Here is a 72,089-nt window from a genome sequence, read left to right as displayed (position 1 = left end):
CCCTCCTCTTGGCCGGCCCCTCTCTCTCTCTATATCCCATTTTTTTTATTCCAAAAATCAAGCTTTCTTGGAAGATCGAAGGCTAGTCCTAGGCTTGCATGGCTAGGTTTAGTCCTTTGGATTTGATCTTGGAAGATTTGTGGAAGAAAATGAGAGTTTGTACAAGATTTTGTGTTAAACAATTGATAATTGTACAAAGTAGGACAATGGAGGTTAGATTTGTCAAAGATTGGAAGGATGAAGAAGATCATGATGGTTAAGGCATGGTACAACCCAAATCTTTCTTCTTTCTCTTCCTCTCTCTCTCCCTCCCTCTCTCTCTCTCGGCCAACTCTCTCTCTCTCTCTCGGCCCTCTCTTCTCTCTCTCTCTCTCTTGTACTAGTATATACACACACACACACACACACACACACACATATATATATATATTACAATGTACAAGAAAATAATAAACAATAGGTACTTTGGTACTTGAGTCAAGGAAACTTAAAAGCTAAGTTTTTCCTATTAAACTAGTTAATAAGCACATGTGTACTAAGTCAATATAAATATTCATACAAGTACATATATAATATATACATAGGTACTTATGAGATCTAGGAAGACCATCTTCCCAATAAATTAATCCAATTGGGTACAAAACCCCAATATAAAATAATATAGGAGTACTTAGAAAATCTTAGGGTTTTAAATCCCATAATAAAATATTGGTACATCATCACATGGGGATTTAGAAAATGATTTGTTTATGAAAACCGTAGTACTAGTTGGAAAGACTAACCTTATTACCCAATGGATAATAAAATCCCTAGTATTTATTATCCATTGGACAAAAGTAATAAGGAAGCTTTTATACTAAAATAATCAAAATGTCCTTTTAAACAATTATAAAATTCTATTTTTTATAAATATTAGTACTTGAACAAATCCATCAAGGAACACTTTTAATATAAAGAATGGAGTTTCTATTATCCAATGGATAAAAGTTCTCCTAACTTTTATTGTCCAATGGATAAAAATTCTCCTAACTTTTATTGTCCAATGGATAAAGAAGAAAAACAAATTAATAATTAATAAATTTTCAAGTCTAGGGTGTAAAAGGTTCACAAGGTTCAAAGATGGGCAAAAAGGTCCATCTATGGTTTAGGGAAATGTAACTAGGTGACTTCCTAGTTTGGTTTCACCAATAAGTTGGTTAGAAGCTAACTAGACTTGCTAAGTAGGGCTTAAAAGTCAAGAAACGATCTATGAAGGGCTAAAGTGTAATTACGACAAATTATGGGAATTTAAAAGGAAATATTAAAAGCAATCTAAGTAATTAAAAGAAAAATTCAAATATTTAACGAAATTTTTATTGACTGAAAATCAGGGCTGTTACACTTTTGTTCGGCCGTTTTATTCTAATTCTCCTTCACTTCCGAAGAAATGTAGAAGAAATAGAGGGGCTATTGTAGTAGGCCGAAATATCCGAGGAATAGACAAGTCCAAATGGGTCGCGCCTGCCTGAGCTCACCACTTAGTTGTCTCAGTTCATCTGTGGATTTACACGTGAGTTGGTATGATGGATGTGGCCATTTCTCGAAGGATAAGGAGGTCCTTATAATCTTCGCCGAACGTGGAATTATCCGAGGGGTATGAAGGTAAGGTCTCCTTCGGTAATTTGTTCAAATGTTCGGTGACAACTATGTTCGGATAGAGTTTCTATCGTTCGGTATCAAATTGGTTTAATTCACTCGGGAGTAAGTTTGTTCGGACATCGCTTCAGTGGAATCTTCTAGAAGCTTCCATTGATATTTGGGTTGTCATCTCTGACAATTGAAATGACATCTCTATATGATGTGACTTCTCTGACGCTGACAAACGCGACTCTGCAATCTACAGAGAAGTGATGTCTAGTAAATACGCTGACATGTGACGTCATCCGAACGCAGCACACCACGTGGGTTGCAAAGCCAGCTTGTGCAGCACTCAACATCTCTGACTATAAATACAAGACCATCCCCTCATGGGAAGGGGTCTAAGAAAAAAGGAAGGAAAAACATTTCTCTCTCTCTTTCTCTCTAGCTCAATCTTTCCATAACCTTCTTGCTAAACTTCTCGTTTCTCCACTTACTGACTAGTCCGTCGGAGTATCTTCCCGGAGGAACACCCCCCTCTGATTCTACAGGTACACAAAGATTTCAACAGTCCTACGGATTCCAGAAAAGGGGCTCGAGAAGGAAAGGCACGGTGAAATCAACCCCCCACAGCCTCCTCCACAGGTCACATAAAGGATTATGGGTGTTATTCAAGGCCTTGGTATGGAGATTGACTGAGTTGTTGCTGCTATGGCTATCTGCAATGATGTGACATCATCAAAACAAAAATGGATGGAGCCGAGCGAAGATTGTGCCATAACTTTTACCGCCGAAGATTTCAATGGAGTCCAGACTCTTCATACGGATGCTCTTGTTGTCACCATCACTATTGACAAATCCACTAGTCAACTGGTGCTTGTTGACCAGGGTAGTTTGGTTGAGGTAATGTTAACTCCACTTACAAATGCTTTGGGCTCATGCCGAACCAACTTCATACTACTCTCACACTAGTCGTCAGCTTCACAGGTGCTCATGTTTGGCCGCTCGGCTTGGTTACCTTACTTATGCACGCCAGTTCCCAAGTAATGGATGTCAAATTTGTAGTGGTTAACTCACTGAGCCCCTATAATATTATTCTCGATCGCGCTTAGCTACACGGTATGAAGACAGTCGCCTCCACCTTCCATTAAGTCGTAAAATTCGTAGGGTGAAACGATCGACCAGAATGCTTCCGTGGGGACCAACTCTAGTCAAAGAAATGCTATATCAGTACCGTCGTTAATAGCCCGAGCCTACTGGAGGTATAGTGTGTAAGGACAGCTGATATTCTAGTCCTTGAGGGCATTGGGATGCCCACCGAACAACGTTTGACTGAGGAACTTGTCAGAATGCTGATCACTAAGGATAAAAGCCGTTTCTTTCTTGTCAACAACTATTTAGAGGAATCCAAGCAAATAAACATGTTCAATTTCCTTAAGGAAAACATCGAGTTATTTGCTTGGACTCTTCGGGAAATGCTAGGCGTGGATTCATCATTCGCCTCTCATTTCGTCAATGTCAATCCGGCGAAAAGACCAGTGGTCCAAAAGGTTAGATGTTTGGCGGCCTTGCACGTAGATGTAATGATAGATCAATTGTTGAAGGCTGGGGTTTTCGAGAAATCATTTATCCCACCTAGCTTGCTAACTTAGTCATTGTGCCAAAGAAGAACGTCAAGTTGAGGGTCTGTGTTGACTACATAAGCCTCAATGACACTTGCCCTATGGATCATTTCCCTCTCCCTCGGATCAAACAAATGGTGGACGCAACCACCGGCTATGATCAATTGAGCTTCATGGATGCTTATTGAGGCTATCACCAGATCACCATGGCAAAGCAAGATCAAGAGAAGGCGGCATTCATCACTCCACGTGGGACGTTTTGCTATAATGTTGTCCCGTTACGCCTGAAGAATGCGGGGGGCTACTTATTAGAGGATGATCATTAAAATGTTCAAGAACAAGCTCGATAAAATGATGGAGGCTTACATCGACGATATGGTTGTCAAGAGCAAATTCAGATCAGATCATTTGGTGGACCTAGGACAGGTCTTTGCCTTTTTTTAAAAACACAAGCTTCATTTGAACGCTGAGAAGTGTGCGTTCGGGGTTGGCTCGGGGAAATTCCTCGGATACATGGTGAGTCGCCGAGGAATCGAGGCCGATCCGAAGGAACTTATAGCCGTGCAAAACCTTTGGGCTCTAATAACGATCAAAGAGGTGCAATGACTTACAATGATGGTGGCAACATTAAATCAGTTCATCTGACGATCGAGAGATCTTTGTTGACCCTTCTTCCAGGCGATCAAGACCAGTCAGTGTTGGTTTTATTGGACGAAGAAGTGTGAGATGGTTTTGCAATCTTTAAAAGAATATCTTTCCCATGCTCTACTCTTCGTCATGCCCGTTGGAGATGAGGATATCTACCTTTACCTTGTCGTTTTAAGCCATGCCACAAGCTCGGTTCTCATTCGGAAAGACGGAATGGAACATCTTTCGATCTTCTACTAGAGCAAGACCATGACGGATTCTCAAACAAGGTATCTACCTATGGAAAAGTTAGCGTTGGCCCTCGTTTCTACTAAAACGAATCTTTTGCCTTACTTCTAGTGCCATAGGATTGTGGTCCTTATAGAGTTTCTCCTCAAGGCCATCCTTTGGAAAACGGATTCGTCGAGCCGTGTATTAAAGTTCTTATGACGTCCAATACGAGCCCTGAACCTCAATCAAAGGATAGGCACTGTGTGGGCAGCGTGCTCGAAAAAAGAAGGACGGATCGATGAGCGCGCATTTTTTGGCAGACGAGCGCTCAATTCAGAGTCGCTACTTGGGTTTGAAGGTCCGACACCCAAGGAACAGAACTTAAAACGCTCGCTGCGCTGTTTGATTTGAAAAAGGTGAAGGCACCAGTCTGTCATAACCATATCTGGGTTCGGGAGCCAGGTTACGAGAGGGGAAGGATTTTAAGGCGCCCCTCTCGCGCAATCCGGAGATCAGTCTCTACTTAGGCATTTGCGAAAACATTTACGATTCTATTTAATTAATCAATTCTTTAGCCAATTAGGGGCGGGGCAACAGTTTAATGGCATTAAAGCTGTAACACGTTTGTAGGGAGGTATTCCCGAACAGGTGCAAAATGAGCCCGAGCACGGTCAACAAAGGGTCAACGCACTGTGGACGACTGATATGAGAAGTCAATGGTCCAGAGAGGTTGTACGATTCTCGGTACAATAACATGAGACGTTATTGGACCAGATATAAGGAAAGTGACATGTGATGCCACTGTTCAGATACATTGTTCGGCAAGAGAAAAGCCGAACAGAAGGAGAGCTCCTTAGAAAGGATATGGTCCAAATTGTTTCCTTAGGACCAGTTACATGTGAAGTAACTGGTCCAGACCATTTGTTCGGCTATGAGACAGCCGAACAAGGAAAGAGGTCCTGTCAGATGATGAAATAGAGGGAACATTCTGGAAGAGTCCAGAAACAGTGGTATTCCGTTAAGGAATAAGATCCCGAGAATATAGGGTCTGAGAAAGATACCCAATGAGAATGGGATGTTCGGTCAGTAATGGAAAAGACTCCTGAAACGACTCTTTTCCATAAATTGATAAAGGAAACGAGAATCCTTGATATCCTGGGTTTCCTATACGAGCTGGGAATCCTATGGCAATAGGGATGCTTGGGCACCAAGCATCCGAATGTCTATATAAACAGAGCAAGCCTAGAGGTAAAAGGTACGCAATACACTGCAATCTTATTGCTTTCCTACTGATAATTAGGGTTTGATCATTAGTACGAAATACTAACAAAGGCATCGGAGGGCCTTTGCCACGAGAGGCAAAGGTGCGCTCACTCCTTGTCTGTTTTGCAGGATAAGGGTTTCTCTGACGAATTAGGGTTACGTTCAAGAGGCACGTGGAGCCTCTGCATTCCAGTGCTGTTCAAAGCACTACTTGAATTTATCCACCTACAACGTTTGCAGGATGTGATAGATAGCATGGATGAACAGTTAGTATAGGATGAGAACAGACTGCTGTGGGAGTTTAAACAAACTGGGAAACCCCTATTTTGGAATGACGTGCGCAGGAAAAAATCAGCATGCACTGAACAAGTCACTGCATGCTGTTTACTCTTTCGCGCGCAACTCCAAGACACGCGCACGCCGGTGAGCTCAAACCCACAGCTCTTATTCTCAAACCCTCTGGGCTTTGGAAGGACCAGTGCACACCCAGGACAAACCAAGCAGTCTATATAGCAGTAGATAGGCAGTTCTAAGCAGTTTAAAGGCTAAAAGAGCCCTACAAATTGACAAAACACCCCATAATAGTGTGGGGACAAAATAATGGCCTAAAGCCAAGCTGCCCGTGCAAGGCCACTCACTGGTCAGAGGCGCTCTGGCGCGCGATGGTCGCGCTCAGGTGCGCGATGGTCTGAGCCCTTTAACCAGTGTTTGGTTTACACATTTTTGGGTTCTGAAACATGTCCAGAATGATCCCAATGGTACTCCATAACAGTAGAAATACAAATTAACTACAAACTAGCAGTTTGATCTAAGGAAAGTGGTAAACTGGTTTTTATCATGCTTAATAGTGATCTATATACAAAATAAAGCACAAAACTAGGGGTGGGTAACAGGTAATTTCGTGTCATTTTCGGGTTATGTATCAAAATCTTATTTATGAAATCCCAGAATATTTTTCAACTTATCAAATCTTTCGTGTTATGTTCGGGTCGTGTCGTATTCGGGTTATGTTGTCATGTCAAAAAGTCCTACTTTTTGCTAAATTTTTATTTTTTTTAGTTGACAGTTCATCAAATTAATGTCCAATTTATAAAATTACCCCAAAAAATGTTTATTTTTAGCTAAATTATATGAATTTATTTTGTTTTTCCTGTCAGGTATGCACACCCCTACACAAAAACAGTATGAAGCAATCCCCACGCGGAACAGCGCGCACAGACTGGGACAATCGCGCGCTGGTTCCTACCACAATGATTTTTGAAACCTTGCCAGCTTTAGAATCAGGACTGGAATTGATTACCAGCCTTGGCCCTGCCAACCCCCCTTAGGGATCAGAAGAGAAAACAGAACAAAGGTAAGCTATACCTTTGGTTTTTGAGTTTGAAAGGTGTTTAAGCTTGTAAAATGAGTGTATGAGAATGGCTAGAGTGATGAAGTATCAAGTGTGTTAGGGTTTGTGTGGCATTGTACTTGATTTTTGGTAACCCAAGGTGTAAACCTTTGAAAGAGCAACAATGGGGGTATAAATAGGGAGAGAATGAGGTAGGTGTAGGCTGCAAACAAAGGAGTTTAGCCAGTCCACGAGGCCTGGCTGAGGCTGCATTGGTGGCCAATTTTCCACCTGAAGAAAAGTTGGTGGGAACAGGCATTGGCGCTCCAGCGCGCCATGGAGTGAGTTTGGCGTGCGACAGAGTCAGTCTGGCGCGCGAGGGACTGTTGACAACCACCTGGGAGTTTGACCATCACGCGAAGGTTTGGCAGCAGCGCGCGTCAATTGGGTTTTTGGCCTTTTGAAGTGGCTTAAGATCAGGTTAGGTTCAAGGGCTTTTCAAATACTCAAAGCTCAAATACTCATCATTCCCGGGGTGTTCTTGATCTATTTCATCATTGGGGAATCAAAAACCGTAAGTAAACTAATCTGGAAGCCCAGATTGGGGTGTCTACAGTAGCTCCTCTTTGACGACACTTGAAGCACCATCGACTTGGTACAAGTAACGTCAATGATTTCTAGACACCGCTCAAGGCAATCCAGAGCAAAGCATACTAGCAAAATAGACAAGTAAACTTAAGGAACCTGATTGGTGGAATGGATGGGCGGTCCATTGCCGGGGATGGAAGTAGAAGTGGACGAGTGAATCACCACTTGTTGATCGAATTTGAACAGGACAGGTTGTCGCTGCAGATTTAGACGAGACAGGCCATCGTTGCTGGGGATCAAGCTATCCTACGCACAAAGCATTCCAACAAACACGGGTAGGTTGTGTTAGGCAGGTTGAATTCCATCTGTTGAGAATCAGAGCCAATCTTCTTATCAAAGACCATCCGAGACAAAGCAATAAGGCTGCTGGAAGATGCGCGTGAAGCTAGACTGAAGTAGAGGTAGTCGTTTGAGGCAGGCTGAGGCGGACTCTCCTGGGGAACAATTAGTTGCGGATGGGTGGACCATCAAACGATATTCTGATCGTCGTTAGGGCCAAAATGAATGAATTCTGATCGTCGTTGATGGATTGAAATGACGATATGGCTAACCGTCGTTGATGAAATGGCTGACCATCATTGAGGGATTAACTGTTGTTGAGGATTAATCAGACGATATGACTGATCGTCGTTGATGATGTGGCTGATCATCGTTGAGGGATTAACCGCTGTTGAGGATAAATCGGACGATATGACTGATCGTCGTTGATGATGTGGCTGACCATCGGGAATGACCGAGTCGGACGATATGGCTGACCGTCGTTGAAGATATGGCTGACCATTGGGAATGACAGAGTCGGACGATATGGCTGACCGTCGTTGATGATATGGCTAACCATCGGGAATGACTGAGTTAGACGATATGGCTGACCGTCGTTAAAGATATGGCTGACCGTCGGGAATGACTGAGTCGGACGATATGGCTGACCGTCATTGATGATATGGATGACCATGCTTTAGGATGATCGTGCCATTGATAATTGGACAGGATCAACTGTTGTTGATTTGGAGAGGGGAAGATCAGTGTGCAGAATGATTAAGCCGTTGAGAAATTTGACAGGACCGGCTGTCACTGAATTGGAGACGGGAAGATCAGTGTGCAGAATGATCAAGCGGTTGAGAAATTTGACAGGACTAGCTGTCGTTGATTTGATTCCACAAGGGATTTTATAGCATCCTTTGGTTTTTTGAGAGAGATTGCACCTACTTTCAACAATTGACATACACAATATGCAAAGATGTATACTAACAAAATGCACAAATTGAGAATGGAGACCCTAGCTAAGGGCGACTCATAGAAGGACAATGATGCTTAAGGACTATCACTGAGCCCCAGTACTTTACTGCCTTTTGCTTCTGAGATGCACACCCAGGATAATAGATATTGAGTGGGCTGGCGTGCCCAATTGACATTTAGTAGCGGCATTGGACTTGAGTGCCCATTCTTTGGTGCTTGGACAGATGTGCCCTATAGATGCTTTGCTTGGCTTTGGGCTGACGTGCCCTTGCTGCTTCAAGATTCTATAGCTTGTGGGTTGCAGATACCAGGGTAGCAATGTAAAAATTGCATTTTTCAATTTATTGACATGTAAACCATCTGCTAATATCTAATTTGCAATGACAAGTGAACTGAGTCAACTCACAGACACACATATATGTACGACCTCGCCTAGCTCAAACGAAAAGGGAGAAAGAGCCCCAGGATACAACGCGGACCCTTAGACACATGAAAAATAATGGAATTTTGGGTATTAACGTGCAAAAACTCAAATATCCCCTAGACAGGTGAAACTGACACTTGCGTAAGGTCAAATAGATGTACAATGACCTGTACAAATAGACAAAACTGGGAAAAGCATCCCGAAACAACAATGGATTGAAAGACTGAAAAAAATGTCACAAAGATGAACAAAAGACGCAAATGAAGACACATATAGGCCCGAACTGAAACCGACACCCCTGTGTAGTCACATTAGATCCACATGACCTGCATAGCATGACAAAACTTGGCAAAAGCCCCTTAAATGACATTCGAAGGCAGTAGCTAACTACTATTAATTGTTGCTCAAATTGAAGCAGCACGAGCAGGTTTGAGGCCGACACGCATCATATTGAACGAGCGCGCATGAGTATCGAACTAGCGCGTGTGACTGCAAAGCTGTTGCAGGTGCTCAAATTAGACTTCGCTGAACTTAGAACAAACTGTGAGCCATTAGGCCTTACCAGCATTTCGTTCTGTTTTTTATACTTAAAATCTTTTAAGGCTTTTCCTCAGCTTTGAAATTGAAGTAGTAGTTTGCAATAAAATTGAAAGATGAAGGGTTTCCCCCTTTTGCACAGACGAAACTTGTCTTCTTCTCGACCACGGCAATGCACCAAAGCCTTGGATCAAATTGATAGATTGTGACCGAGTCTCAAAGAGAGACTGCCTACGTATCCCACATTCTGGGGAATCAGGTCAAAATGTAGTTCAGGCTAAGGTTCACTCGTGTGTTTTATCTCTCCTTTTATGCTCTAACTTTTGCCTAGAACCGCCCATTCAGGTTTTCGGTCTAGCGAGCTTTTAAATATTGCCTATGTACTTTTGCCTAGACCGCTTTCATAGGTTCTCGGTCTAGTAGACTTGCTCTAACTTTTGCTTAGAACTGCCCACCCTTGGAATTTTCAGCCCAACGAGCTTCTCTTAGGGAAAAGGCTTTTGAATTGATCCATGCCGACCAATGTATTGAATTGTTGCCATCCAGGTCGAAGATTTTTGGCTGCAGCCCCAGATAAAATAGCTTTGATAGCATAGGGTCCAGAGTGCTTCAGCCGAAATGCCTTGGTTCGGGCCATTTTGAATTTTCTAACTTGTGCTTGGCGGAACGTTGTTCCTGCAAACTTGAACATGGTATGAGGCGCTGGACCTTCTGAGCTTTGCATTACATGATTTGGCATTCGGTAGCAAAGGGATTTGATGTTCCTTTATCTCGAGATCAACGCTGAGCGCGTCTTTGTGAGACCATGCCAAGATGTCGATAAACTTTTCGAGCCTGTCTGACCGGGCGCAATGCTCCTCTGGGGATAATGTTGACCCAATTTGAACCATTCGGAGGTCTACCCATCTTTCAAGTTTATTTGAAACTCCTATTTTAAATAATAGGCTGAGCATGCCTTTCGTCTTCCCTTTCGGCGAGGGAACACATTTCCTTGGGAATGATCCCATTGAAATCTATCCCTTCCTCGTCAAGGTCGACACAGTTTATTCAAAAGCCAGCAAAGTACTTAAAAGCAAGATAATGCATATCATAAGAAAGCCTCTCAAGGTTACCAAGTACAGCAAAAGATTTGAATAGAAGCTACGACATGAAGGGCCAAGAGGCACAACCTCCGACTTAGAGCTAGATTTAGACAACTTGACAGACACTGTGTCAGACTCAAACTCAAAAGTGTCAATGCAAAATAGACGCGAAAAATGCAATTTTAAAAGCTACCCTTGGCTTCCTCACAGAGAGGTAGGATCTAGAGCACGTTTGGCCCAAGCAAAAGCACTGCGGCTCCCCCAACTTCTTCGACCAAACCTACTTAGTGCTCCCTTGAACAAATGACCTCAGCCCGTCAGTCCGCTCCTTTGTAAACTCCTCATTACTGTCAATCCAGGTGTCGGCAGTGAAGATCTCAATTGCCCAACCTATAGCCATCATGTTAATCTCCGATTTGAACGGGATGAATACGATTGGTTTGGGTTGGCTTTTTGGGATGATTTAGTGGTTAGGGTTGAATATGGTGGAGCTTGAATTGATTTGAGTGGAGATGGTGGATATCTGACCAACCAGAGGGTCAGAGTGGTGTTGAGGCAAGGAGTTGGAGATGACATTGGGCTTTGGTGGAACTTGAACCGTGCCATTGTCAATGAGATCTTGAATCTCATGTTGAAGACGGAAGCACGCGTCAGTGGGATGGCCAGGCATTTGGTGGAAGGCACAGAAGAGGTGAGACTTGTAACCAGAAAGTAGTACTTTTGGTGGGGAAGTTGGGGTCAAAGGTTTGAGATACCCAGACTTGACAAGTTTTTCCATCACTGCAGACAGAGGTGCCTCGAAGACAGAGAAACTCCGAGGTTGGTTTTGGCGGGTTTTGGTACTGGGATGACGGTCGGTAGAACCTTTGCTAGTTACGTCATCAAAAGACTGCACTCTTTTGCCTTTGAGGTTGATTTCATCACCGTGCATGTCTTCCATTTCGGCATTGGCTTTAAAGAAGGATCCAACATCCTTTTTCGGGCAAGTTCTGGCCTCATGGAATTCAGCTGGGTCTTTGAACATGTCTCTTAAGCACAGGTTGATTCTGACCGCTGGAGGGTGGTAGGCTTGAGAAGATTCTTTGGCTAGCCCCATATCTGGTTGTGGGACTATGGAGGTAAAGAGACTAACCAGCCCTTGGACCATGACCATTTGTTTGTCCATTTCTGGCTCATTTTCTCTACAGCCTTCTTCAGCTCAGCCAGCTCTATTTGTGCTGCCATTCTAGATTGATGAACGAGGAAGGTGGTATGACCTTTGGAAGCGAAGGTGTAACAGCTCCAACAGACGTTCCCAAGTAGGTTTGGTTCTTCTTTGTGATACTCTCTTGTTCGGTACAATGGTTCCAAACTAGATAGTAAAGTAATTGAAAGCTCAGTGACGTTCCTGCAGCAGCAGTTAATTTGCAAAAAGAAATGCAATGTACACGTCATCGTCATCGGTGTCCTCTTAGACTCTACAACTATAGAAGAGTTTGTCTCATGACGTTCGAACACTGCCAAGATCCTCAGAAATCTTTTCGAGGGTGTATCCTTGTTTGAATCGACTAACACAAAGAGATGTCAAAACAGTCTAAGCCTTTGACTATTCCGTTCTCGAAGTTTCAACTTTGAACTTGAAACAACTCGGTGTAAATGACATGATACTAGAACCGGGGCGGCGTAGGCGACACAATGCCATAGCCTAAAAGGTATACGTGTTGTGCACGATAACCAATGTGGTATAAGCATCACGGCATTCTCTCTGTTGTTCCTTGTTTTCTGTTTGAAACCTCGACCAAGCATTAGACAAAGATTTAGAAAGTCTTGATTTCCCAAAGTCTTGTTCACCTTAAGGATTTTGAAAATTAGCAACGTGCACCATCGAGATGTACGACTCTTCATCGGGTCATGGCAGCGTCCTAATAAGCATAAGACAGACTCGAAAGAGAGACAACCTAGAAGCCGCCCTAAATATGCTCCTACGCAAAACGGTATGTATGTACAGTGCATGTGATAGGAAAAGCAGTAACACGTAGACAGTATATGGGGTTAGATACAAGTAAATCTTACCCTGCAGGTACCTGTTCTAATTTGGAGAGTTCTAGTGCTTTGTATATGCAAAGGCCGGTTTTGGCTTGTAACAGGTTCCTCGGACTAAAGCCAAGATATACCTCCCGCTGCCCACGTAACCGCAGAGCAATAGTCAAACGGTAGAATGACTCATCATCGTCGAAGGTTGCTACTCATTCGGGGTTCCCGGGCTCCGGTAAACCGTGCCGGATTACCAAAACGATCCAACGAGGCTTATCCCACATCGATGCAAATGAAGATTCTAAAAAGTTTGATTAATATAACATAATCGCAAATTCGCAAATGGCTTTTCAAATTTGGCTCTCTTTATTAACCAATACTTAGAAGAAACTACACAAGAGAACAATCGGAAAAGCCCCAGTCAGGATGGCCGGACACGAGGTCCTGTTAAATCACCAATCCTTTCTTTAGCATTGCGAAGCTCACTATTTTGACAGACTTTTATGGGATTGTTCTCAAGCGTATTAATATCTAAGTATAGACTAATATTGATTTGAATCCCCAGCAGAGTCGCCATTATGGGCAGCGTGCCCGAAAAAAGAAAGGCGGATCAATGAGCGCGCATTTTTTGGCAGACGAGCGCTCAATTCAGAATCGTCACTTGGGTTTGAAGGTCCGACACCCAAGGAACCGAACTTGAAACGCTCGCTGCGCTGTTTGATTTGAAAAAGGTGAAGGCACCAGTCCGTCATAACCATATCTGGGTTTGGGAGCCAGGTTATGAGAGGGAAAGGGTTTTAAGGCACCCCTCTCGCCCAATCCGGAAATCGGTCTCTACTTAGGCATTTGCGAAAACATTTGCGATTTTGTTTAATTAATCAATTCTTTAGCCAATTAGGGGCGGGGCAACAGTTTAATGGCATTAAAGCTGTAACACATTTGCAGGATGTGATAGATAGCATGGATGAGCAGTTAGTATAGGATGAGAACAGACTGCTGTGGGAGTTTAACAAATTGGGAAGCCCCTATTTTGGAATGACGTGCGCAGGAAGAAACCAGCATGCACTGAACAAGTCACTGCATGCTGTTTACTCCTGCATGCGCAACTCCAAGACACGCGCACACCGGTGAGCTCAAACCCACAGCTCTTATTCTCAAACACTCTGGGCTTTGGAAGGACCAGTGCATACCCAGGACAAATCAAGTAGTCTATATAGCAGTAGATAGGTAGTTCTAAGCAGTTTAAAGGCTGAAAGAGCCCTACAAATTGACAAAACACCCCATAAACAGAGTGGGGACAAAATAATGGCCTAAAGCCAAGCTGCCCGTGCAAGGCCACTCACTAGTCAGAGGCGCTCTGGCGTGCGATGGTGGCGCTCCGGCTCGCAATGCTCGCGCCCTGGCGCGCGATGGTCTGAGCCTTTTAACCAGTGTTTGGTTTACAAGTTTCTGGATTCTAGGACAGGTCCAGAATGATCCCAAGGGTACTCCATAATAGCAGAAATACAAATTAACTACAAACTAGCAGTTTGATCTAAGGAAAGTAGTAAACTGGTTTTTATCATGCTTAATAGTGATCTGTATACAAAATAAAGCACAAAACAGCAGGAAGCAATCCCCACGCGGACCAACGTGCACAGACTAGGACAGTCGCGCGCGTGAGTGGTTCCGTCGCGCGCTGGTTCCTACCACAATGATTTTTGAAACATTGCCAGCTTTAGGACTAGGACTGGTATTGATTACCAATCTTGGCCCTACCAACCCCCCTTAGGGATCAGAATAGAAAATAGAACGAAGGTAAGCTATACCTTTGGTTTTTGAGTTTGAAAGGTGTTTAAGCTTGTAAAATGAGTGTATGAAAATGGCTAGAGTGATGAAGTATCAAGTGTGTTAGGGTTTGTGTGGCATTGTACTTGATTTTTGGTAACCCAAAGTGTAACCCTTTGAAAGAGCAACAATGGGGGTATAAATAGGGAGAGAGGGAGGTAGGTGTAGGTTGCAAACAAAGGAGTTCAGCCAGTCCACGAGGCCTGGCTGAGGCTGTATTGGTGGCCAATTTTCCACCTAAAGAAAAGTTGGTGGGAACAGGCATTGGTGCTCCAGCGCGCGATGGAGTGAGTTTGGCGCACGAGGGTTGCGCCCTGGCGCGATGGTCAATGGTCAAACTTTGACTGTTGACAACCACATGGCAGTTTGACCATCGCGCGAAGGTTTGGGAGCAGCGCGCGTTAGTAGGGGTTTTGGCCTTTTGAAGTGGCTTAAGATCAGGTTAGGTTCAAGAGTTTTTCAAACACTCAAAGCTCAAATACTCATCATTCCCGGGGTGTTCTTGATCCATTTCATCATTGGAGAATCAAAAACCGTAAGTAAACTAATCTGGAAGCCCAGATTGGGGTGTCTACACACTGGGTGATTTCTTTGCCGAGCTAACCCCCAGCCTTGAGGATGAAACCAATGCCTTAACAGTTGTTGCGGAAGAAAAGAGCCTCGCCGAACCTGGAGCTGATGCCGAATGGCAACGCCTAGAGGTTAAACGTTCATGGAGCTTTTTAACGCCAACGGTGCTGGGGCTGGTATAGTGCTCATTTCACCGAGCGATACCGTCCATGAAAGTGCAATAACCATCGTTACCCCGCGGCGAAACAATGAAGCCGAGTATAAAACCCTCAACGTTGGTCTCAAGCTTGCCATTCAGATGGGAACCGGACTCTATCCTTGTGTTCTACCACTCCCGGCTGATCGTTGGTTATTTCAATGATCACTACCAGGCCAAAGATGAACGGATGAACACTTACGCGAGTCACATTATCACCCTATTTGAACAGTTTGGCCGCGCAAAAGTAAAGTGGATCGCTCGAGAACACAACGCCCATGACGATGCCCTGGCAGGCCTTGCCTCTGTATACAAGGCTCGGCTTGTTGGACCATCGTTTTTGTCAAAATCGAAGTGCCAAGTTTTGAGCCCTATGTTTGCTCGGTATTAGCAATTACGCTCGGCCCGAGCAAGATGGACCCAGTAGTTGCTTATTTGAAGAACCAGGTCCAGCCGCCTGACAAGAAAGAAGCCCACAAGATCTGATTCCAAGCCACCAACTATTATTTCGGCTCGAATGATAGCTTGTATCGACGTTCGTTCACGGGCCCTGACTTGTGCGTCGTCCACGAAGATCAGGTTAAGAGCGTCCTGGATGAGCTCCATTTCGGCAGCTGTGGAGCGCATTCAGGAGGTCGTTCATTAGCTCAAAGAGCCCTCACACAGGGTTACTAGTTGCTTAAGATGGTTAAGCAATCGGAGGATTATGTGAAGAAGTGCGTTCGGTGTCAGAAGCACGCATCACCCATCCATCAGCCATTCTTCCCGCTCAAAATGATCAATAGTCCGTGGCCATTTGCAGTCTGGGCTTTTGACATCGTTGGCAAAATGCCGAAGACACTTGGAGGATTGGAGTATATGCTCACTACCACCAACCTTTTCACAAAGTGGGTGAAAGTCGCTCTGTTGGTTCATACAACAATTGGCAATGTAGAGCGCTTTGTTTGGAAACACATCATATCCAGGTTCGGCATGCCTTACGCGATCCTCCCGGACATGGTACCCAGTTTGTGGCTACCATAATTAAGGCCTTTTACAAGAAGCACAACATCACGATTCAGAATTCGTCGATGGCCTACCGACAAGGCAACGAACAAGCCGAGGCATCGAACAAAACGTTAAAGAGTAGGGCTTAGCAAAATACCTGCCCATCCGCGGGTCCAACCTGACCTAAACTGACCCGAATGGTTTCGGGTGTCTTCGTACTGGTGCTTTGATCGGGTAAGGGTTGGGTTCTGCAAAAAAATGGAGTTTCGGTTCCGGGTTTGGGTCATTATGTATCCATCTCGTCAACCCCGACCCGACCATATATATATAAAAATACACACAAAAAACTTCTTATAAGGGCGCCCCTACCGTATTACGGTAAGGAAGTCCCTTTCCTGACTAATTTTGCGATGATCTGAGCCGCTCAATGTGTTCAGAACGTGATTTTAAGGGTACCCGCAAGAAATCAGCAAAAAAAAAGACCGGAAAAGGCTTGATCCGAGCAATTTTTGTTTGTATTTTATCAAACGGTTCAAATAAAAACTGCTCAAATCAAGCCCTTCCGGATCTTTTTTTTTGCTGATTTCTTGTATGTACCCTTAAAATCACATTTTGAACACATTGAGCGGCTCGGATCATCGAAATATGGTCGGGAAAGGGGAGAAAAGGGGAAGCCCTTACCGTAATACGGTAAGGGCGCCCTTAAAAGAAGTGGACTGTATATATACATATATATATATGTATATATCTATATATATGTATGTATAACACATGCACACACACATACACACACACAACTTATACACGCCTCTGACTCAAAGAAACCTAAGTCGCCGCACTGTCCTCTACTTCTTTCTAACATACATGATACGACAATAATGGAGAATATGACTGCTCTGGACTCTGGTAAACAAACTACAAAGACGTTTTTCCTTCCATTGCCATCGTCGATGGCCAGGTCAGACAGATTTCACCTCATTTGCCAACTTTTCTCTCTCTCTCTCTCTCTCTCTCTCTCTCTCTCTCTCTCTCTCTCTCTCTATATATATATATATATATATATATATATATACACACACATATTATGTGCATATTTGTATAGATTTGGAAATCGTGTTCCTCTATCATCGTTTTCAGATCTTTAATTTTTTTCGAAAATTCAATTTTGGGTTAGTTGAAGCTTTGCTTAGTTGAAGCTCTCATTTTTTTTGTACAAAATCTCTCTTCTTGATCTATTTCTGGTGAGCTCGGTCGCCCCAACCATCAGTCCGATCAGACGATTTCCCTTGTTCATTCGGACGGAGTCAGTTCCAGAATATATCAACCCAATCAGTTCGAGTCGGGGACGGGTGAGTGTCAAACCCGGCTCGACTCGTGCTCACCCCTACTAAAGAGACGGTTGGATCGAAAGCTCGACAAGTGGGTTGATGAATTGCCACACATCCTGTGGGCAAACCGAACCACCCCTCGATAGTGACTGGCTGAACTCTATTCTCTATGGCCTACGGTATGGAAGCCGTCCTACTTTTAGCGACCTTAACCGACGGGCCACACAGTGAATTTTGTTCCGATTGATAACAACACCCTCGTTGGTGCCGAGCTTGATTTAGCTAAGAAGTTAAGGTACAAAACCAATCTCAAGCACGCCTTATATCAATAAGCGATTGCTCGGGGCTGCAACAAGAACGTTTGCCCTCGTCCCTTTAACATTGGGGATCTTGTTCTTCGTATGGTCACCGAGGTAGCCAAGTTGACAAATCTCAAAGACCCATATAAAGGACCTTATCGGGTGGTGCAGAAAATTGGTCATGGAGTCTACAAGCTAGAGGAGATGGATGGAACGCCGATTGAAAATTCTTGGAACGTCCAGAAACTCATAAAGTTCCACAGATAGGATCAGGAGGCCTTTCATCGACCCTTGGTTTATTTTTTGTCTTTTTGTATTGAAATTTATCAATGTAAGCCTTAGGGCCAAGGTTACCTCTTTGGGGTTCTTCTTCTGTTATATGAAAGTCTTCCTTTGTTCATTTCACTTTTTTGTCCAGTAATCTCATAACACGGTTTGGCGTACTTTTCCGACATTACCATCGCCTTTGGGCTCAGGAACTTTCACCCAATGTTTTGCCGTCGGAAACACTGGTTCACCTCCAGGATCGACACTTTCACCCATCGCTTACGGGCTCAACACTTTCACCCATCGCCTTCAGGCTAGGCACTTTCACCCATCTTTTTCTAACGTGGTTTCCCGCTGCTAGGGCTTAGCAGTTTTTACAAAAAGCTTTACCCACCCTTTTTCTACCTCGGCAAATCCCTAGCTTTACTGCAGGAATCCAGCAAGGCAGGAGGTTCTTAGATAGGTAAATCCCCGAACGTACATTACTTGTTTTTCTATAGATAAACATCTGACCGAACAACATCAATGAGCAAAACATTCTGAACAGAACTGTGTACGAGCAAGAAGTACGTGATGACATACAAACGAAAAAACTTGAAAAAATTTTAACTTCCTAAAACGAAACGAATCAATGCAAGAAGCATCCAACATGACCAGGGCATGGCGGTGGTAGATCAATCGGTGCCATCCCTAAACCTGTGTTAGTTACAAATTGAGGCATAGCGGTGGTAAATCGTTTAGTGCTATCCTCAAAACCCAGAACTTAGAATTAATTACTGACAACGATACGGCATAAGTCTACTGTTCGGCGCCGACCGGATCAAATTTAAAAAGTTTTAAAAAACAGACTTAAAACTTCAAAGTCGGAGGCTTCGGGAGATGGGGTGGAAGAAAAGGTTGGCTGAGGCTTTTCAGGCAAAGGCTCAGAAGTGGCACCAGCAGCAACTTTGTCAGTTGATGTAGACACCCCAATCTAGACCTCAGAGGTTCTTTAAATACTCCGATGATGAAATAAAGGAAACAAATACCTTCGAGAGCTTGAATGAGGGGCTCCCATAATACCAAAAAAAAAAACCAAAAGCCCAATAAAGCCTAAAAGGCCCAGGATTGAACCTGGAACACCGTACGACACACTTCTACATTGCGCGGTACAATGACATTCATTACACCGCACGAGGTCATGAAGTAAACCGCACGACGTTTTAGGAAAGTTCTGACTGGCTCAAAAAGCTGTCGGTCACGCTCACTTGAGGTACAGCTACAAAACGGCTTAGCTGAAAAAGCTCTTCCAGCCCGCCCAGAAGACACCTCCCCTATTTTGAATTGAAATCCTTGGCTCTTGCCTATAAATACACCCCTCCACTCAAATGAAAGGGGCCCCTAATCTCTCTCTCTCATCTTCCCATTACATCCCTTCTCTATTTCCAAGCGTTGAGAAAGTTGTTCGAAAAACATTCTCCGAGCATTTCTCAAAACATTCCATTTTTCTCCTCACCTTCAAAACTTAGTCTCTTCCTAACTTCGAGACCCCTACCCCCCCATCTAAACATCCAACAAACAGCATATATCCACACATCCACACGCTTTCATCTACAACTGCCCATCCTTGTTGAAGCTCAAGATAAAAGGTAAAATGCAAGTTTCCTTGGGCTAGGCCCTGTCCTGGCCCTGAGGGGACTTTTCTGCAGTTAGGCTTGACCTCTTTTGGGTTGAGTACTGACTTTAAAATCATTTTCAAAAACTAAAATGATCACTACACTGGACATACCACGCCGCGTGGTGTTCTGATGCATCGCACTGTGTAGTATGTTTAAGCGCACGATGTTTTACTGCTTATTGTTTATTCATCCAGACTCTCTGGATCATGGCCATTCGTTGTCAGGATGGTCTATATTACAGAAATACTGTCATCGGTGCATTTCAGAATGAGACCATATTTACAAGCCATGTTTCGATTTCTAAATGAAATTTTCTTGATTGTTCTAAGTGATTAGATGAATCAAAAGGCTGTTTTATATTCATGGCTTGAATGAATGGTGTTATTCTAAGGCGGGTCATAAGTTATATACCGTTCAATGTCTTTAAAAAACATCATGCGGGATATACGATGCACCAGGCGTTATTCTGAGTAATGTTGATAGTCTAATTGCAAGGAGGATGCACTGGCGTATCAAAAACCCGTGCGCGGCATTATGGTAAGCCATGTGAGAAATCTTATGATCTGGATAGTTTGCTGATTAGTTCTTTCATTTTTCACGTCATCATTCACTCATCATTTCTGTACAACAAGCACCACATGCACGCTAATGTGATATATCTCTTCCCATATCCCTTTTCCCTTTACTTGTTTATTAAAGAGTTTGATTTCCCGAAGGATATTCAAAGTTTTCCCCTTTTGAAAATGTTTAGTAGAGACCGGTTTTTACCGGGTGAATGGAGTGTTTTTTGACAAACCCATTCGTAACATGGCCCCCGAACCCAAAGTCTTAACATTTTCGCTAAGACCAAAAGCCTTTTTCAAACGAGTTCTCAGTTTCTCGGATCTTCCATCTCAAAAATCCAGGTGGTGACTCTCGAGGGCGCGCCGGTCGAAGAGCCCACAGTTGATCCTTTCTGCGTTGCCTCGACTGCAACAAGGGGAGGCACTTCAACGGTGGCCCTTCATTCATCTTTCGGCCTGATCCCCATGTCATCAAGACACTTGCAGTAGCTGAGCCTAAAGCTCTTCGAATGCTAGTTGGTTCGAACGTTCGCCTCGACCTCTATCACCTGGTCCACAATGTCGTCCTCAGCCTTTCAGTAGCCCTCGTCATACACCTCCTTCAAATTCGCTTCCAACTCTCCCTCCATCTCCTTCCTCCCTTCAGCCTTTCACTCGAATCTGGCTTACTCAGCGGCACCCTACAATCCTGTGATCAACTCGTTCTGAGTTTGTCACTTGACCTTCCAGCTTTCGGCGCTCGGCATCTGACTCTTGCAAGGTCTTCTTGTACTCCTCCACCTAGCTCTGGTTGAATTCCACTGACTATCGCAGCAACTTCATCGCCTTATCATGTTCATGTTCGCTCAGGTAACACTGAGCGCACATGAACGACTGAGTGGCCTGAGTGTAAAATAGATGGAAAAGTTTATGCACAGAAACAAGTGAACAAAGAATAAACGAGCAACAGATGTGTCGAAAGAGCTTTCCCTGCCCGAATGATAATAATAGTCTTCCATCGCTGACTTTAGCGTCTTCAGACGCTGGATATCGTTTGGCAGAGCTAAGCCAAAGAAAAGGATGAAGGCAACGGTAGGATCCATTTGCAAGCTGTTGGAGGTCAGGACCTACTTCTTATAGGGCATGATGAAGTTCGGGTGTCAGGGGATTCCCTAGCCGGGGGTGTATTTTTCCTTGGCCACATCATCCCCTTCTTCTAATGGCAGCATTGTCTTGGGCCTTTTTCTGGCTTGTGCGTCTTTCAAGGAGAGAGGAGTGGTGGATGTTCGATTGAGGGACGAAAGGGGAGGAGGTGGAGTCAAAAGGTTGGAGCAAGGGGTCGATTCCAACGCTCCGGACGTTCGGCATTTTCTTTTTCTTTTTTGTCTTTCTTCTCCTGCAGCATAGCTTTCACGTTCCGAGGAAACATTTCATTATCGAGCATGAAAGGTACTTCCTCAATCAGTTCCCTGATTAACCGTTGGAGTGGTCTGTTGGCGCTCGGAAGAAGTTCCTCAGGCAATTCACTGAACGACGCCTGGGGATCGGTCCCTCACCCTTCTAGTTCGATGATGACTGGCTTGGATGCTTTCCTTCGGATGAAGCCCTTATACATTGGCTCGAAGTCCAGTAATTTGTAAGTGTCCCTTTCCTCCTCCGGAATGAATAACAGAGCTTTAACTAGGCCGCAGTTCGTGGCCCTCTTCGACCACTCCTTATTGATTTTTCTGCTATCTTCCAAGCAAGAAGGTATATGTTAATAACAAAAAAAAACATGCTAGTACTAAGTAAAACAAATACATATATAATTAAAAAGGAAGTTGTCCTATGCTTACATGGCTCTCCCTACGGGTCCGTACCTCAAACCTCCCATACTCATGAGGTCCGAAAATGTAATTTCCTCGAATCTCCACATAATTCGTAGCCCATTTCTCAAAGTCGTACATCCCTTCGCCAACGAGCTTCTCTTTCCCTCTCCAAACACACATGTAAATACTGATCATATTTTGGGTTTCGAGACATCATGTAGTTTTCGAAGATATGATGTCCCTCTAAGTGGAACATCTTAACCTCGGCGAGCTTTATGACCGAGTGGATAAGCCTGTATGTATTTACGCTCAATTGGCATAGGGTCAAGTTGAATGTATGACGGATCTCCCCAAGAATCCTATGCATTGGAAACCGAAGCCCGCCCTCGGTAATTGCCATCAAAGGCACGATAATATGTTCATCGCTGAATTTGATTCAGTTGCCTCAACAAGAGAAATGACAATGTCACACCCCACCCCGGGCCAGCACTCAAATGAGCCTAAACCGACGTGAGGGTGCAACATCAACCACCAACCCATTTCTATAACTCAAGTTTTAGCAACTAAATTATCCAACAACCATTTTATTGATAACGCAAAACTTAACGTTCTTACAAACACAGCGGAAGTCTTAAGAAAGCATTAAACTATACAATAAACCAAATTTAAACATAGGCTGCAACTACATCCCTATTTACAAAATTTTGCCAAAACTAGTCCAGCCTTCCCGACGTGCTACCCTAAGCGAGCGTACAACCCCACGACGATCAGCAGTGGATATCTACAACGCCTGCAAAACTGGATTCCAAAATGGAATCCAGGAGTGTTATGAGACATGGATGCAATTCCATATTAAAGGTACAGCTAAAAGATATATCTCAACCAGTCAAACAGTGAACCAAGTAATTAAAAGCAACACCGGGCACAAAGCCAATAATTTAAGGCATAAAGCCTTTTGGCATTAAGCCAATCACCGGGCACACAGCCAATAGTTTAAGGCATAAAGCCATATGGCATAAAGCCAATCACCGGGCACTAAGCCAACATTCAAGTTCAGTTCAATATAGAACAACATCTATGAATCAAACACTCACCTCGTACTCCAAAAGAAAGTACAACTATGGTTTCGGTGCTCCTTGATTCACCGACTCGTCACCTATCCACAAGCCAAACATTTTAGTATAGAAATACTTTTAAGGCTTTAACAAATGCATTAACAATGTTCTGCATGAATTCAACTATTTAACGTATGCCGAACAAAAGTAAATTCACCAATTCGTACCCAAAACCAAGAATTCCACAATTTCACACATTATCAACAGAACCACTGATCGATTTCTGACTATAAAAATTCTATAGGTTTCAAAGAATCCTACAAGACCACCACCACTAGCAAGAAGACTTCTAGTACATCAATCTAGATATAAAATTTGCCCAAATTGGACTCCGAATGACTAAGATATGCCCAAATAAAGTTACACGTCGGAAACAGAAATCACAGTTCCAGCAGAACAGTCTGCGATCGAATACTCATTAAAAATCATATACTCAATCTTTTCCAATAATTTCAACATCAAAACTTCACCAACTGATCAATGTTTAAGACTCATGAGAACCCATAGTCAATAAGTACATTTAACTATGACAAAATTGATTAAGAACACAGCTACAAAACCTGCCCAGAATTCCAGAATCACCAAAACCTGAACTTTAATTCAAAAACTGCTATAATCTAGAAAGAACCACGACACAACCCATACATATTCAGAAAGATATGCGAGTCTAGTTTCGGAATCAAGAAACGGTGAGTAAAACCGGTACCCGAGCAAGAAGTTATGCCCGTTTTTCCAACATGTGTCTGGGCTGTCTGCCCAGACGCGAATCTGACTGCAGCCTGGTTCAAGATTTTTATCTTTTTCCATACTATTCAGAAAATTCTGAAATTTTTACAGCATAAACTAAACTCACAGAGGCACCTACAGTAAAATTATCAGAAAATAACATGATCGGTATGTTAACAAGAAATATTCATCAAAAACAGGACAGATTCAATTCTGCTCAAAACACAGTTATGCATATTCATTTGTTATACACGAATTTAAGCAAAAAGGGAATGAAAATTACCTACTGAATTGAGGTTTCAATCACTCTTCCACCTCTTCTTTCCACCGTCTCTCTCTCTCTCTCCCTCTCTCTCTCTCTCTCCACGTTGGAACAACTCCTTGATGGGTTTCCTTTCTGTTTTTTTTTCTTTCTCTTTTCTTTGTTTTAAAGAAACCCACACACACACAACACATCAGCACACACACACGGCACACATGCACAAATTTAAAAAAAATTGCACTTTAGCCCTTAAGTTATTAAATATAACATTTAAGCACCTCAATTAAAAAGAGTGTTACAGACAATGTCATCCGGGATTTCACAGGACTCTCGGAAGAGGGCTTTAAATGTCGTCTGAGATTTCGCAGGACTCTCGAAAGAGGGCAAAGCCCTCCCGATCTTTATAACACCGCCAATAAGGGTAGGGTTCTCTTCCCGAACGGTCCAAGATCTCATTAGGGTCCATCGGGGTAATTTTTCTCCTTTTACAAGGCTGAGTAGACGATTGGGCGCCGGCCTCTTCATACGCTCGGCTCAAGGACACAGCCGGCATATCCTCGCCGCCCATTTCTCCTTCGGCCCCTTCATCGTCAGCTTCATCATCTTCACCGTCTTCACCCTCACCGTTGTCATCTTTGTTTGGATCCTCCGCATTCTTGTCCTCGGAATCGTCCTCTATGTCCACTATGTCTGGGTCAAGACCGATCGCGCAGAGGGGGATAGCTGAAAAAGGAAAATCGATCGCTTCTACCCCTTCGAGCTCTTCAAACTGAGGAATAGTCTCTCCACCGGTTTGGGAGTGTCGAGTGTAATACCTAATGGCGTCAGAAATCTCTGGATCCGACCGTTTGAATTCCGTCGAAGCTCCCTCATCAGAAATGATCCTCATCAAAGAAGACAAGGATGACGCCATACCTAAAACAAAAGTGCAAGGGCGAAGACCGTTAGCTGATTGAATGGTCAAAAGTCCTAAAAGTGCCTACGTTTGGTGTTCAATCACCGTTCTGCTAAGAAACTCATGAATGGTTATGTACCATCCAGAAACGCCGAGTGTTTCGTAAAGTTGTGCATTGCATCAGTCTGTTCTATCATTCGGCGTCTTAGGTATCGTTCGGTTAAATTGATGATCTCATTTGTTACGTATTAGAGTTTGAAAGAATTGAAGGTGTTCATAAGCTCTAAAGAACACCAGTTGAAGGTGCTTATTCCTTCGAAAGAACACTTTGTAGATCACTATGCATTTCTGGGTGTTCAACAGTGTTCTACAATGCACGGCAGTGCAAGCGGTGACAAAAATCCCTATTTTAGGATAATAACTTGCACAAAAACGACGAAAACACAAAGAAATGGATGGAGAATGAAGAAATACTTGAAAATCGAGTAGAGATTGAGATCAAAACGCAACAAAAGCTTCGATTCTTTGAGTTTGGAACGAAAAAGGGTAAGAACGACTGAAGTCACCCCCAAAATTGAACTGTTGTGTGGACGGGACGTGCCATACTGAACCACTAATGCCTGTCTGCCACGTGGAGGTTCAAGGAATGGCAGTTACAGAAGCATTAATGACGCGAATATCTTTCGTTAAACGGATCATTCGGAGGAAGTGTTTCGGCAGATCCATGTCAATTCATTTATCGTTTGGCCACAATTTTCAATTCTTCCTTCCCTATCGACCTTGTGAAAGAGGAATAGAGGGGCTATTGTAGTGGGCCGAAATAGTCAAGGTTTCATAAATGTGAGAAGGGCCAAGGTCAAACCTGACCCTTGCTATTTACATGTCATCCCTAAGATTGTCCAATTGTCTCAGTTCATCTGTAACGTCATTACGAGTCACGAGAAGGCACTTTCGGGCCCCGCTGAACGACTTACGATTCCCAAAGGCTTTTCCGAGCATTTAACCTCTACATGTGCAAGCACCGTTTACATGTTTGTCATGCCTTTGTTGTGTTCATGTCTAGAAAAATACCAAAAGAACACTATTCACTCTCACCATACTTTCTGACTAATCTTTTCAATCTTTGTCTTGCTTCACTTGCTGACTTATTCATCGGAGCTTCTACCCAGAGGAACATCCCCCTCCGGTTTGCAGATACACAAGTCATCGTTCCATCCCTCCACCATTCAACAGAAGGAAGAGAAAGATTCAAGGTTGTTTTAGCCCCCACATAGTAAATCAGCTTAGTCTAGGATTGTGATGCATCTTTTTTGCATAACAACGTAGGCATGATTCCCCAGTCCTCTTCTGTTCATAGGTGTAAACTTTTTCCCTTGTATATTAAGGCGCAACTCATCTCGTACAACTTTCTGTATCCTATTCTCTTTTATCTTTAACCATCAACTTGTTTGCCCTTTCCCACCCTTTCATCCCAATGGTTCTTCACTCCGTCCATATAAGCCATTTACTATCAGATTGTTAGCATCAGGAAAGATATATTTATACATCTATTAGTTAAAAAATTGCACCCACTACTTGATTGGATATGTATTCTAGAAAAGAAAACGAAACAATGGGTGGTGAATACAAAACCCAGCATGATTGCATGCCAAATAAAGAATAAAAATTCGAGCATAAAATTATAGAACAAGTCTAACAATCAAGCTCATCCAAAGTGGTGAACAATGAATTGAAAGCAGAAACCAGAATCACTTCATAAGCCAAATACACCTCACAGTAGGTCAAAGTGCCAGTTTAAAAGACATCACAAAAGCAAAGGAAGACATGTTTTGCCACAAAGAACTGGACCTCAAGTATTTCAATTTTACTAATTTCAGGAATCCCCAAAAGATATCCGACAATGGGACAAAGCAATCAAAACCAAAAAAAAAAAAAAGACTAAACACATCAATCAACAAGAAGTCGTCAGCCTCATGAGACGAAATCCAAATCAATGCAAGGTTTCTTTTTCTTCCACTGATTGTTGTAACTGATCACTACTAACAAATATGAGAAACTGCAGCTTCCTAGGACACATGATTCATTTAGGTTTGGTCAAATGGCCAACAAACTTGTCAGGGCCTATCACCCCTTTCACGCTTTCTAGGCCAAATTCCCCCAGCTTCTTCTTCTGTTCTGCATCCACCGATTTTTTTGCCCTCAAACATTCTATCCCATTACTACCCCATGGGACATCCACAAAATCTTTTTTCTTATTCTTGTCATTGGAAGGCCACCTGACCTTCCGAGTCTTCATCGACATCTTAAGTGCTTCCTCATGTTCACTAGCTTCCACAGCTTCCACCTGAGTTACATCAGCAGCCAACTTCTTTTTTCTCTTAGACAGGACCTTGATCTCATCACAATGGTTCTTCACTCTGTCCCAATGGTTCTTTTTTCTCATCCCAATGGTTCGTCACTCCGTCCATATAAGCCATTTACTATCAGATTGTTAGGATCAGGAAAGATATATTTATACATCTATTAGTTAAAAAATTGCACCCACTACTTGATTGGATATGTATTCTAGAAAAGAAAACGAAACAATGGGTGGTGAATTCAAAACCCAGCATGATTGCATGCCAAATAAAGAATAAAAATTCGAGCATAAAGTTATAGAACAAGTCTAACAATCAAGCTCATCCAAAGTGGTGAACAATGAATTGAAAGCAGAAACCAAAATCACTTCACAAGCCAAATACACCTCACAGTAGGTCAAAGTGCCAGTTTAAAAGACATCACAGAAGCAAAGGAAGACATGTTTTGCCACAAAGAACTGGACCTCAAGTATTTCAATTTTACTAATTTCAGGAATCCCCAAAAGATATCCGACAATGGCACAATGCAATCAAAAAAAAAAAAGAAGACTAAACACATCAATCAACAAGAAGTCGTCGGCCTCATGAGACGAAATCCAAATCAATGCAAGGTTTCTTTTTCTTCCACTGATTGTTGTAACTGATCACTACTAACAAATATGAGAAACTGCAGCTTCCTAGGACACATGATTCATTTAGGTTTGGTCAAATGGCCAACAAACTTGTCAGGGCCTATCACCCCTTTCACGCTTTCTAGGCCAAATTCCCCCAGCTTTTTCTTCTGTTATGCATCCACCGATTTTTTTGCCCTCAAACATTCTATCCCATTACTGCCCCATGGGACATCCACAAAATCTTTTTTCTTCTTCTTGTCATTGGAAGGCCACCTGACCTTCCGAGTCTTCATCGACATCTTAAGTGCTTCCTCATGTTCACTAGCTTCCACAGCTTCTGCCTGAGCTACATCAGCAGCCAACTTCTTTTTTCTCTTAGACAGGACCTTGATCTCATCACAATGGTTCTTCACTCCATCCCAATGGTTCTTTTTTCTCATCCCAATGGTTCGTCACTCCATCCATATAAGCCATTTACTATCAGATTGTTAGGATTAGGAAAGATATATTTATACATCTATTAGTTAAAAAAATTGCACCCACTACTTGATTGGATATGTATTCTAGAAATGAAAACGAAACAATGAGCGGTGTATACAAAACCCAGCATGATTGCATGCCAAATAAAGAATAAAAATTCGAGCAGAAAATTATAGAACAAGTTTAACAATCAAGCTCATCCAAAGTGGTGAACAATGAATTGAAAGCAGAAACCAAAATCACTTCACAAGCCAAATACACCTCACAGTAGGTCAAAGTGCCAGTTTAAAAGACATCACAGAAGCAAAGGAAGACATGTTTTGCCACAAAGAACTGGAGCTCAAGTATTTCAATTTTACTAATTCCAGGAATTCCCAAAAGATATCCGACAATGGAACAATGCAATCAAAAAAAAAAAAAAAAGAAGACTAAACACATCAATCAACAAGAAGTCATCGACCTCATGAGACGAAATCCAAATCAATGCAAGGTTTCTTTTTCTTCCACTGATTGTTGTAACTGATCACTACTAACAAATATGAGAAACTGCAGCTTCCTAGGACACATGATTCATTTAGGTTTGGTCAAATGGCCAACAAACTTGTCAGGGCCTATCACCCCTTTCACGCTTTCTAGGCCAAATTCCCCCAGCTTCTTCTTCTGTTCTGCATCCACCGATTTTTTTGCCCTCAAACATTCTATCCCATTACTGCCCCATGGGACATCCACAAAATCTTTTTTCTTCTTCTTGTCATTGGAAGGCCACCTGACCTTCCAAGTCTTCATCGACATCTTAAGTGCTTCCTCATGTTCACTAGCTTCCACAGCTTCTGCCTGAGCTACATCAGCAGCCAACTTCTTTTTTCTCTTAGACAGGACCTTGATCTCATCACGGGCCTTAGCATCAGCCGCTATTGCTTTGTCAAGTTCCCCTTGTGCAACTTTTAGCCCTTCCTGGGCTTCCTCCAGCATGATTCTGTTGTCTTCGGTCACGTACTTCGTTTCTTTATTTTCCATGTCCTGTTTATGGGCACCAGCACTTCCCACAGGATTATCACCGTTTGCTTCTTTTAGTTTGTTCTGCACAACTTCTGTTGCCTTGATCTTTGACTCAGTCACGGTTTTGAGTTTCTGGGTTAGTTCAACAACCTTTGTTTTAGCCTTTCCAACCTCTCCAAGCCATTGACATTTTGCAGTTCTAGCGTGCTTCTTCTGTTTCTTGAGATTATTTATTTCTTTCTTAAGCAAGTGAAGCTGTGTTTTCAGAGCCAAATGAAGCTGTGTTTTCTGAGACAAGTGAAGCTGTGGATCTTGTGGTAATATCTTCTACAAATTTCAAAGAAAAATATGTAATCAACTATAACACATGATTAGCTTATGGAAAGGCTAATACGACAATTGATGAGCTAAAACAACGACAGTTGTCTCGAGAATACATGCGCTACATTTTGCATCAAACTTTTGTGGTTCATTGATTCGCCTCGACAAGATGAATCGAAAAGGAAATAGAGAAGGCTAAAAAAGCCCAACTTTTTGGTTAAATTTTACCCAAAAATTTCTTTTTTCACTCATTACCCCAAAAATCAAACCTAATATTTTCAAAAATTCATCCAAGATACGATATCACTACCAAAACTGCATTACTAAAAAGAATATACCTCCGCATAATCCACCTTGGGAGAGTCGATAGGATTTTGACGGTCTTTTTCTTCCATTGTATTATTCCCTTGTTGAGCTACTGCTTTCAATAAATGGCCCAAGAATCACTAGACAGAAAAAGAATTTGATTATAAAAAAAAAAGAACAAGAAAAGGGCGCCGATAAAATTGACTATTTCCTAATGAGCCACTGCATTCAATAAACGGTCCAACAATCAAAAATAATAATAATAATAATTTGATCTTGAAGAAAGAAAAGTAAGAACAAACGCTGAAAATAGGACAAACTACAAACCTAATTTGATATATTAAAACCCTAATCAATCCAGAAAGGCAGAAACTTTCCACAGGGTCGAGAGAAGAAAGGGGGAAAAGGAAAGGAGAGAGATAGAGAGTTATACCTATGAGACAGACTTAGCGGCAAAGGAGCTTGCCAGATGGTAACTCTGGTTTTTAGGAGCCACTACATTCAATAAACGGTCCAAGAATAAAAAAGAAAAAGAAAAGGAATTTGATCAAAAAGAAAGAACAGCAAGAACAGACACTGGACAAATTACAAACCTAATTTGATACATTATTGAAACTAAACCAAGTCTTATGTCCCAATCACTTGGGGTCAGCTACATAAATCCGTTTCCTCCATTGAATTCTGTCAATGGCCACTTGTTCACGCAGACCCATTATACTCATATCTTTGCACACTATAGCATCTAATGTCAATTTAGGTCTACCCCTCTCCGTAACATTGCTACCTAGAGCTATCCTATCCGCTCTCTTAATTACTGCATCTTCTGGTCTACGGTAGATATGCCCAAACCACCTTAGCCTATTTTCCCTCAACTTCTCCTCTATAGGTGCTGCACCTACCATCTCACGAACTTTTTCATTTATAATCTTGTTTTGTCTAGTCTTACCACACATCCACCTCAATAATCTCATTTTTGCTACACTTATTTTGCTCACATATTATTTCTTAATAGGTCAACATTCTGTCCCATAAAGCATCGCTGGTCTAATGGTAGTTCCATAGAATTTTTCTTTCAATTTTGTAGATACCCTCTTGTTACATAGTACATCAGTAGCGCTTCTCCACTTGAGCCACCCCACTTGAATCTTATGGGTCACATCATCAACAATCTCTCAATCTCTACTAATAATTGAGCCTAAATACCTAAAATGATCACTCTTTGGTATCTTCTGGTCTTGGATCATCACTCTTTATTCATGCGTACTACTGGTACCACTAAACTTGCACACCATAGACTCAGTTTTACTCCTACTTATCCGAAAATCCTTTGACTCTAATGCTTCTCTCCAAATTTCTAGTTTCGTATTAACACCTCTAGCGGTTTCATTTACGAGGACAATGTCATCTGCAAACATCATACACCATGGAATATCCTCTTGAAATTATCTAGTCAATTCATTCATAACTAAGGCAAAGAGGTATGGGTTCAGAGCTGACCTTTGATGCAATCCTATGGTGATAGAAAATTCACTCGTTTCCCCTACTAGTGATCTAATAGTAGTGACGGCACCTTCATACATGTCTCTAATCACCTCGATATACCCTTTGGTCACTCCTTTTCTCTCCAGAACCCACCATATGATGTCCCTAGGCACCCTATCATAAGCCTTTTCTAAGTCTATGAAAACCATATGGAGATCCTTCTTCTTTGCTTTGTATTTTTCTACCAATCTCCTTAATAGGTAGATAGCTTCCATGGTTGATTTTCCTGGCATGAACCCAAACTGTTTCTCTGACACCATAGTCACCATCCTTAAGCGATGCTTAATAACTCTTTCCCACAACTTCATCGTATGACTCATCAATTTAATACCTCTATAGTTGTTACAGCTTTGAATATCCCCTTTATCCTTATAGATAGGTACTAAGGTGCTCTTTCTCCATTCGTCGGGCATCTTCCTAATCATAATAATCTTATTGAACAACTTCGTCAACCAAGTCACCCCCAAGTCACCTAGACTTTTCCACACCTCAATAGGGATACCATCTGGTCCTAAGGCCTTACCCGGTTTCATCCTTTTTAAAGCTTTAACCCCTTCAAACTTTTGTATTCTTCGATAAAACTCATATTTTATGTTCTCGCCAGGTATATACACTTCCTCCCCACCAAAGCCTCATTCATGTTTCTCGTTTAACAACTTATCGAAATACGACTTCCATCTATCCTTGATCGCCTCGTCTTTCACCAACACCATCGAATCAATTCCTTTTATACACTTAACTTGAGAAACGTCTCTAGTTTTCCTTTCTCGTAGCTTAGCAAGTTTGTAAATAATCTTTTTCCCATCTTTACTATCGAGTCTAACATAGAAATTCTCATAGGCTTTCAACTTAGCATCCTTAATGGCTTTCTTAGCTTCCTTGCTAGCTTGCTTATAGCCCTGAAATTTTTTCACATTCCGGTCATTTTGCCACTTTTTAAAGCACTCCTTCTTTGCTTTTACCATGGTTTGAACCTCTTCATTACACCACTATGTCTCCTTAGAAATTGGACTCCAAGAACTTCTTTCGATATTCTTCTAATTCCGTCAGCTATCGTATTCCACATATTGTCACTATCGCCTTCCACTCCCCACCGTACTTCTTGAGACATTCTTTCCTTGAATACCTCTAGTTTCTCCCCTCTTAGACCCCACCATTTAGTCCGTGGGTATCTAATTTCCTTTCTCCTTCTATTATTCCCCTTGAGACAAATATCTAACACCAAAAGTCTATGTTGTGCTACTAGACACTCTCCGGGAATAACCTTACAATCCTTACATGTCAAGCGGTCTGCACCTCGAGCAAGAAAATAGTCGATTTGGCTTCTATTGGCTCCACTCTTAAATGTAATTAAATGCTCCTCTCACTTCCTATAGAGAGTATTCTCAACTATAAGGTCAAAAGCTACCGCGAAATCTAAAATCCTCATTCTACCTTCATTAAGGTCACCAAATCCAAGCCACCATATACCTTCTCATACCCTTGCTTATGCACTCCCACATGACCATTGAAATCGCCTCCTATAAATAGCTTCTCCTCAAAAGGTATCCCTTGAACCACGTCATCCATTTGCTCCCAGAATTGCTTTTTAATAAGATCATCCAAGCCTACTTGGGGTGCGTAAGCACTAATAATATTAACTATAGTCTCTCCGATCACAAGCTTAACTAAAATAATCCGATCTCCTTTTCTCGTTACCGTAACTACCGAATCTTTCAACTAAAACAATCTCGTTACCGTACCTACCACATTTCTATGTTTATCCTTACCCGTATAGTAAAGCTTATAACCTGTGTCCTCTAACTCCCTAGCTTTCTCCCCTACCAACTTAGTCTCCTGAAAGCAAGCTATACTAATCCTCGTCCTAAGCATGGTGTCAACTAGCTCTTTAGTCTTGCCCGTTAATGTCCCTATATTCCAAATTACTAAACGAATTCTATAGTCCTGGGCTAGCTTCTTTACTCGCACTCGTCCAGGCACGCATGAGAACCCTTGCTCACTTATCACCACACCCGAGCGCCGGTATGGCGCCTCTTGCTCATTTTTTGAAGCACCCGAAGGCAGGCACAACGCGTCGCTTAAAGGGAACGCCCTAGCATGTCTCGTAATCATATTTGAATTCATGTCATAAAGATCTGACAGGTTTTTTTACGTGCTGCCTCTCAGCTACCTAACGCACAACCCTCCTCATTTATTCGGGCTTGGGACCGACTGGGAAATAAAAATAAGACTCTAAGCACGAACCAGATGAGAGAGAAAGAGTGACATGAGAGAGAGAGGAGAAAAAGTGACATGAGAGAGAGAGGAGAGAGAAAGTACTCATCTTGGCCGGGCGAAATGAGAAGAAAGAAAGTGACACAAGAGAAGGAGAGAGAGAGAGAGAGAGAGAGAGAGAGTCGGCAGCGGAGGAGGGGATGCCGGAGCTTGCCGGATGGTGACTGTGGTTTGGTATGCTGGTTACTGAAAAAGAAAAGAGAGAGAGATGGTTAATGCGCTCTAGAGAGAGAGACGGTTTAACAGTTTTAATGTGCTACAAATCTTATAAGTCTTGCGGGTCCAACCAAAAAACTCTCACACACTATTCATTCTTGCACACATGCACGTTGACACAAAGCTGACCGTGTCTCTCTCTCTCTCTCTCTCTCTCTCTCTCTCATGCCTCATTTCTCTCTACTCCTCCTCTCTCTCATGCCTCATTACTCTCTCATTCCCTTTTTCTTATTTAAATCTTAACCATGTTCGTTTTGGTATTTGAATTTTGGATAATTAGTGGAGAGAAAAATAAGAATAATAAGAATATATATTAAGAATATATATTTGAATTTTGAATTTTATAAAATTTATATTTTTAAAATCGGTCTTGCTATTATCAGCCCACTGGACTGACGATAAACACACTAGAAAATAAGGAAAACACGTATTTCTGTGTACTTTATACATTCTTTAATACACATTCAATTCACACACTTACTATTGTCAGTTTATTGGGCTGATTTTAGAATTTTCCTTTTAAAATACACTTGGCGAGATGTGTCAAACAAAACTAATATTGAATATGAAATTATATGCATAAAAATAATATTTTAGGTGTATGCTCTCTTTTTTTACACTATGAACTTTTAAGTAAATACTATTAACTTTCTTGTCTTGGCGTAGATGGTCTGCCTTTGAAGGAAAATTAATTAAGGTGTGCGTAAACTGACCCTAACATCGCTGGCGGTCTAACAAAAAAAAAACTCCTTCCATACCAAATTGTCCTCCCCTAAGAAAAGTCATGCAATTTTGAAAAATAAAATACTGTCGATCATCATTTTTTAAGTTTTTTTACACCAAATTAAATTACTTCACGCACTCTTCAATATTGTGGAAAAAAACTCAAAGAAATATGCGCAAAAGAATTTTATTTTTTAATCTCAAAATGAAACGTTTTTTCTTAGAAGTCTAGCAATTTGAGACAGAAGTGTGTAAGTTATAGATCTAATTTTCAAACATTTCATTCAGAATCGAAGATGCCTAGAATTTTCAACAAGTAATATGTGACAGCTCAACACCCAAATTGGTTTCAATATCTAAAACAAATTTAATACGAGTACGTTTTTTTTTAGACTGTCAGCGGTGTTCGGGTTAGCTTTCGGGCACCTCAACTAATTATCTGTCAAAGGCAGACGATCCATTCCAAGACTAAAAAATTCACAAAATATTACTTTCGTGCATTCTGACCTCAAGAATCAAACTCTGGTCGAGCAAACCCACCAACTAACCGGAGCATTTATTTTTTTCAGCCCAATCTACTGTCTATTTCAAGCAAACCCACCTACCAACAATTAGAATCATTCATTTTGTAGAGCTCGTCAAGTTTGTTATTCATGTTAAAAATTAGCTTGATTGAACATTAAGAGTACATGATCGAAACAGATTTGCATAAGAAAAAAAAAATCGAAATATTAAGTTTCGAATTATTTTTGTCATCCCATTTTTCTTGTGCAAATCTATTTCAATCATATACTTATTGATGTTCAATCAAGCTAATTTTTTACATGAACAACAAATTCGACGAGCTCTACGAAATGAATAATTCACGAGAGTTTCCGAAAAAAGTTCTTTGTTCCGCTAAGAGATTTAGAGACTTTTTGAGATTTCTCTTGGATATTTTGAAAAAGCATTTGGATAAAAGTATATCAATTTACTTTTTCGATTTCACTCATCAATGCAAATTAATAATCTATTAAAATTAGGTGCAATTGAAAAGACAAAAAATCTAGTTAAACAAACCTTAAAAAACCCAAAAAGCTACGACAGCTCTTGAAGGAACTAGTGATAGAAGAAGCAAATTTCCAAGGAAAATGATGACTCGTTGATCACGTACTAGGGGTCTTACTTTTTGCTCATTGACCACGTACTACGAGTAATTAGTCTCATGCTAGTATATATATTTTTTCAGAAATGTTAGGTACCCGAAATATGTTTATCCGAAAGTGACCCGGAATTTGTCGTGTAGTGCCAAGAAGTGTAGGTGGGTCCCTCTCATAAACCCAAAGCCAAATAAAACATACTCTTTTCTCTCTCTAGCCAGTCTCCCCCTTTCATCCCCTGCCGCCACGAACTCTTCTCTCTCCCTCTCACTCACACACAAATTCCTTCTCTTCCACGGTTCCACCAGCGATTTTCTAACCGCACTATCACCAGCAATTTACAGTTCACTTTTTTATACAAGGTCTCAAGAGAGAGAGAGTTAAATGAGAGAGAGGAGGAGAGAGCGGTCTCAATTTCCCACCACCGCGAAACCCTAGCTTTCGCTTCCGACTCGAACCGATCCGGACTGGTCACAATGAGCGATTTCAACCTCGCCCTGGTGATCGTCGCCATCGTCGTCCGCGTCATGGTCTTCATCTTCAACGTCTACCTCCTCGTCAACTTCCAGCACCCCGACGACGTCAACCTGACTTCGTCGTCGTCCTCGGCCTCTCCATCCTCATGCTGCCGGCCGACGTCGCCAACCGCCAGGCCTGCCAGCACGCGATCTACAACGGCGCCTGCAGCCTCACATTCCCCATGAAGACCCTCTGGCTCGCTATATACATCCTGGACGCCCTCCTCGTGTTCTTCGTCGTACCCTTCGCCATGTTCTACTACGAAGGCGACCAGGACAAGTCGGTACATTTCCTTCGGGTTTATCCATGATTTTTATATTTATCCATTTTGAAGAATATGTGACTAAGGTGTCAAATACTTTGACATTAAAATCATAACATAATCATCATTTATAATTACGTCGGAAATAATCCAGCAAAAGGGGCGGATTAACATTTGCAAGGAAATTTCGGAGGCACAATTGGCTATCATGATTTTCGAATTTTGCGGATTACCATGTGTAGGAAATTTCCGAGGGGAAATTTGCATCTAAAACTTCTAGATCAAGTCATCAACTTATTTGGCTAGAATCTCAAAAGGTGGACAGTTGAGAATTTCATTTCTCATGGACCATTTGGAAAATTGTCAATCTTCACTCCCTATAGAGATTGGTACCTAGGACATAGGCCCGGGAATTACTTTGTTAGATGCATCCGAGATTAGCCAGGCCAAATATCGGGGCACCCTTGGAGGAATACAAATTTTTACCGAAATATAAATCCGAGCCTTTAGTTTACCGGGTGGAGTTCAATAGCCGCGATACGTAGAATACTAGAATATAACTTGATAGCTTCACATGGAAGAGAATCAACCCAAAGACCAAATCCTAATATGTACACGTGCATTTTTCTCTGTGTGTGTGCATGCGCGTGTCGTGCCGACATGATGAAGAGGAGAAACGGTGATAAAAAAAAAATTTAAATAATAATAATAAAATGAGAGAGATGAGCGAGAGTAAGAGATAAATGAAGAACAACGTAGGAAAAGCAATTCCACCCTTTCAACTTGAATGTTGGGGGGTCCATTGTTGAAGGCTAGATTTGATTATTCCACTCCCATTTTGGGTTCTTTCTTGAGGTGTAGTTGTAGTTGTGGTTGTTGGATATGCGTTGTTGAACTTTCTGATGATTGCCCCATGTGATGTAACCTTTTGGATACTTGTAAATATCTCCTAGTGAGTCGAATGGAGATAAAACTGATACTGAAGGATATATGTAAACATTATTATCTTTCCATTGTGCCCTTTGAGATCAAATTATTAGCGAAATTCGTTCGACTGCACCTATTTTTTGAGAATTGGGTAAAACAGACTTAGTTGAGAAATACAGTGGTCCCTAACTATCCCCGCATGTGTCTTCCATTATACATGTTATTGTATCTATGTCTCTATGAGCATATAGAGATGCTTTATGGATAATGAGATGGCTGAGGTGCCCGTTGCCTTGTGCGGGAGTGTTGGCAAGCGGATTAAAAGCGCGTTGTTATGGGTGGTGACTACTGCTATTGTCTGTGGTCTGGTGCTTGGGAATTGGGATATTATATGGTTAGTCTTCTTTAGCTTTTCTGCTTATTGAGGTTTTCTTTTTTGGGTACTATTACCCTTGTCCTCCCATAAATATGCAACCTTTTGTGATAAGGATCACAAGATACTTCACATATTAAGTCATACTCCTATTTTCCTATCGCCAAAGCCATGAAGTTGAGATTGAGTTGAAGAAGCCGCACATCCCTTCACCGTTTTTGGAGCATAGATTCTTTGATATATATTTTAGTTAAATGGGTGCTAAAGAGGGGATGCATTTATGAAGTTTTTCTTTTTTACTTGCCAAAGACGGCTGTTAATTTCATACTTTGGCTCTTGGAGAGTGTTATTCTAGGATAGGTGAAGGCAATGGTGTAGCCAAAAATTCGTACTAATGGGGGCACAATCCATACACGCAACTTTGTTGTGAAAAAAAAGAAAATTATCTCTCTTTTTTACGAACTTGACATGCCTTTATTTTCTTTTGCACTATTTCTTCAAGGCATATTCCTAGTTGAAAAGTGTTTAGCTATCAGATAATCTTAAAATAGCTACGAAGAAAAAAACTTCAAATAGTTTTATCTTGTAGACAAATTTATAAGTTCCTCCGGGAAAATAGTTCAATTGGTTAAGTCTAAACGAATCATCTTCAACATAAAAGATAGAGGTCTTATTGATAAATTTAAAAAGAAAAATAAAGAATTAAAGGAGAAGGTGAAAAGTAGCCTCGCTTGATTTGCATTTTGTGATAAAATTATAATCCATAATTATGATTCCATAAACACATGGTGGTTTGGAGGCGAAAGTTCAGTGAATGGAGACTTGCTTGTGAGTAATTAATTATTTAGTGATTTTGGGACATTGTTAGGTGGTGCCCTAATACCCTTCCCGTCTCATATTTATGCAGGATTCATATATTTTGTTTTGAATCTCACACAAATATGTGTTAGAGAATAGCATTGGACCCCATGTGGTGGTGCCCTCAATGATTTTTTCTTGTTTAAACGTGATACACTAAAACTTCTAAGAGTATTTTTTTTTAACAAATGAGAAGGAAAAAAAAAAAGAAGGAAAAACACAAAAACAAAACCATCCAGCAGGGGCCTGTGGCCCCACTTGTCCTCATATAGCTCCACCGCTGGGTGAAGGAAATTGATTGAAAAGGTGCATATGTAACCAACTAACAATTGGAGCGTTAATAAAAGAAAATCTGTCAAAATGTTTATAGAAATGTATGGTACATCAAGAGTTCCAAATATAACGTTGTACTTTTGGGTTTTTATCTCTTTGTGTAAATCTTAATCCATATTCCATAGAAGTCTGCCCCCACCACACCACAATTTAGGACACGTAGTGTATCGCGTTCCTAGTTCCTGTTCCACATACCGCAACGTTTGATGTTCCAGGTAACAAAAGGGAAGACTTGCGGATCAAAAAAAAAAAGGGGAAGACTTCTTTTTGTATGTTTCCTTGTTGCCCCATTGTAGTGTGGCTTTTTTTTTTTTTGCGGCGCTTTAGTTAACCATGGTGGACTTCCTTTACTCAAGTGGTTTTTTTTTTTTATCAAATTCTTTCTGTTTAGTGATTCTTGAACCATTTATTGAAAGCAGTGGCTCAACAAGGGAATAATACAATGGAAGAAAAAGACCGTCAAAATGCTACCGACTCTCCCAAGGTGGATTCTGCGGAGGTATATTCTTTTCACTACTGCAGTCTGATAGTGAGATCGTATCTTGGATGAATTTTTGAAAATATTGGATTTGATTTTTGGGGTAATGAGTGAAAAAAGAAATTTTTGGGTAAAATTTAACCAAAAAGTTGGGCTTTTTGAGCCTTTTCTATTACTTTTTCGATTAATCTTGTCAAGGCGAATCAATAAACCATAAAAGTTTGACGCAAAATGTAGAGCATGCATTCTTGAGACAACTGTCGTTTTAGCTCATCAATTGTCGTAGCAGCCTTTCCATAAGCTAATCATGTGTTATAGTTGATTACATATTTTTCTTGATTACATATTTTTCTTTGAAATTTGCAGAACGTATTACCACAAAGATCCATAGCTTCACTTGGCTCAGAAAACACAGCTTCACTTGCTTCAGAAAGAAATAAATAATCTCAAGAAACAGAAGCAGCATTCTAGAACTGCGAAATGTCAATGCCTTGGAGAGGCTGGCAAGGCTAAAACAAAGGTTGTTGAACTAACCCAGAAACTCAAAACAGTGACTGAGTCAAAGATCAAGGCAACAGAAGTTGTGCAGAACAAACTAAAAGAAGTAAGCGGTGATAATCCTGTGGGAAGTGCTGGTGCCAATAAACAGGACATGGAAAATAAAAGAGCACAGTACGTGACTGAAGATAGCAGAATCATGCTAGAGAAAGCCCAGGAAGGGCTAAAAGTTGCACAGGGGGAACTTAATAAAGCAATAGCTCCTGATGCTAAGGCCCGTGATGAGATCAAAGTCCTGTCTAAGAGAAAAAAGAAGTTGGCTGCTGATGTAGCTCTATTAGAAAAAACAATTTGTAATCTTCTAAAATAATGTAGAATAAGTATTTAAATATCTAAGTTTAAAATAATTAGAAGTGTGTAGAATTAATAATTACACTAGAAGATATTTGTATTTATGCAAATGAATAGGACTAGATAATTCTAGAAGAAGCATGAGAGATGTTTTGTAATTAAGCACATGGGCTCTATAAATAGAGCTAAGTTGTACTCACTTTTTCGAAGTAATGAAAAGCACTTCTATAAAGCCTTTCCCTCCTTTGTACATTTGCATCAATCATCCCTTCCTTTCTTACATCCTACTTCTCTTGTCCAATTTCATTAAAAAATATAACTAAGCACCCTAACAAGCTCAGGCAGAAGCTGTGGAAGCTAGTGAACATGAGGAGGCACTTAAGATGTCGGTGAAGATTCGGAAGGTCAGGTGGCCTTCCAATGACAAAAAGAAGAAAAAGGATTTTGTGGATGTTCCATGGGGCAATTATGGGATAGAATGTTTGAGGGCTAAAAAATTGGTGGATAAGGAACAGAAGAAGAAGCTGGGGGAATTTGGCCTGGAAAGCGTGAAACGGGTGATAGGCCCTGACAAGTTTGTTGGCCATCTGACCAAACCTAAATGAATCATGTGTCATAGGAAGCTGCAGTTTCTCATATTTGTTAGTAGTGATCAATTACAACAATCAGTGGAAGAAAAAGAAACCTTGCATTGATTTGGATTTCGTCTCATGAGGCCGACGACTTGTTGATTCATGTGTTTAGTCTCTCTCTTTTTGGTTTTGATTGCATTGTCCCATTGTCGGATATCTTTTGGGGATTCCTGAAATTAATAAATTGAAATACTTGAGGTCCACTTCTTTGTGGCAAAACACGTCTTCTTTTGCTTTTGTGATGTCTTTTAAACTGTCACTTCAACCTACTGTGAGGTGTATTTGGCTTGTCATGAAGTGATTCTGTTTTCTGCTTTCAATTCATTGTTCACCACTTTGGATGAGCTTGATTGTTAGACTTGTTCTATAACTTTATGCTCGAATTTCGATTCTTTATTTGGCATGCAATCATGCTGGGTTTTGTATACACCGCTCATTGTTTCGTTTTCTTTTCTAGAATACATATCCAATCAAGTAGTGGGTGCAATTTTTTAACTAATAGATGTATAAATATATTTTTCCCGATCCTAACAATCTGGTAGTAAATGGTTTAATTAGCGGAGAGAAAAACCAGTGGGATGAAAGGGTGGGAAAGGGCAAGGAAGTTGATGGTTAAAGATAAGAGAGAACAGGATACAGAAAGTTGTACGAGATGAGTTGCGCCTTAATATACAAGGGAAAAAGTTTACACCTATGAACAGAAGAGGACTGGGGAATCGTGCCCAGGTTGTTATGCAAAAAAGATGCATCACAATCCTAGACTAAGCTGATTTATGCCAAGCTCTAGGCTTCGGGGAAAACATTTACGACACCATAACTTTCAGACTAAGGCAAAAAGCTTACCCTGTCATCGCAAACTCTTGCCAATATCTTCATCCGGAAGATATTAATTTTCTGAAACTTCTAGGAAATCATCTTTATTTTGTCAAGGTATTTTCAGAAACTTGTAGGAAATCATAGATGTTTTCTTAAAGCACAACACATGGATATGTTTAGTATAGAAAAGCATCTCAATCATGAGTCCAAATAAATTGAGTTGTTCCGATAAATCTCTGTTGTGCATTTGGGCGAATCATTAATTTCCTAATAGCACCTAGTACCATATAGTGCTCTATATAGACATGTGATCGAGGTTGGAATTGAATTCATTTTCACCTCCTTTTTTATAGTTTATTTGGGATCATATTGTTGGGGGGAATAAGGGGCCAAATGCACACACAAATATCTCCAAAAAAAACAGTCACTAACTGAGCTAATACGCAGCAGTAACAGATCAAATTTTTAGGACACTATCAAGCTACAAACATGCACTTTTCAACCACAAAATAGAGCAGAAAATACAGCAGTGAATAAACTTATCTGGGCACTAGAAATGCAGATTTCATTCACTTGATTCAAGTTTTACAAAACGTTTCCTTCACCTTCAAAACACAGCACACACGAGCACACAAAAACCCTTGTTCTTTTCTCTTTTTCTCTTCTCTTTTCTTTGTCTCTCTGTCCACGTTTTTTCTTCTTTTTTTCTTACAAAAGAACAAAGACACATATACACTCACTACATATTTATGTACAAGATTCTAGACACACACACTTCACTTATTACATACTAAGGACAAAAATATAAAGGTATTACATGAAAGCCCCCAAAAAGTAAAACAAGGAAATACCCAAATTGGGTTTACATATTTCTAACATCCCCCTTAAACCCAATTTCCAAAAGTCTTCATGCCAAGCATCAACTTCAATCTTCCAAACACGTCATGCTTCGAAGGCTTCGTGAAAATATCGGCAACTTGATCATAGGACTTGCAATAAACTAGCTCCACTTCCTTTTGCTTCACATGCTCCCAGATGAAGTGAAAACGAGTATCAATATGCTTGCTCCTTTCATGGAATACCGGATTCTTTGCCAACGCGATTGCCGATCGGTTATCAACATGTACCTCCGTGGGACTTTCTTGTGGAAATCCCAAGTTCTCCAACAAATTTCTCAACCAAATAGCATGACAAACGACGGAGTTGGCGGCCACATACTCCGCTTCACAAGTAGATCAGGTTGCTTCTTAGAAGACCAAGTAAAAGCCGCATTTGCCATAAAGAAAGCAAAGCCCGAAGTATTTTTCCATTCATCTAAATCTCTTCCCCAATTACTATCGGAATATCCAACAAGCTTAAAATCATCAACACAAGAATAAAACAAGCCGTCATTGAGCGTACCTTTCATATAACGAAGAATCCTCTTTGCCGCATTGAGATGTGATTGGTCTGGTGCTTCCATGTATCTACTAATCGACCCAACACCATAAAGTATGTCTGGCCTTGTGCAAGTGAGATACCGGAGACTACCAACTAAACTTTTAAAGTAAGTTGGATCAACATTGCCACCATTAGTGCTCTTTCGAAGCTCTACTCCACGTTCAACGGGAGTGTTCACCGGATTACAAGATTCCATTCCAAATCTTTTTAGCACTTCCTTTGCATAGCCACTTTGCGAAATAAAAATTCCATCTTCCTTTTGCTCAACTTCAAAGCCAAGAAAGTGAGACATTAAACCAATATTGGTCATCTCAAACTCTCGAATCATACTCTTCTTGAACTCCTTGAACATGTTAGGAGCATTCCTGGTAAAGATCAAATCATCAACATATAGGCACACAAGCAAAAAATTTCCATTGGCATCCACCTTAGTGTACAATGCATGCTCATAAGGACATTTTTCAAAGCCATTCTCCACAAAGTATTTATCAATTCTAGCATTCCAAGCACGTGGTGCTTGTTTTAACCCATAAAGAGTTTTTTTCAACTTATACACTTTATCTTCTTGCCCAACTTTAACATACCCCAAGGGTTGTTCCACATAAATCTCTTCTTCAAGAAAGCCATTTAAAAATGCTGATTTCAGATCAAGTTGATAAATCTTCCATTTATGTTGGGTGGCCAAAGAAATCATTAATCTAATATTCTCCATTCGGGCAACGGGAGTAAACACTTCACCATAGTCAATTCCGGCTCTTTGCTTGTAGCCTTTAGCAACCAATCTTGCCTTGTATCTTTGAACTTCACTACTTGCATTTCTCTCTGTCTTATACACTCATTTCACTCCAATTGCTTTGTGGCCTTGTGGTAGACTAGTGAGCACCCATGTACCATTCTTCTCAATTACATTAATTTCTTCATCCATGGCTTTCTTCCATTTCTTCTCTTGAATTGCTTCTTCATAACCAATAGGATCACAATCCATATCCATAAAGAAACAAAATAAATTCAAGTTCTCTTCCTCCATATCGATTTCTTCATAAATTTCTTGCAAGTTTCTTGTTTTCCTTGGCCTTTCACTTGAACTAGCCTCCGATGATGATGGTGGTGGTGAAGAAGAATCACTTCTATAAGATGAGGGGGATCCATGTGGAGGAGATTGTGGCTCTCTTTCAACTTCATTTGACACTTCCATCTCTTCTTCTTCAAGAACAAGCTCAACATCATTGGTGACTTTTTTTTCTTTCCAATCCCACATTTCTTCTTCTTCGAATATCACATCTCTACTCATGATCACCTTATTGGTAAAAGGGTTGTATAATTTATAACCCATTGTTCTATCACCATAGCCAAGAAAAATACATTTCTCACCTTTTTCATCAAGCTTTGTTCTACTAGCTTCCGGAATCTTTGCATAAGCAATGCATCCAAACACTCTAAGATGAGAAACACTTGACTTGAAAGAGCTCCATGCCTCTTCTGGTGTCTTGAAGCGAACATTTTTAGTTGGACAACGGTTCAAGAGATAAATGGCACATGCAACGGTTTCGGCCCAAAATTCTCTAGGCAAGCGCTTTCCTTTCAACATGCTTCTAGCCATATCCAAGATTGTTCTATTCTTCCTTTTGGCAACTCCATTCTATTGTGGCGTTTAGGATGGAGTCACTTGGTGCACAATACCACGCTCTTTGCAAAAATCTTCAAAAGCATCGAAAGTATATTCACCACCATGATCGGATCTCAAAATCTTGATGTAGTGGCCACTTTGCTTCTCAACAAGAGTCTTGAACTCTTTAAATTTATCAAACACCTCCAACTTTCTCTTTAGAAAATACACCCAAGTCTTCCGGCTATAGTCATCAATGAAAGTGAGGAAGTTCCTATTCTTGCCATTTGTCATAAGCTTCAAAGGACCACATACATCGGTGTACACAAGCTCCAAAGGCTTTGATGCTTGCCATCTTGCTTCTTTAGGAAAGCTCAATCAATGGTGTTTTCCAAGAATACACCCTTCACAAATTTCATTGGGATGATCGATAAAAGGCAAGCCTCTCACCATATCTTTAGTTGATAAAAGCTTCAAACCACCAAAATTAAGATGCCCAAACCTCAAATGCCACAACCAAGCCTTATCCTTAACAATAGCATTAAAGCATTTCATAGCATCATGTTGAATATTTAAAGAAAACATTATATTCTTTGACATTTTCACATGAGCAATCAAAGTTCCACAAGCATCTTTAATAGTAAGATAAAGATTCTTCATGCAAATATCATATCCCTTCTCCAAAAGTTGGCCCAAACTCAAGATATTATTTTTCATATCCAGAACATAATAAACATCGAAAATAAAATCACGATTACCATTCTTGAGTTTGATTAGAATCTTACCTTTGCCTTTCACCGAAACTTTGGAGTGGTCGCCAAATGTCACATGACCTTGCACCGCCTCATCAAGTTCAATAAACATGCTTTTTTTGCCACACATATGATTGCTTGCCCCGGTATCAAGAAACCATACATCGCTTTGATCTCCATTGGACCCATTGTAAGCTAGCAACAAAGTAGACCCAACTTCTTTGTACTCTTTCTCCACATAGTTAGCTTGCTCACCAACTTCATTGCTTGACGTTGCTCTACACTCATTACTATAGTGCCCAAATTTGTGACAATTATAGCATTCAACATTCCTTTTGTCATAACCACTCCGATTATAAGAACAGTTGTAGTTGCCACCTCCTCTAGCTCTTCCTCTACCTCTTGGAGCATATGAGTTTTGGCCTCTTCCACTTCCACTCGTGTTCCTTCCACCTCTACCTCTATTCACATAACCTCTTCCATGGCTTTCAAAGCCTCTTCCACAATTTCCATAGCCTCTACCACGACCATCATAGCCTCTTCCTCTTCCTCTTGCACTATAAGAGGTCACCACATGATCCTCCTTTGCATCCTTGAAAGAAAGTTTGAATTGGAGTGCTTGCTCAAGAGAGCTTAGAGCATCTCCAGCAACCTCAGCTGCTGAAGATTTTTGGCTAATTGGCGACAAAATGCTCCAAAACCCAGACACAACAGCCTCGCTCCGGCCTCGCCAGTTAGCCCGCCGCCAAAACCATTCGCCTGCTGTGGCGAGATTTTAGATCCTCGCTTGCCCCTCTCTCTCTCTCTCTCTCTCTCTCTCTCTCTCTCTCTCCCTCGAAGCAGACCCAGATGTGGATCTGGTGAAATCGACGACGGCGGATTCCGGAATCAAAACCTACGCTACAGTGCCTTGCCCACCGTCATTGACTGCCGTTGCCCGTGGATCGGATTCCGACTCCTCTATCGCTTTGCTTCAACCCTCCGGCGAGTTTTCCGGAAGGTCCTGGAATTTTTAATGGTGTGTGTGTGTTTGTGTGTGTGTGTATATATAGGCTTATATATGTGTATATGTCGGCTGTATTTTAATTTGTGGGTTTCAATTTATGTCTTTTGACTGGAATTGATTTGTGAGTTTGATCTTGAGGTTTGATTTGTAACTTTTTTGAGGATTGATTTTGTATTTGTGGGTTTGAGGTTGTCAACTGAAACAGAGATTTTGGGTTCGTGGAAATAGCCGTGGTGTTGTGTTGCTAGTTTGTGTTGCTGTTGCTGCAAGTTTCGGAGAGAGGATTGATTTGGTACAAAATGGCGTTTGGGTTTGGTTAGGCTATTGGATACACATGTATTGAATGACTAGCTAAATGAGAGAAATTGCACTTTTTCTTGCTTAAATGGCTAAAAATTTGGTGTGACTGACTCTTCAACGGCAGGAACCACATACTCAAATTTACTATTTGAAGATCGTAAGATTTTCTCCACCATACATACATTATCAAGGTTGCCACCATACCTTCTAATTTGATTCACAATCACCATGGTTCTAGTAAAATACTCCGCAATGGTCTCATTATCCTTCATTTCCAAAGATTCAAATTCACCCCTTAAAACTTGAAGTCTCATCCTTATGGTTTTGTCAATGCCTCTATTTGCATTTCGGAGGATATCCCAAGCTTCTTTGGACGTGGTGGCGGAGGAGATTTTCTCAAAGCTAGACTCATCAATGGCTTGATAGATTTGAAACAAGGCTTTCTTATCTTTGTTTCTCATTTGCTTGAGTAAAACCTTTTGACCTTTCATCAATCTCTCTTCATCCTCCTTCGAAGCGGGTTGTTCAAACCCATTTTCAACAAGATCCCACAAATCTTGATAACCCAATAACACTTTCATTTGTATACTCCAATTCTCATAATTATCTTTCCCCAATCTAGGAATTTGGGGCTGGAGAAAATTGTTCATGGCAGCCATCACAGATCAAGCACAAATAGACCAATAAAAGCCCTAATTTCAAGCAACAAGCCCTAAGCTCTGATACCATATTTGTTGGGGGGGAATAAGGGGCCAAATGCACACAAAAATATCTCCAAAAAAACAGTCACTAACTGAGCTAATACGCAGCAGAAACGCAGCAGTAACAGATCAAATTTTCAGCACACTATCAAGCTACAAACATGCACTTTTCAACCACAAAATAGAGTAGGAAATACAGCAGTGAATAAACTTATCTGGGCACTAGAAATGCAGATTTCATTCACTTGATTCAAACTTTACAAAGCTTTTCCTTCACCTTCAAAACACAGCACACACGAGCACACAAAAACCCTTGTTCTTTTCTCTTTTTCTCTTCTCTTTTCTCTGTCTCTCTGTCCACGTTTTTTCTTCTTTTTTTCTTACAAAAGAACAAAGACACATATACACTCACTACATATTTATGTACAAGATTCTAGACACACACACACTTCACTTATTACATACTAAGGACAAAAATATAAAGGTATTACATGAAAGCCCCCAAAAAGTAAAACAAGGAAATACCCGAATTGGGTTTACATATTTCTAACACATATCTGTGAAATGTGAATGCTGGTAAAACATTCACATGTTAGAAGGTGCATTCCAAATCGATCTTCACCAAAAAGTTGGTATGTATGTTGTACTTCTTTTCCCCGTTGAAAGAGGTTCGAGGATTGCCTTGTTGCCATTAGTTATCTTTCGGATGCCAACTCGCACCATTTGGATATGTTGCTCGTCTTGAACACCAATACCTAGGGCAGTCAACTTTATTTTTTTAAATCAGCAAGTCAACTCCATTCTGTTCCACTGTTATTCCATTTACTAACTTTTAATACTACATCCTTTTGGAAGTCTTTTCAGAATAAGAGCTTTTGGATGCCAAGGGATGCAGAGTGTCTAACTGACGGAGACGTAAATTATGATGCTTCGTCAAGAGTTAAACCAAAGCGTTCTCACCAATGGTTTATGGATGCGTTTGAACCTGAGCAGTTCTGCAACAAGAAGCAAGCAGTAGAAGTAGATGGCAGCAGACCAATGTCAGGGACTTCAAATGCAAACATTTCTATGCGGCAAAACAATTCAAGTTTCCAATCAGTCTCGGAGCAGTTTACGGATCACCTCTTTGGATCTGAAACTGCAAGGGCCTTCAACCTGGTTGATAGAAGCATTCCAGCTGTTGGTACGGGAAATTTAAATCTGGAAATAAAGGGTTTTGAGGATCAATTTGGAAGCGATTCCTCGGTTGGTTTATCTATGTGGCATACAATCGAACATCCCTCGTCGTGTCTCAGTTATGATGGGATTAGATAAGTAAAAGTCAATGAAGTCAGAGACTCTGACAATGATAAGCCAATATCAATGGGATCCTGCTATAGTAGGGGAGATAGCAGTAGTATTTCAATCAGGGCTGGATATAATAAGATCGATAACAATATTACGATGCCCTCGACATATAATGGTGGAAATGAGAATACCATTTCGATGGGCCCTACCTATAACAAGGCAGATGACAATTTTATTTTAATGGGTCAAACGTTCGACAAAGGAGATAGCAGTTTCATGCATCTGGGTCAGGATTATGACAATGGAGATGCTAATGTTGTAGCGATGAGTCAGCCTTTTGACAAGAGGAATGGAGGTTTCATACAAATGGGTGATCAATATGAGAAGGGAAATGGGAGGGTCCTTTTTACAACAAGGAGCCTGAGAATTACATTCCGATCTGTTCTGCCTTTTGACAAAACCAATTAAGGTTTCATTTCAATTGGTCCCTCTTATGGGAAGGGGGATGATGACATATGGGTCCAATTTCTGACAAGGCAGGTACAAGCGTTGTATTGAGGAGTGCCACCACCTATAACAAAGGAAATTCTAGCATTCTATCAATGGGACAGAACTACAACAAGGGTGGGAGCAGTACTATATCTTTTGGAGGTTTGAGGATGAAGCCGGAACAAATCCCTATGGTGGAATCATTAGTGGCTATGGCTTGTTGACTAGTCAAGCCTCGTCTCTAACTTTGAACCCGCTAGGAATGGATGATTCAGTTGAGCATAATACTGGTTTTGTTGCAAGTGGTGCTCCTGCAGTGGCTTCTAAAAGTAATGCCACCCCGAAGATTAAGGAGCCAAAGCTACCACCAAGAATGTTCCTCCTAACAACTTTCCTTCAAATGTCAAAAGCTTGTTATCGAATGGTATGTTTGATGGAGTTCCAGTGAAGTATGTGTCCTGATCACGGGAGGTGAGTTTTTTGTTTCATTCGGGACTCATTACAGGAGGTTATTTTCAATTATCATGACACGTGTTTAATTTGTATGCTTCCAGAAAAATTTCAAAGGAATCATAAAAGGGAATTGTCATCTGTGTGGCTGCAACGATTACAAGTTCTCCAAGGTAAAAGTGGTAAACTATGTTCTGAGGTTGAGGAATTTAATTGCCGTCTCAACTGGTTATTCAAATTGTTATATGAAGCAGGCTCTTAATGCTTATGAACTGGAGCGTCATGCTGGTTGTAAGACCAAGCACCCGAATAATCACATTTACTTCGAGAATGGAAAGACGTCTATGCGGTGGCCCAAGAGCTGAAGAGTACCCCTCAGGAGATGCTGTTCGAAGTTATTCAAAATGTGACTGGATACCCCTTAAATCAGACCAACTTCTGTATTTGGAAAGGTGATTTTATCTGTTCTGTTTGAATAACCGTACCTTCTCAATGTAGATCGTTTAAATACTTCTGTTTCCTTTCCGCCCTTTTTCTTCTCTTACACATGTTTTCAATGTTTGGTTCTTCTCAGCATCATTTCAAGTTGCAACCCGCGAACTCCAGCTCATCTATGGGAAGGAAGAAATGATCATGCCATCTTGATTTGTGAACGTTGCCTTCTATAAATTTGCAATCATTGAATATGTGGTGTTCACCGATATGGTGAACTTGTAAATTTGGCATGGAAATTTTGGGGTACAATGGTGAGACAGAGTATTTAATTAGCTTTGAATCTTTTTCTGTAGAGACCTTAATTTTGTAGTAGTGTTTTAATTTCCGGACCCAATTTTCTCGACTTGCACCATAGTTTGCCTGTGGATGTATTGGAATGGTAAAGTTTGGATTAAAGCAATGAGTCTGCTCCCAAAGTATGGTTGGTTTGAGCAACAGGAAAGGATGGAAAGTAGTGTGATAAATCTTAGACATGTATACGATCGGCGATACTATACAGGACGGAGTGTTGACCTATCAAGAAGTAACAATTGAATAAAATGAGTGGAGCTGAAATGAGGATATTGAGATGGATGTATGGTATAACTAGGAGAGATAGAATTAGAAACGAATCTATTCGTGAGATAGTAGGAGTTGTACCTATACATAATAAGTGGAGAGAAAATAGATTTAAGGTTGTTTGGATATATTTACTATAGACTTGCAGACACAGTAGTCAAGAAGAATGACATGATAATAGCGGATAGTCGGGTTAGGGGATGAGGAAAACCTAAACTAACTTCGGATGATGTGATATGGAAGGACTTAAGCTTACTAAATCTAAGTAAACTGGTAGCTTTTGACAGAGCTTAATGGAAAACTAAGACTTATATATATATATATATATATATATATATATATATATATATATATATATATATATATATACACACACACACAGAGTTCGGTTTAAGTCCGGACCTCTTACGGTAGGTACCGTCCACACCTCACCTCTTTCGATTGAATTTTGATGATTCGAGCCGCTAAATGTGATCAGAACCTGATTTTAAGGGTACTCACGAGAAATCGAAAAAAAATGAATGAAAAAGACTTCATCCGAACAATTTTTTGTTGAACAGTTCAATAAAAAAACTATTTAAATCAAGCCCTTCCTGGTCTTCTTTTTTTTTTTGCCAATTTTTAGCGGTTACCCTTAAAATTACGTTCTGAACACATTGAGCTGTTCAAATCGTCGAAATTCGATCGAAAAAGGGGAGTCCTCGTTTGAAAGTTCTAGTCGTAGAGATGTATGAAATAAGATTAATGTTGAATACAAATTATATAGAGATCTACTAAATAAGATTAAACTAATGCGCATGTGTAAAGAGAGAAAGTGAGGCGCGTGAAATTCATTGGGTTAAGATCTAACTAGTAGAGGTGGCAATTCAAATCCATATTTTTTAATCCGCTCAAATCCGTCCACTTATAACCCAATTCAACCCGCCTATATTTTATAATAAGTTTATATAGGTTCAACCTATATAAATCCACATTTACGTGAATTTAAATGGGTTAAAAATGGGTTCAATATGGGTTAGAATCAAAAGACCCACCCTGCAAAACAATGAACTACAGGTGATCTACTAATCTCTCGCTCATCCTCTCGCTCCAGCTGTACGCCTCATGTACAAAACAAGAATGAACTATTTTTGCTAGAAAAAAGATCCAGTGAGATAAGTACATCCACACAAATACTCTCTCTCTCTCTCTCTCCATTTCAAAGAATCTCCAAAATCGATCACTCTTACAAGGCTCGTTCCGCTTAGAACAAGGAGTTTTTTGGTGCCAGGTCGGTGTATCTCACGCAGTACTCGCTCGGCACATTCTGGCCGTCAAATTTATCCACATAAATTAATTCTCTCTCTCTCTCTCTCTCTCTCTCTCTCTCTCATACACACACCAGTCCCTTGAGCTCCTCTCTCTCTCTTGGGCTTTTTTTCGTTTTGTTCTTATTCAACTTTTTTTTGTGCTACTTGTTTTGCGACAAGTATTTTACGATTTTTGATTCGCTCTAATCGGAAAAGTAAAAAATTATGACTTTCACCCAAATTACTTCTTCGATTCTCTCGTCAAGATGAACTAATAGAGGTAAAAAGTTTCTCGCCAAACATACAAAAAAAATAAAAAATTGAATAGAGACAAAAAAAAAAAAAGTCACTTGAGACTTTTTAATCCAAACCTAAGCGGTGGCTTCGGCTCTACGTAAGTCTTTCTCTGCATACATAAACTAACCATAGTCTGCATCATTGATTTTAATAGTAAAACCAGAGATGATTTCGTGTTTTTTTTTAAGGCATGACTTGGAGTTTTTTTTCTTATTGATTATGAAAGGTTCGTAGATGTGATATTTTTGTTTAGCAAATCCGAGTTTCGATGCAGGGGAATTAGTTTTTTTTATATTTATAAAATTAAAAAATTTAAATTATAAGTATTTTAAAAAAAACAGGTCGGGCCGGGCGTGTTTGGGTTTGGCTTGACCCGTATTCGACCCGACCCATTTCAACCCGTTTATTTTTAACCCATATTTAATCCGCGACCCGTTTCAACCCACTCAGACCCGCCCGTTTGCCACTGCTACTAACTAGACATGAACTCTTTGATGGAGTAATTTATGACTACAAAATATAGGCAACATATATTGGGGGGGAAAGGAAATAATTACTGTAACAATTGTAAAATTTTGTCACCGACTGTGCTACTATTTGCCTTGTTATTTAGTTGCAACAAGTCACAAAAAGAAATTTATCATCATTTTTACCCAAGACTATTTTAAGAGTAGAGATGAGAAAAGTTGTCATTATTGTTTCTAAGTTTCATGAAAAGTATATTTCATTGTCACAGAAAAGTAATTTCATAATTTCAGAAATTTAGTTTAGTGACTTCTTCATTTCATTGACGTCTTTTTATCTGTTTAGTGACATGCAAGATTGTCACAAAAGATATACAAGTATACAACTAACCAATGACATGCAACATCACTAAGGTGATTGGTTTTGTGACAACATTCCAAATATGGTCATTATATATTGTCATCTACACACTTTAAATGATGACAATGTGACAATATTTTTTTATCACTAAATCTTACAGTGACAAAATTTCGTCGCCATTATATGATTGGGTGGGGATATGGATTTAGGGATCAGGGATGGAGATAAGAACGGAACCATTCAAATTGCTAAAGTTTAATTTAAAAATTTAACCAATTTCAAAACTTTGTTGAAGTTTAAACTTTAGTTATCAAGAGAGTTAAAAAGTTAATCGAGCTGATCACGAGTCGATTTCGAGTAGCTTATGTCATAAACTAGACTAGCAAATTTGTTCAATTTTTTTCAAAGGATTCACTAATTTTAAAAAATATATATGTTTAATCTAGTAATTTTTAAAAAATCAATATCAAACGAGCATTTAACGAGTCAAACATGATTTCAAACTCAAAGTAATTGGTTTATTTATCACACCTTCTCAATAAATAGCAAATTTAACGAGCTTCAAGCTGCTTGTTTACTAGTAAGCCGAACTCAGAGAACTTCAATGTAGCTGATCGCCAGGCGTCGATCTCGAGTAATTTGAATTGTTTTACACATCAAAAGTTAATGATTCGAGTAGAAAACATGTTCCACATTAATTTCTTCATGTAACGAATCCATATCAAAAGAGCATTTAACGAGAATCAAAACTCAAATAGAATGACTCGCCTCTCTTACCTACACATACAGCACGAGGATAACACCCAAAAAAACAAAAATGAATTCAACGCGTGACGATTCGCCATCCTACATTGTCTTGCTAATCCAAGAAATTCATATAGATAACATCTGCAAAAGCACCTTTTCAAGCATCATCCTCTATCAAACATATCTTACATAATACATAGAACGACTTCTGGCTTCAGAATCGTTCTCCCTCTGAACTGCTTCATAGATGTCATATTCTTGTTAAACTATGTTTCGACTTTGTCACTAGCCTTTTATTTTGCCATTATAGTAGCAGTAGTCAATTTGAGAGAATACAACAAGCTTTTCTCTTTTTTCCTGGATCGGCAATGAAGAAATTCTGAAACTCTAGTCAGATATCGAGAGAAGAGAAAAGAGAGAAAAGTAGAGAGAGAAGTGAAATATCATTTCTGAAATCTGTTTTTGCTCAACTGATTACAACGCTGGTCCACGACCACTTTTATATCAAGTCGATACAACACAAAGCCAGCTCAGCATTTTACTAAACAACTGGATAACAAACTAACTACTTAACTAATCAGCCCACTAATGACCTTTCTGTATAGCCCCTGCAAACTCATGGGTGTGTCAACAACCATGAGTTTGACTTTTAGAAAAAGAAAACGAGCTGCAGACAAAGGTTTAGTAAAGATGTCAGTAACTCGATCCATGGAACCAACATGATGAACCACAATCTATTTGGACAGAACCTTCTCTCTGATAAAATGATAGTCAATCTCTACATGTTTTGTGCGGGCATGAAAAACAGGATTAGAAGCCAAAACTATTGCTCAAAGATTGTCACACCAGACAATGGAGGGCAAAGCAAAAGAAACAGCAAGTTCGAAGAGCAGTTGATGAATCCAGGTAACATCTGCAACTGTTTGAGCTAATGCTATACTCAGCCTCTGTAGAAGATCTAGTAACCAACTTCTTGGCACACCAAGACACCAAGTTAGAACCATGAAATAAGCAAAAACCAGATGTTGATCTCCGGTCTATAGGATCCCCAGCCCAATCAGCATCTGAGTATGCAGTTAAATGTAATGTACTGGGAGTGAAAGTCAGTCCTTGATGTAGAGTACCACGTATGTACCTGAGAATTCTTTTTATAGCCACAAAATGACTATGTTTTGGACTATGCATATGCTGACAAGCAAGGTTTATAGCAATAGCAATCTCAGGTTTGGTGAGGGTGAGATATTGAAGAGAACCCACCACTGTTCTGAACCAATGAGGATCAGAAAATTCAGGATCCGGATCAAAGACGGCAAGCTTAGTAGATATAGGAGATGGACTGGGTTTACACTCAAGCATTCTTGCTTTGGTCAGAAGATCATGGGCATACTTGGTTTAAGATAAAATAATAGGGGAACGTTGATATAATACCTCAATACCAAGAAAGTAACTCAGACAACCAAGATCTTTCATTACAAATTTTGAACCCAACACAGAGATGAGCTCAAAAATATAGTCAAAATTGCCCCCATAAATCAAAATATCATCCACATATACTAGCACCAGAGTAATGACAGAATCTGTCTTCTTAATAAACAAGGAAGAGTCAGCCTTACTTTGAAGAAATCCTTGTTGGAGAAGAAAGCCAGAGAAAACAGCAAACTAAGCCCTAGGAGCTTGTCTTAATCCATAAAGGGCCTTGGTTAATTTGCAAACAAAGTTGGGATGATCAGGATCCTTATAACCAAGAGGTTGTTTCATGTAAACTTCTTCATCAATAACACCATGTAAGAATGCATTGGACACATCTAATTGTTTGATTGACCATGCATTATTAACAGCAAGGCTTAGCACTACTCTAACAGTGGGTTGTTTGATCACAGGTCTAAAGGTTTCTGTAAAATCAAGGCTTTTAGTTTGTTGGTTGCCATTGGCTACTAAACAAGCTTTGTATCTAGCCACACTACCATCAGAATGATGTTTGATCTTGTAGATCCATTGACAACCTATGATATTAGCCTCTAAATGAGGTGGAACCAAAGTCCAGGTACCTTGTTGAACTAAGGCTTTATATTCCTCATTCATGACTTGTTGCCAGGCAGGATGTTTGATTGCTTCAGAAAAATGATTTGGTTCTTTAGTTGGCAAGGAAAAATCAGTTCCAACAGTATTCAGGTTAAAGAAATTTTAGGTTTTACAATACCATGTTTAGATCTGGTGGTCATAGGATGTTGATTTCCAAGAGAGGAGGTAACTAGACAGGATTGCTGGAAACAGGAGGAATATGAGAGGAAGAAGAGTCAAAAGTAATAGGTGAAAAGGATTCAATGGGAGGTTGGTAAGATCTAGAGGAAGAGAGAGGAAGGGGAGAATCAGAAAAGGAAGAAGCAGCAGCAGAAGAATCAGAAGACAGATTAGTAGTATTAGAGATAGGTGGTGCAGGGCAAGAGACAGACTTTATTTGCCTTTGGGTCATAACACTTGTAACCCTTAGTATAAGGACAATAACCCAGAAAAATGCAAGGAGTAGATTTAGGAATAATTTTATTAGACACATAAGGCTTTAACCAAGGGTAGCAACATTACCTAAATGGTTTAAGAAACAGATAATCTGGAGAACTATGAAAAAGCATGGTATATGGAACTTGAAATTTGAGACTAGTATGAGGCATCCTGTTTATCAGATACACTGTTGTAGTCAAAGCTTCAAGCCAAAAAGAGGTGGGTAAATGAGATTGCAAAAGAAGAGTGATGGTAGTCTCAATGAGATGTCTGTGCTTTCTTTCAGCTAGACCATTCTGTTCTGAAGTATGGGGACATGAAGTCTGATGAATGATGCCTTTAGTAAGAAAAAGCACGAGAGGAAAGTGATTTATGAATTCACCCCCATTATCACTCCTAAAAGTTTGAACTGTAGTATGAAATTGTGTAGAAACATAAGCTTGAAACTGAGCAATAACTTTTTTGACTTCTGATTTATAGTGAAAAGGAAATAGCCAAGTAAATCTAGTGAAATCATCAACAAGCAACAAATAATATCGAAAGCCCTTATGTGAAGGAATGGGGGATGGTCCCCACACATCCATATGAATCAATTGAAAAGGTGAACTAGTAGCAGAAACTGAAACTGAAAACTGAAGTTTTTGACTTTTAGCCATATTACAACATCTGCAATTCACCAATTGAGGTTTTGAAACTGGCAAACTATGTTGTTTTATTAAGGCTTGAAACAAAAGAAGACTAGGGTGACCAAGTTTCTGGTGCCAAAGCATAGCAGAAGGAGAAGAAATGCTTACAAAAGCTGTGGGAGGACGAGTAGAAAAAGACTCATAGAAGGTCAAAAGTGGGTACTGACTCTTGTGACAAAGTCCCTTGTACAAAGTTCTGTGAGAAGTCTTGTCCTGAATTTCAAGACTAGAGGAATCAAAAGTTAGAGAACAGTTATTATCCTGAGCAAAGTGATAGACAGAAATCAAGTTATGTGTAATATTGGGTGAATGAAGGACATGAGACAAATGAAGAGGACCTGAAGGTGTTGGAAGCAATCCTTTGCCAATGTGAAGAACCTAAAGTTGTGAACCACTACCCACCATGACGCCTTCTTGAGGATTGGCAAGTTGAGGATGAGATAAATTCTAAATATTGTTGGTAATGTGATTTGTAGCCCCACTGTCAAAGTACCAAGGTTGACCCCCAGAAGTAGAAGAACTAGCAACTAAAGCATGTGATAAGGAAGGTCCAGCAGCAGAAAACTGAGGTCCATGAAGAGTTGGTCCTGTGTAGTAGCCAGGAGGAGTAGTAACATTGGGACAAGAAAATGTCTCAATAAAACAAGCAAATGAGTGAGGTGTGGCAGCATTTGGAGAAGAAGTTGTAGCACTGTGTCCATGAGGCTATGAGAGATGCAGAGAAGGTTGGAACATAGGAATTCCATTGGGATAACTGGTCATCCATGGTGCATAGTTAGGTGTCCATGAATTTGATGGCATCCAAGTGTTTGTAGGTGCAGAAAAACCAGGTGACCTCCACTGATAAGGAGGATTAAAGGAAAAAGGATACTGAGGCCTGTAGTGACAGTAGTTAGTAGAATGATTGGTACGTCCACAAATGTCACAAGGCATTCTTGGACCTTTTCCTTTGCCTCTATAAAAACCTCTAACCTAATTTGGATAAATTGGGAAATGCTGCTGTGGCATATTCTGTGCTATCAGAATAGAAGGGGAAAATTGACTGTATTGTTGAGGAGATCCATATTAATGAGGTCCAAGTGAAAATGAACTAGGTTCAGGTTCAAAAATAGTTTGAGAAGAACCATACTGCTGAGAAGAGCCAAACTATTGAAGGAAACCAAGCTGTCCACCAGTTGGATTCAAACTAGATGATGGCATAGAGGTACCAGAAATAGATGTGGTTTTAATAGGCATCTTGCCATGTCCTGGTTGATGAGTATGAGCAACAAGCACAGAACTAGTGTCCACCCCTGTTGTATGTGGATCTTGAAGAAGCTAAATATCTTCACCTTAAGTATATTAACCACATCATTGAAAATAATATTTTGACCACTGGTTTGTAAAGCACGTACAGTAGTCTTCAAACCATTAAAAACAGGAGGTAAATCTCTAATAGTATGGAAAATTAGGTCATCATCATCAATAGAACTCCCTGCAGCAGCAAGCTTTTGGGCATACTCCTTTATAGTATCAACATAACGCTCAATAGTTGAAGTCTTTGTGAGATTGTACAACTTGTTCTTGAGATCTTGAACATTACTTTTAGACAATGTATTGTATCGATGGGACAAAGAGTCCCATACGGCATGTGTATGATGTAGCCCTAGAATGTAGGGTAAAGTTGTAGGTGAAAGAGATGTAGTTAAACAGGAAAGCAACTGAGTGTCTATGAGAGTCCACAAAGCATACGCAGAATTAGGAACTAGATTTCCCTCATCATTTCGAATTTGAGAAGATGGACACACAGCCGATCCATCAAGACACGCATAAAAGCCATTAGCATGCACAATATTCAACTTGAATTCGCCACAGCAAATAATTCGTACTGTCGAGTTTAATTGTGACGAAATTATGAAAATTCGTCATGAGAAACATGAGGGTAGGAGGAATCATTACCATTTATGTTGACGTCATCACGATTGAAGAAAAGAATAGGAAGATTTTGAAGACGACGAACTGAATTCACGAGAGAATATCACCAAACTTCAGCAGATTCTCAGGATCGATCACGACTTTCGTCAGAAAAGCTCTGATACCATGAAGAAATTCTGAAACCCTAGTCAGAGAGAAAAGTAGAGAGAGAAGTGAAATATCATTTTTGAAATCTGTTTTTGCTCAACTGATTACAATGTTGGTCCATGACCACTTTTATAGTCGATACAACACAAAGCCAACTCAGCATTTTACTAAACAACTGGATAACAAACTAACTACTTAACTAATCAGCCCACTAATGACCTTTTTGTACAGGCAATACAAAATGCTTTATCGAGGAAGGTTATACTGAACAGTTTAAAGAATCATGCATTGGGTTTAAAGCTTCTTTGGCAAAACAACATTGATTAATCTACTCAAGCTTAAATCATGAAGAGCGACTGAATGAATTTTACATTTATCACACCAGTGCATTACCCTTTTACTGATTTGAAGTTTCACCACCCCCCTCGACAACACAGGAGAAAAATTATCTAAATCATGTTACACACTAATCAGGGTTCTTCTAATTTACAATGGAGTATATGTAAAGCCCTACAACTCATATTCTACACAAGTAAGCAAAATAATCATGAAAAATATTATAAATTGAAAGATATTGTCAATCTAAAAATGAATCAAATATAAAAAGCTGTCAAATCAATTAGGAAGGAAATGTTAATTTTCAGGGGTAAAATTGAAAGTTTGGCATATTTTGATGGTTATTTTTAGAAAGTGGACACTTATTTTGGGACATCCCAAAATAGAAACATAGACACTTAAATTAGGACGGAAAAATTGGTAAAAAGTAGATGCAAAAATTTACTCAAAATTGCGGGAGGTTATTTTTAAATTTTGTGTTATATTTGAGATACCCAATTCACCCCCCCTCCTGGGTTTGCTATTTGGACCAACAATGGGTATCAGAGCGAGGTCACGAATTCGAGTCCCAAGCTGGTGCTGGGGGGAAGATTGTTGGCTTTATGGGGGCCAGCATCCACCCTGTACTTAAGACGCCCCCTACTAGCGCGAGACAAACGTATTGGGAGGACTAGCTGCCTTCACCTGTCGGTGCTGTATAGGCAGCATTGCGAAGCCTCTCATATCCACCTGCCACTAAGTTTAGGGTTCTGCTTTTTAAAGATTAAGTTTTTTTTTTCTTTTTGCTCGGCAAACGAAACTTTAAAGATTAAGTTGCACATTTCTCTAACAGCAATTTTTTTGGTGAGTTGGTTAGCACATGATCCAACACCTATCCTAAATCTTATCTTAGTTTATAGTTTCTTCTTCCCTAAGTTTACTCCATTGTTGTTCTTCAAGCTTTCTTGGTGTAATTTCTTCAAGAGCACCCTTAGTTAATTGTCGTTTATTATTTTCTCGTCCATTAAAGTTGTGGTTACGGATTAGATTCTATTTACTATTAAGTTTATTTTTGTTTTTGTTGGTTAAATATGTTTTTCATCTCTTGCTTTGTTCTTAATCTTTCAAGTATGAGTGAGTAGTCTTTCAGACTTGGTCAATGGGTGATTCCTACCCTGAGACTTGGTTGAAAAAATGGTTTATTTTGCCTTAAAGTGTTAAAATGGTTTGTAAAATGGATCAAATCTCTTATTTTCGTTCAAAACATGTAGTTGATAACTTCTTTGATCGTGTGTAGGCAAACTCGACGTGCTACGCACGATACTTGAAACCCTAGCACTTTGAGTGTGTGATTAAATGCCTAATTGAATTTTGATTCATTTTCGGACCCATTTTTACATTTGATTTTCAAGTTGAATCCTCCAAGTGAGAGCACACAGTTGTGACTCTCACTTGAGTTATCAAAGAGAACCATTTGCCGGCTAAGTCTCGGGTTGGTTGATCCCCGAGACCTTGCCGCTCGTCATTATTAGTTTAAAACTCATTTTTAGTTCCACCTTTCAAAGCAAAATAAAGTTGGCCGTCTAAATGCCAAAAATCCTTACTCCTACAATCGGAGCAAGCTTCTATTGGAATTTCCCCACGAGTACGATCCCGGTCTTACTGGATATCATGTTATCAACGATCTAGCCTTATGCTTGGTGTTGGATTAACTGTTGTAAAACAAGAACGGATTACCTTGAAATTTTGCAATTGAAATACAGAATACCAAATCGTAGAATGACGTTAGGGTTGAGTCGTGGACTAGGTTGCTTTCTTTAAGACATTTCACAGCTCTGCCTAGATTATGCAAGCAGTTCGTCAATGCCCCGTCGTCCCCAGGATAAATCAGCCCAGAATTCACCACCTATGCTCAGCCTTCTCTGCACGGAAGAAAACCGAAAACAAAATACACAATCGGCCTATTGCTCGAACTCAGAAAACATTTTAAGAGGGGAAGAGGGAGTTCTTTTTTTCTGTGTTGAAACCAATTCTGAAACTCAGAATTTATAGGTGCGGGCTGGGCTTGATTTTTGGAAACAAAAACCAAATCAAATCAAATCAAATTGCTTTGATTTAGCACACGTTTTTTACATGTCTTTCTTAATCAACAAAAATCAAATCAAATCACATTGCTTTGATTTAGCACACTTTATTTTTTTTACACATTCTTAATCAACAAGAATTTTCCATTTGAAAAAGATTTGATTGACTGAAAACCCAAAAAAACCGTTTCAGAATTTTAGCAAAACATGGGCTTTACCATGGTACGTGTGCGAGGCTCAAATCCTGGATTTGCACCCCCCCTGCGCGCGAATAACTCGTGACGCGCATCCGGTTAACTAGTTTTCGAATCAGTTTTTCAAATTGCCGCCCATTTTCCTAAGCGCGCAAGACCTCTCCTTGGGTCCTCATTCACAAACCCACTTGAGTGCAAAGTCATTTAAGGTAGATAGAAGTTTTGTGACTAGGCAATGTAGGACTTGAGAAAAACACAATGTTTTACAAATACACACCAAAGTTCCAACAATCCCCCACTTGTATTTTTAAAACAAAATATTCGAGCAAAGGTATAAAGCTCTGCATAAGTAAAGGTGTCTATTGACTTGAACCATTACATAGTGATAATGCTTCAAATAGTAACTAGAGTGACTTGTGATCTTCAACTCTAAGTTTGAGAGCACTACATACACAACTCTACTAATGTGTAATGTTTAAAGCCAGCACTTTACAGCCATGTGCTTATATCTCAGTTTCATGAATGACCTAGAGAATTTGCCCAAATTCTTTCAATAACCAGCCACACTTCAACATTCATACAAGTGAGTCTATCAAGAGTACTCTTGTAGTCTAGGTACTCCACTCCACATGGAGCTATAGAACTCATTAAGTGTTAAAATAACACAACCTCTTTCGCTACAAGATGTCATGCTTCTTAGGGATGGACTGCTTGCGACCTTAAAGTGTGTTGCAATAAGAATGCCCCAAGCGTAGGGCTAGGTCGATTGAAAGCATAATAATACCCGGAAGTCCGGGGTTGAATCCACAGGGAACGCATCCATAACTTGTTTCAGAGATTAGCTTGCGTAAAGATTTAGCGTTAGGACCGCCAACCAAACTTTGGCGTTGAGACGGCCAACTAAAGGATTTAGTTAATTGGCTACTTAACCTAACTACGGCTTTTTAACTGGAGATTAAACTAAAGATTAGGTTTAGGGATAATTAACACCCATAACATAAGGATAAACTCAATTCTTCTCTTCTTCACAAAGGTGTTAAACATGACTAGGGCTCTTTTGGTTCATTTTGACAAACACAAAGAGGGACATTGCTCCAAGCATCAAATGTGGCAAATAGTTTAGCCCTTGCCTACATTTGATCAAAGAGATTAACACCTCTAAGTTTTGGTACATAAGATTAGTCCTAAGCCATGTTTAAGCTAGAAAACGGGATTTTACAAGAGAATAACAAACCACATCCTTGGTTACGGGATGTTAGTCATCCCACAACCTAACCTTACTACACTACTCACTCATATTGAAAGGGGCAACGAAATGAGCAAGAGTAAACATAAGGAAAATACCAAACATTGAGTAAATTTGAAATAAACACAAGATCCTTGAAGAGAATGAGATTCCTTACAACTTTAATGATGGTGAAATGCTTCAGAAGTAAATGGATCGTGATTAAAAACCCTCCTCAAAGCATAAATGAAGAGAGATGTGGGAGCTCTATTAATGAAGGTAGAGAGAGAAAGTGCAAAAGTAAAAGTGACCTACATTTCAGTCAAGGGTTGGTATATACCCCCTTTACAAAATATTTACAAGAATGCCCTTAAACTGTCCACGCAGGAGTGAGGGATCGATCCCTAATGCCACTGGATTGTGCTGCTGAGTTGGGGGATCGATCCCTGGGGATGAGGGGATCGATCCTGCTGGCCACTGGATTGTGTTGCCCAGTTTTGCTGCTGCCGTCGACCTTCGGCTGCTCCGAGTCTTCCTCGATTACTTTAGACACTTCGCTTAGGTCTCGGTATGACCTCTCGAGGCTCCTCACGAACACCAGGCACATCCGGACTCCTCCGAGGATTCTTGGAAAACACCCAAATTTACTCCAATAACCTATCGCTCAACAAAAACACACCTTGCGCACAATATCAAACAAAAACGAGAGAATATGCATGCAAGTGTGACAAAATAGAGGGAGATAAACCTATCAATTTACACTATTCAAGGCTTATCATGGACTTGGAGTGTAACTCCTTACAACATGATTCTTACCATATCACTATGTGACTCGTTTTTCCCTTTGAACCTATTTCTTGAGATCTCCAGTCTATAGGTTGGGTATCCATCACAAGTGACTCATTTCTCAATGGGCTTTAGCCCCATCCCTTTCGAGGTGTTCCACACCTTCTCTCGAGCTAATTCTTTTGTCAAAGGATCAGCTAGGTTCTCTGCTAACCATACATAATCCACTCTAACAGCGCCATTGGAAAGCAAATTTCTAACTGTGCTATGTTTACGACGTATTTGTCGTTTCTTACCATTGAAAAAACGGTTCTGAACTTTTGCAATAGCCGCGGTACTATCGCAATGGATTAGTACGGCCGGTATCGATTTTTCCCATAAGGGAATCTCTAAGAGGAGGTTTCTCAACCAAGCTGTTTTCTCACTAGCCACAGCTAGCGCTATCATCTCAGACTCCATAGTGGATTGTGCCAAAATTGTTTGTTTCTTGAACTTCCAAGAGACTGCACCTCCTACTATGTTGAACACATACCCACTAGTTGCTTTGGAGTCATCCGAAAGGGTGTTCCAATCGACATCACTGTATCCCTCTAGAACAGCGAGAAACTTCTGATAGTGTAATCCAAGGTTCATGGTTCTTTTCAGATATTGCATAAGCCTCTCAATAGCAAACCAATGCTTCATTCCTGGCCTGCTAGTAAACCTGCATAATACCCCCACTGCATAAGCAATATCTGGTCTCGTGCAATCACAAGCATAACGAAGACTACCAATAATGCTAGCATACTCAGATTGTCTAACACTCTCTCCAGTGTTCTTAACAATTTAATACTAGGATCAAAAGGAGTGCAAGCAGGTTTACAGTCAAAGTAATTGTATTTCTTCAAGATCTTTTCAATATAACGTGACTGATCAAGAGAAATTTCATTTGCAGATTTAGTAACTTTAACTCCGAGGATTACACTAGCCTCACCCAAATCTTTCATGTCAAAATTTTGGCTAAGCAATAATTTGGTTTCATTCACGACAGATATGCTTGAACTAAATATCAAAAGGTCATCCACATACAAACAAATAATAGTGCATGCATGATTATCAAACTTGTAATATATGCATTTATCACTCTCATTGACTTTGAAACCATTTGAAACAACTAGACTATCAAACTTTTCATGCCACTGCTTTGGAGCTTGCTTAAGGCAATAAAGAGATTTAACTAATCTACACACCTTGTGTTCTTGACCATGGACAACAATTCCCTCGGGTTGATCCATGTAAATCTCTTCTTCTAGGTCTCCATTTAAAAACGCAGTTTTAACATCCATTTGATGTACAACTAAGTTATGAACAGCAGCTATGGCAATCAAGACTCGGATAGAAGTAATCCTTGTCACAGGAGAGCAGGTATCGAAAAAATCTATGTTCTCCCTTTGCCTATATCCCTCAGCTACAAGTCTAGCATTATATTTATCCACAGAACCATCAGGTTTCAATTTCTTTTTAAGTACCCATTTGCAACCTATTGCTTTGCCGCCCTATGGTAGGTCTACTAATTCCCAAGTTCTATTGGACTCCAACGAGTCCATTTCATCATTTATGGCTTCTTGCCAAAAATTAGCGTCTGGGGAAGTCAAGGCCTCTTTAACAGTAGTGGGGTCCTCTTCTAAAGAGAATGCAAAGTCAGGACCAAAGTCCTCAGCGATTCGAGCTGTCTTGCTTCTCCTCAGTTCAATCTCAGTGTCCCTAGAGTTCTTGTTTCTAGGTTCTTCTAATCTAGGCACACTACTACTAGATTCAGTGCCCCCACTATTTCTGGATTTAAAAGTGAACTTTTCTTCGTAAAAATCAGTATCTATAGATTATACGGTCACCTTATTGTTAATATCGAAGAATTTATATGCTTTACTATTCATAGCATAACCAATAAAAACGCATTCATAAGCTCTACTCGCAAGTTTTGACCACATATGCTAAACAGCCCCAAACTTTAAAATATGACACATTGGGCTTCTTGTTTTTCCACAATTCATAAGGTGAAATCAAAGACTTAGAATTAGGAATTTTATTCAGCACATAACATACAGTCAATAAAATTTCACCCCACCAATGTGAAGCTGCACCCGAACTAAGCATAATCGCAACTACAAGTTCACATAAAGTTTGATTCTTGCATTCTGTCTTTCCATTCATTTCGAGTGAGTATAGAACAGTTTTCTCATGTATTATACCAGTAGAGTTGTAAAATGCAATGAACTCATTTGAATCATACTCCATGCCTCTATCACTACAAAGTCTCTTAATCTTTTTACTAAATTGGTTCTCAACCTCATTAAGAAAGATTTTAAATATATCAAATGCTTCACACTTATGCTTCATCAAATAAACAGAGGCGTAATTCGAATGATCATCAATAAACGTGATAAAGTATCGATGTCCATTTCTAGTGAGAACACCATCTAATTCACACATATCAGAATGGATCAAATCTAACAATTCGGTCTCCTTAAAAGTTGATTTATGAGGCTTCTTTGTGATCTTAGCCTTGCTACATGATTCACATTTTTCAAATTATTTAAGGAGATATTAGGAATAAAACCTAAGTTGCTCATATTCTTAATCAGTTTCTTGTTAATATGACAAAGTCTAGCATGCCACATATTAACAGAACAAACAATGTAAGAAGAAGATGCACTTTTATTCATATCGATAGTAAGCTTAAACATGCCATTAGATGCATAACCCTTTCCAACAAACATGCCATTTTTAGTAAGAGTACACTGATTTGCTCCTATAGTTTGGGTAAATCCGGCCTTATTGAGGAGGTAGTCGGATACAAGATTCTTCCTTATTTCTAGAGTGTGCAGGACTTCCTTCAGAGTGACAGTCCTTCCAGAAGTGAACTTGAGATCAACCTCACCAGTACCAAAAACCTTAGTGGTGTGGGAGTCTCCCAACAACACTTTCTTATCATCAGCCTCGGAATACTTTTTGAACAAGGAGCAATCATAACAGACATGGCGAGAAGTGCCAGTGTCTATCCACCACCCTTCTGAACCACTTATCATATTAACCTCTGATATCATAGCCACTAGTGGTTTTCCATCCACCAGTTTCGCCTGTGGAGCGCGACGCCTGAGGTTCTTGCAATTTCTTGCCATATGGCCAGTCTTGTTACAATTGTAACACGCAAATTGTACAGAGTCCGTGTTTCGAGCCTAGCCTCCAAAAGGGGGTAACTTCTTGTTTTGATTCAGTTTTCTGTTCTGGTTCTGGTTTTGATTTGGTTTCGTGATTCCTCCTTTCGGCTTGAGCACAGCCGAACTATGGTTCTTTTTGTTTGTAACAAAGAAAACCTCATCCTTCTGATCCTATTTCCGAGCCTCCTCCTCAATACGGAGCCAAACAATCAAGCTTTCCATCAAAAAATCTTTTGACTTGTGACGGAGATCCTTTTTAAAGTCTTTCCAACTAGGAGGCAGTTTATCAATAAGAACAGCAACCTGAAATTGTTCACAAATCGACATGCCCTCAGTAAGAATTTCATGTGCAATTTTCTGTAAATCATGTGCCTAGGAAACCACGAATTTTTCATCAATCATAGAAAACTTCAAGTAACGACTAACAACATATTTCTTAGTCCTAGCCTCTTCGGTATCATATTTTTTTCTGGAGGGCATCCCAAAGTTCTTTAGCAGTGTCAAAGGTGGAATAGTAATCGTAAAGCTCATCAGTCAAAGCATTCAGAATGTAGTTCTTGCACAAAAAATCATCATTGGTCCATTTCGAAATCTCTTTAGTATTTTCAGTAGAAGGGGGATTTGCAGCAACAGGTTTAGTCGAATCACAGTATGCAGCAAGTTTTTGAGTAATCAGAAAGAAAAACATATTTTGCTTCTAACGTTTGAAATGCAGCCCCTCAAAGCTAAAAAGTTTGTTAATATCAGTGATGGTAACAAAGATCTTATTTTCTGAATCCATGGCAGATTGAATCGTCCTAAAATTGTTGGATTAACTACTATAAAACAAGAACAGATTACCTCGAAATTCTGCAATTGAAATACAGAATACCAAATCGTAGAATGACGTATGGGTTGAGTTGAGGACTAGGTCGCTTTCTTTAAGACGTTTCGCGGCTCTGCCCAGATTGTACAAGTAGTTCGTCAATGCCCCGCTGTCCCCAGGATAAATCAGCCCAAAATTCACCATCTCTGCTCGGCCTTTTCTGCACAGAAGAAAACCGAAAATAAAACACACAATCGACCTATTGCTCGAACTCAAAAAACATTTTGAGAGGGGAAGAGGGAGTTGTTTTTTTCTGGGTTGAAACCAATTCTGAAACTCAGAATTTATAGGTGCAGGCTGGGCTTGATTTTTGGAAACAAAAATCAAATTGCCTTGATTTAGCACATGTTTTTTACACGTCTTTCTTAATCAGCAAAAATCAAATCAAATCACATTGCTTTGATTTAGCACACGTTTCTTTTTTTTACACATTCTTAATCAGCAAGAATTTTCCATTTGAAAAAGATTTGATTGAAGCTTAAAAGATTTGATTGAAGCTTTACCATGGTACGTGCGCGAGGCTCAAATCCCGAATTTGCACCCCCCATGCGCGCGAATAACTCGTGACGCGCACCCGGTTAACTGGTTTCCGAATCAGTTTTCCAAATTGCCGCCGATTTTCCTGCGCGCCGATGTAATGCCCCGATTTTCCACAAAATTTCGAAAGCATTTACCCTAAAATACACTGAATTTTATAAACTACTAGGCCCCTATTTGTCGTTATACAAAATTTACATTTACATTTAAAAAATTTTAAAAAAAAACTAATATTTTATTTAAACATCTTCAGAGCGACTCTAGTGTTGATACATATCTCAAACATCCTCAGTCTTCACCCTTGGTATTCCTCCTGTGTCAAACTGCTCCATCATTGAACCCTACACCCTCTGGCAAATTGATCACCAAAGCAACCAATTTATCAGGATACAAATCTATCTGTGAGTGATAATTCACCCAATAGAATAATCTCAATCCTACCAACCCCTTACTCTACAATTAGCATTCAAAAATAACAATAATATCGCAATTGATAATACACGAGAGGTACAGAATTATAGCACATCGTCTTTTTCTTTACTATCCATCATCTTACATGAAATCTAAGGATCATTTCCACAAGATCCTTTCCTCCCACATCCACTGACTACAACCGTCTCATGAGTCCACCATTCCTCTTGCTTATCTTGTACCAGGGTCCTAGGTGAGCGCACCTAAGTTATGTACCGAGCTGTTCTCACTTAAGACCATAACAGGAGGATCGAGTCATCCCATGACGTATTGTACATTAGGATCGGACATCCACTACCCCACGCTAACTATAACCGTCTCATGGGACCCATTCTCTTCCCCAAAGAGAAACTTCCCATGACGTATCTTACATTAACGTCTCACTAACTATAACCGTCTCATGGGACCCATTATGTTCCTTGAAGAGAAACTTCTCATGGCGTATCATAAGTTAGTATCACAACATATCTCATCACTGGGCCCGCAGGTAACCAATTTCAACACCGAGCCCCATAGGTTACCCTTGCCATCGATATGGCTCAATTCACAATCCACACAATACTCACACTTTCAACACTTTACCATTTTCCATTTACTTATCATCGTCTACATGATTCACTACTCGTAACCACCCAGTGAACCTAAGTCCAATCTAACACGTACAACATGATTTATCAATAACAAGATAACGCATACAAATGATACATTTCAATGACATAACAAAATATAACAATTGATACGTGCAAGTAATTAAACACATAAGTGTTTTGGATTGCCTTTCGGATTATTATGTTTTTATTGAATAAGTTTCGTTCCATCTTTATTATACTTGAGATTATTAATCTTGTAGTAGCTCGTAAATTTTAGGATACTTGGACATACCTAATTTTTATCAATCCACATCACACTTTCACTTAGTAAGACGTTAATATAACAGTTAATACAAATCTTTTAAGTTAACAGTAAGTTTAGTTATTTAACTATTTTTTGTTTTTGTTTTTTTTTTTCATTATTACTACTAATTTCTCTTTTCATCAAATCCATTTATAAGTTCCTTATAGAATATTATTTATTTTAGCATGTTCACTATTTTACCTACAGTTTAGTTAATGTATACTTATATACATAATAATCACATTAACATTAATCATGGATAAACATGCATTTGTCATTTCATACTTTAAAGTCAAAAACAAGTTTAGGGCCGAATCTAATGCGGAAGTAAGTATAGGGACCTAAGTGTAATTCTAGCACAACATTTTTAAAACTCAACATTCAAGCTACAGTAGCTTTCGGAAAAACAGAGGAAAATCTCGGTTCATGGGTTTTGATGCATGGGCTCGATTTCTAGCACTATAATCCATTAAATCTAACATCTAGGAACTAAATATACTTAAGAGACGGTAGGATAGAGATTAATCTACCTTAAATCCGGCCGAAAAAGCGAGTACTAGTTTGCGGACGATTTCGGTAAAATGAAAAAGAAGGTGGCGGCAGCGGGGGACTCGGGGCTGACTCGAAATGATTGGAAGGTAGTTTGTGGATGCTTGGTGATGTAATGGTTGATTAGGAACCTGAATATGATGTACGGAGGGATTTTATATAGAAATTCGTTTCTCTCTCTCTCTCTCTCTCTCTCTCTCTCTCTCTCTCTAGACTCAACATAGAATTGGGAGTGAAATAATATATTAGTGTTCAATTTTTGAATTTATGTGGGTATGTATAATGAAAGAGAATAAGGTAGTGAGAAGGTAAGAGGATAAATGTGGAAGTGGTGGAATGGGGAAGGAAAGTGAAGGAGAGTGATACTGATAATGATAAGAGGGATAGGGGACAAGTGCCACATTTGGTGGGGTTTTTTTTAATTCTAATGTATGTGGATGCGTGTATGTATAGGGTGAGAATGTATGTTGATGCATGCATGTATAGGATTAGAGAGAGAGAGAAATAGGGGAACAAAATCCCTTAAATATGGGGTGTAGTTTGAAGGATAAAGATGGGGGTGGTAGAGTGTAAGAGGGAAGTGGAGAGTTAGTTTGAATAGAGTTCTAGTTAGGGTTTAGATATGAAAGATAAGAGTTGAATATGAATCCCTGATTCCCTGTATATCTAAAGTATAAATATATATCTTATACAATAGTGTAAATAATATCAATTGTACACATAATAATATATTTTAATTATTCAATCTAATTAATTATTGAATTAGAAATTTAACAATATAAATTTGTATTAAAAAAATTGGATTAAAAATCCGGATCGTTACACGTGAGACTTCTTCTTGGGTCCTCATTCACAAACCCATTTGCGTGCAAAGTCATTTAAGGTAGTTAGAAGTTTTGTGACTAGGCAATGTGGGACTAGAGAAAAACACAATGTTTTATAAATACACACCAAAGTTCCAACACTTGGGATATTCGACCTTATTTAAAGGCAAGGTCCGTTGGAATACTAAGCAAGCACCCCCATACGCGGGTAGTACACAAATGACACCAACGTTCACAATTCAAATGCCGTAACCTCCAAAACCTTTTGGAACCAAAGACAAACGTCCACTGACTTTTGGAAAACAATACAAGGAGAGCAATACACACCTAGTGGCTACTGGGTTAATTTCAAGAAAATAAACCAACACTAGCTAGTTAGTTAATTACTACAACCATTATATTGGAAATAGTGACCACATTTGCTCCCAAAAATCTTGGACCACATTTACTCCAAACATTATATTGGAAATAGGAGAATTTCTCATTCACACAGTACTAATGGTTCGAAACCATTTTCCCAACAATTTTTGGT

General features: G+C 40.0%; 3 protein-coding genes and 3 long non-coding RNA genes across 6 annotated transcripts; 2 read left to right on the top strand and 4 right to left on the bottom strand.

The window, feature by feature from the left end:
- Nucleotides 1–22,683: 22,683 nt before the first annotated feature.
- Nucleotides 22,684–24,331, bottom strand: LOC131320511 (uncharacterized). The gene is made up of 3 exons (XR_009198289.1): nucleotides 24,237–24,331; nucleotides 23,207–23,268; nucleotides 22,684–22,910 (listed from the first exon to the last, which is right to left on the bottom strand). It is a non-coding gene; the product is annotated as an uncharacterized LOC131320511 (long non-coding RNA).
- A 4,800-nt stretch (nucleotides 24,332–29,131) lies between these two features.
- On the bottom strand, nucleotides 29,132–30,291 carry LOC131321238 (uncharacterized). The gene is made up of 2 exons (XM_058352241.1): nucleotides 30,220–30,291; nucleotides 29,132–29,887 (listed from the first exon to the last, which is right to left on the bottom strand). Exons 1-2 carry the CDS (start codon nucleotides 30,274–30,276, stop codon nucleotides 29,132–29,134), a joined length of 813 nt encoding a protein of 270 aa, XP_058208224.1. The 5' UTR covers nucleotides 30,277–30,291.
- Nucleotides 30,292–33,154: 2,863 nt separating this feature from the next.
- Nucleotides 33,155–33,853, bottom strand: LOC131321237 (uncharacterized). Its single transcript, XM_058352240.1, has 2 exons — nucleotides 33,472–33,853; nucleotides 33,155–33,336 (listed from the first exon to the last, which is right to left on the bottom strand). The coding sequence occupies exons 1-2, from the start codon at nucleotides 33,851–33,853 to the stop codon at nucleotides 33,155–33,157; spliced, it is 564 nt and encodes a 187-aa protein (XP_058208223.1).
- Nucleotides 33,854–37,593: 3,740 nt separating this feature from the next.
- Nucleotides 37,594–40,912, top strand: LOC131320510 (uncharacterized). Its single transcript, XR_009198288.1, has 3 exons — nucleotides 37,594–38,183; nucleotides 39,745–39,852; nucleotides 40,198–40,912. It is a non-coding gene; the product is annotated as an uncharacterized LOC131320510 (long non-coding RNA).
- A 7,871-nt stretch (nucleotides 40,913–48,783) lies between these two features.
- Nucleotides 48,784–50,997, top strand: LOC131320509 (uncharacterized). The gene is made up of 4 exons (XR_009198287.1): nucleotides 48,784–50,180; nucleotides 50,264–50,332; nucleotides 50,414–50,611; nucleotides 50,734–50,997. It is a non-coding gene; the product is annotated as an uncharacterized LOC131320509 (long non-coding RNA).
- A 5,882-nt stretch (nucleotides 50,998–56,879) lies between these two features.
- Nucleotides 56,880–61,405, bottom strand: LOC131321235 (uncharacterized). Its single transcript, XM_058352239.1, has 4 exons — nucleotides 61,330–61,405; nucleotides 58,797–59,422; nucleotides 57,894–58,082; nucleotides 56,880–57,768 (listed from the first exon to the last, which is right to left on the bottom strand). Exons 1-4 carry the CDS (start codon nucleotides 61,403–61,405, stop codon nucleotides 56,950–56,952), a joined length of 1,710 nt encoding a protein of 569 aa, XP_058208222.1. The 3' UTR covers nucleotides 56,880–56,949.
- Between the last annotated feature and the right edge of the window lie 10,684 nt (nucleotides 61,406–72,089).

The sequence above is a fragment of the Rhododendron vialii genome, chromosome 3a, assembly GCF_030253575.1.
Source record: "Rhododendron vialii isolate Sample 1 chromosome 3a, ASM3025357v1".
In the NCBI taxonomy this organism is placed as follows: Eukaryota; Viridiplantae; Streptophyta; class Magnoliopsida; order Ericales; family Ericaceae; genus Rhododendron; species Rhododendron vialii.
Note: the sequence above shows the minus strand (reverse complement) of the source record. Positions and strands in the feature narration are given on the sequence as shown.

Bases quoted from the DNA above. Each gene is read 5' to 3' on its own strand.
- LOC131321235 (XM_058352239.1), bottom strand. From the start codon at position 61,405: ATGGTTCTCTTTGATAACTCAAGTGAGAGTCACAACTGTGTGCTCTCA. The intron at 58,083-58,796 runs GCAAGATGCCTA...CACATGCTTTAG, and splicing joins TACTCATCAACCAGGACATG to TTGCTAGTTCTTCTACTTCT. The intron at 57,769-57,893 runs GTCCTCTTCATT...CTTGAAATTCAG, and splicing joins ATTGCTTCCAACACCTTCAG to GACAAGACTTCTCACAGAAC.
- LOC131321238 (XM_058352241.1), bottom strand. From the start codon at position 30,276: ATGGAAGAAAAAGACCGTCAAAATCCTATCGACTCTCCCAAGGTGGAT. The intron at 29,888-30,219 runs GTATATTCTTTT...TGAAATTTGTAG, and splicing joins CCAAGGTGGATTATGCGGAG to AAGATATTACCACAAGATCC.
- LOC131321237 (XM_058352240.1), bottom strand. From the start codon at position 33,853: ATGAATTCAAATATGATTACGAGACATGCTAGGGCGTTCCCTTTAAGC. The intron at 33,337-33,471 runs GTACGGTAACGA...CACCCCAAGTAG, and splicing joins TAAACATAGAAATGTGGTAG to GCTTGGATGATCTTATTAAA.